At 54.9% G+C, this 60,948-nt stretch overlaps 7 protein-coding genes across 15 annotated transcripts; 4 read left to right on the top strand and 3 right to left on the bottom strand.

Annotated features, from left to right (window-relative positions):
- The first annotated feature begins 2,354 nt into the window (after positions 1-2,354).
- Positions 2,355-6,257, top strand: IL4I1 (interleukin 4 induced 1). The gene is made up of 8 exons (XM_007492645.3): positions 2,355-3,064; positions 3,143-3,187; positions 3,281-3,495; positions 3,716-3,828; positions 3,909-4,110; positions 4,354-4,422; positions 5,205-5,341; positions 5,425-6,257. Exons 2-8 carry the CDS (start codon positions 3,175-3,177, stop codon positions 6,194-6,196), a joined length of 1,521 nt encoding a protein of 506 aa, XP_007492707.2. The 5' UTR covers positions 2,355-3,064; positions 3,143-3,174; the 3' UTR covers positions 6,197-6,257.
- Positions 6,258-6,334: 77 nt separating this feature from the next.
- On the bottom strand, positions 6,335-12,688 carry TBC1D17 (TBC1 domain family member 17). Of its 4 annotated transcripts, none has more exons than XM_056796809.1 (17): positions 12,557-12,688; positions 11,364-11,473; positions 10,965-11,066; positions 10,748-10,840; positions 10,092-10,215; positions 9,328-9,535; positions 9,132-9,243; positions 8,880-9,041; positions 8,631-8,759; positions 8,453-8,556; positions 8,165-8,259; positions 7,967-8,083; positions 7,790-7,890; positions 7,519-7,618; positions 7,138-7,235; positions 6,948-7,064; positions 6,335-6,864 (listed from the first exon to the last, which is right to left on the bottom strand). In XM_056796809.1, the coding sequence occupies exons 2-17, from the start codon at positions 11,382-11,384 to the stop codon at positions 6,520-6,522; spliced, it is 2,028 nt and encodes a 675-aa protein (XP_056652787.1). In that variant the 5' UTR covers positions 11,385-11,473; positions 12,557-12,688; the 3' UTR covers positions 6,335-6,519. The 4 variants fall into 4 exon arrangements, with proteins under 4 accessions (XP_056652787.1, XP_056652789.1, XP_056652790.1 ...); XM_056796811.1 differs by lacking the exon at positions 12,557-12,688 and having other exon boundaries at positions 6,335-6,694; positions 6,778-6,864; positions 11,364-11,591; XM_056796812.1 differs by lacking the exon at positions 12,557-12,688 and having other exon boundaries at positions 6,335-6,694; positions 6,778-6,864; positions 10,766-10,840; positions 11,364-11,589.
- On the top strand, positions 11,676-15,093 carry AKT1S1 (AKT1 substrate 1). The gene is made up of 4 exons (XM_056796814.1): positions 11,676-11,795; positions 13,087-13,490; positions 13,876-14,108; positions 14,211-15,093. Coding segments are annotated over exons 1-4 (783 nt in total). The 5' UTR covers positions 11,676-11,793; the 3' UTR covers positions 14,355-15,093.
- Positions 15,094-15,230: 137 nt separating this feature from the next.
- On the top strand, positions 15,231-18,131 carry PNKP (polynucleotide kinase 3'-phosphatase). Its single transcript, XM_056796813.1, has 16 exons — positions 15,231-15,408; positions 15,487-15,533; positions 15,634-15,894; positions 15,969-16,048; positions 16,132-16,189; positions 16,275-16,382; positions 16,455-16,526; positions 16,648-16,696; positions 16,787-16,854; positions 16,940-17,032; positions 17,121-17,217; positions 17,308-17,369; positions 17,469-17,578; positions 17,657-17,744; positions 17,820-17,881; positions 17,972-18,131. The coding sequence occupies exons 1-16, from the start codon at positions 15,264-15,266 to the stop codon at positions 18,090-18,092; spliced, it is 1,521 nt and encodes a 506-aa protein (XP_056652791.1). The 5' UTR covers positions 15,231-15,263; the 3' UTR covers positions 18,093-18,131.
- An 89-nt stretch (positions 18,132-18,220) lies between these two features.
- On the bottom strand, positions 18,221-22,796 carry MED25 (mediator complex subunit 25). 2 transcript variants are annotated; one of them, XM_056796807.1, is made up of 18 exons: positions 22,309-22,796; positions 22,178-22,223; positions 21,808-21,932; positions 21,617-21,715; positions 21,368-21,488; positions 21,128-21,284; positions 20,903-21,033; positions 20,733-20,820; positions 20,450-20,643; positions 20,114-20,245; positions 19,952-20,037; positions 19,813-19,870; positions 19,541-19,648; positions 19,226-19,447; positions 19,071-19,142; positions 18,749-18,982; positions 18,448-18,628; positions 18,221-18,360 (listed from the first exon to the last, which is right to left on the bottom strand). In XM_056796807.1, the coding sequence occupies exons 1-18, from the start codon at positions 22,686-22,688 to the stop codon at positions 18,260-18,262; spliced, it is 2,535 nt and encodes an 844-aa protein (XP_056652785.1). In that variant the 5' UTR covers positions 22,689-22,796; the 3' UTR covers positions 18,221-18,259. The 2 variants fall into 2 exon arrangements, with proteins under 2 accessions (XP_056652785.1, XP_056652786.1); XM_056796808.1 differs by lacking the exon at positions 19,071-19,142.
- Positions 22,797-22,879: 83 nt separating this feature from the next.
- FUZ (fuzzy planar cell polarity protein) lies at positions 22,880-27,265 on the top strand. Of its 2 annotated transcripts, none has more exons than XM_001379723.4 (11): positions 22,880-25,115; positions 25,291-25,412; positions 25,531-25,615; positions 25,715-25,783; positions 25,867-25,971; positions 26,039-26,236; positions 26,317-26,412; positions 26,497-26,603; positions 26,687-26,751; positions 26,842-26,916; positions 26,990-27,265. In XM_001379723.4, exons 1-11 carry the CDS (start codon positions 25,005-25,007, stop codon positions 27,235-27,237), a joined length of 1,281 nt encoding a protein of 426 aa, XP_001379760.1. In that variant the 5' UTR covers positions 22,880-25,004; the 3' UTR covers positions 27,238-27,265. The 2 variants fall into 2 exon arrangements, with proteins under 2 accessions (XP_001379760.1, XP_007492709.1); XM_007492647.3 differs by having other exon boundaries at positions 26,684-26,751.
- A 2-nt stretch (positions 27,266-27,267) lies between these two features.
- Positions 27,268-35,698, bottom strand: AP2A1 (adaptor related protein complex 2 subunit alpha 1). Of its 4 annotated transcripts, none has more exons than XM_056796803.1 (24): positions 35,461-35,695; positions 32,846-32,914; positions 32,593-32,735; positions 32,268-32,461; positions 32,065-32,194; positions 31,884-31,985; positions 31,581-31,689; positions 31,347-31,497; positions 31,083-31,251; positions 30,861-30,998; positions 30,414-30,596; positions 30,243-30,340; positions 29,928-30,159; positions 29,677-29,847; positions 29,423-29,589; positions 29,135-29,200; positions 28,911-28,967; positions 28,740-28,822; positions 28,562-28,650; positions 28,290-28,414; positions 28,043-28,159; positions 27,857-27,926; positions 27,631-27,765; positions 27,268-27,552 (listed from the first exon to the last, which is right to left on the bottom strand). In XM_056796803.1, exons 1-24 carry the CDS (start codon positions 35,525-35,527, stop codon positions 27,475-27,477), a joined length of 2,943 nt encoding a protein of 980 aa, XP_056652781.1. In that variant the 5' UTR covers positions 35,528-35,695; the 3' UTR covers positions 27,268-27,474. The 4 variants fall into 4 exon arrangements, with proteins under 4 accessions (XP_056652781.1, XP_056652783.1, XP_056652784.1 ...); XM_056796805.1 differs by lacking the exon at positions 35,461-35,695 and adding an exon at positions 35,051-35,409; XM_056796806.1 differs by lacking the exon at positions 35,461-35,695 and adding an exon at positions 35,051-35,159 and having other exon boundaries at positions 32,593-32,761.
- Between the last annotated feature and the right edge of the window lie 25,250 nt (positions 35,699-60,948).

Here is a 60,948-nt window from a genome sequence, read left to right as displayed (position 1 = left end):
CTTGCTGCTCTTCTGCCTTGGAGCCAATGTTCAGTACTGATTCCAAGACTGAAGGTGAGGGGTTAAAAAATATCAACTAGGTGTAAACAAACCTTTATCAGTCTGGAAGGATCACACGGGCAGTTGGTACCATTTATGTTCCATTCTGGTGGATTTTACTTTTGTTTCTTCTTAAACCCTTCCTCACCTTCCATCTTAGAGAGTCAATACCGTGTATTGGTTCCAAGGCAGAAGAGTGGTAAGGGGTAGCTGATGAGGTTCAAGTGACCTGCCCAGGGTCACACACCTGGGAAGTGTCTGAGGTCACATTTGAATCCAGGACCTCCCATCTCCAAATCCACTGAGCTACTCAGCTGCCCCCTATTTGGGCTTTTCTTAAGATACTAGACAGGTCTGCCATTTCTTTCTCTCATTTGACAGATGAGGAAACTAAGGCCAACAGAGTGAAGTGACTTGTCCAGGTCACACAGCTAAGAAGTGTCTGGGTTCGGATTTAAACTTGGGTCTTTCTGACTCTACTTCCCCACCGAGGCACCTGCATTCCTGAAGTAGTGGTGGCTAATGCATCAGGGTGGCGGCAGGCTAAGAATGAAGCAGAGGCAGTTCCAGGGATTCTACAAGAGAACCGAGAAGCCACGGCTCTGGTCACCTCTACAAAAGGGGGGTTTCTGAATATAGAATTCCTTTTGCTCTTCGTCATCTCTCAAATCCTTTTGGCTTAAGGGATTGCCACAGCAGCCCAGCTCCAACCTCAAGGAAATCCCCTCAGGGGCCTCCACCTCCATCACCTGCATCCTGTGATGATGCCATCTGTTGCCACAGACACCCACAAATGTGTCCAAGCCCCCCTGCGCTGGCCAGCTGCCACTCTGGAGATTCGGGGAGCCGTTTAGTCTTATCTGGAGGAGCTTCCTCAATGGATTGAATATTGCTTATGACTGTCGAACACTAGGATGACAATCCTCCAATTACTGTCCTTGGCCTATTGGGCAGTTCTGAGGTAGGGTGGCCCAATGCATAGAACGCTGGGCCCGGAGTCCGAATCAGCCTCAGACACTTCCAAACGGTGTGACTCTGGTAAATCACTTCCTCAGTTTCCTCATTTGGAAAATGAGGATAATAGCATCCACCTTCCAGGGTTCTTGTGAGGGTCAGATGAAATATTTGTAAGAGCTTAGCAGTGTCTGACACACAGTAGGTGCTTAACAAATGGTTGTTTCCTTCCTTCTTTAGACAATTCCAGGGGTGACACTAGGAAAATCATGTCACCTGTTTGCCTCAGTTTCCTTCAACATAAAACAGGTGACAATCATACCTACTTCTTGGGACTGCTATGAGGACCTCATGAGATATTTGTCAAGTCTTTAAGGATGACATAAACATTCTTCTTCCCACAGTTTTCAAGGCAATATTTACTAAGTGTCTACAATGTGCCGGGGACTCCAATTAATGCTGGGGATCCCCTGGTATTATTTAAAAGAGAAACAAACTGGGGGGCCGCTGGGTGTCTCAGTGGATGGAGAGCCAGGCCCAGAGATGGGAGGTCCTGGGTTCAAATGCGGCCTCCGACACGTTCCCAGCTGTGGGACCCTGAGCAAGTCACTTCACCCCCATTGCCCAGCCCTTCCCACTCTTCAGCCTTGGAACTGATACACAGTATTGATTCCAAGATGGAAGGTGAGGGTTAAAAAAGAGAAACAAAACATTTGTGGATAAGATTGGAGCTGGTTAGGGAGATGTTTCTCTCTGAAAAACTTAAAAAAGCTCAGGCATGGCTGTCATTACCCAGCCTCCAGTGCAGTGAAGCTGGACTTGGTGCTCATGTACCTCCTCCCTAAGCTGCAAGCGTTGATGCTTCCACTCACCTCATGGTCCATTCTGGAAGGGGCGATCTACATTGGCGCTGTGACTGCTGCTTCCTTTTCTATGATTCACTAGCCATCCCTTTAAGTTAAGTTCTAAATTGGATCACGCTTTGCAGACTCCTCTTTTTTAACTAGAAACCCTGACTTTCCGTCTTGAAGTCAATACTGGCTCTCCATCCACTAAGCTACCCCGCTGCCCCCTCCTCTCTCTTTTAAAGTCAAGGTGGCATTGGCTGTTCCCTGGTCCTGGGGGGCATCTTCTGGTTTTCCTGCTTCCTCAGAGAGCACTGACTGGTGACTAGCCAAGTCCTTCCGGGCCCTGGGACGGGCCGATCTGATCCCACTGATACATTACCAACTTCTTCCTGTCCAGCCGCCACCTCCACTGCCTGCCAACTGTTTTCATGTCATTTTTCTTCTTGGAAGGACACTCCCGCATCTCTCACTGCCCGGTCAGTGACTCGGCCTCTTTTCCTGGCCCTTCTTGTCTTCTGTCATCAACCCGAGTCTCTGATAACCCCCCTTTTCGGGTCTTCGGAGTCCGTGCTGTTGTTATTAACAAAGGGAGCCCGAGAGCCCCAGAGAGGGACTGAGGGAGACCGAAGAAGAACGAGGCTGAGCCTGAGATGTCGAGAGCCCTGCGGCCTCCCAATGGTTCTTGTAAAGGCGCCCGAGGTTGGGAGGGAGCACCCAGGAGGAAGGGAACTGCATGGAGTGGAGTAACAGGGAAAGAGAGAGGAGCCACGAGAAGATAAAAGGAGGGGAGAAGGGAAGAGACGGAGGGCCAGGCCTGGAGCCAGGAGGCCCTGGGTTCAAATCTAGACTTGGACACTTCCTAGCTACGGGACCCTGAGCGAGTCACTTAGCCCCAAATGCCCAGCCTTTGCTGCTCTTCTTAGAACAGGTACTAAGAAAGGGTCGGGTTCAGAAAGGGGGGAAGGAGAAAGGAAGGAGCCCGAGGCTGCCCGATCGGGTCCTGCTCCCATTGGCCCATCCAGCTGAGACGAGGAAAGTCCCGGGCAGCCGTCTACAGACCCCCCCAAAGCCGCCACTTCCTTCCTCCCTGACCCTGGTGGAGCCTGAGCAAATCTGGGCGAGGCTTTTGGTTTCCCAAGAAGTGGCTCAGCCTTCCCAGGGCAGAGCCTCGCTCCAGTCCAGCGTGAGCGTCGGGAGAGCCGGAGGCCCCACAGCCGTGCCAGGTGAGAGCAGCGAGAAGGGCCCAGAGGAGGGGGAGGCGGGAGGCAGCAGGGGGCTCACGGCTGTGCCTTCCTCCTCAGCCCGCACTCCGTCTGTACCTCCATTCCGAGCCATGCGCTGGTGGGGTGAGTATCTGGGGGGGCCCCGTGCCAGGGCTGGGGCGGGGGGCGGCACCCCCTCCTCCCTCCCCTCCCCTCCCCCGGCTCTCTCCTCCCCAGGCCTCTTCCTCCTCCTGGACCTCGCCAGAGCTGCTGAAGCCGAGGCCGGCGGCGACCCCTTCCTCAAGTGCTTCCTGGACCCGGACTACGGGGAGCTAATGGACCTGGTGGCCCGGGGCCTCAACCACACCACTCGCCCCCAGCACGTGGCAGTGGTGGGGGCTGGCATAGCCGGGCTGGTGGCGGCCAAGGTGCTGGAGGACGCCGGGCACAAGGTCGGTGAGGCAGGCAGCCCGGGCTGGAGGCTTCCCCGGGGCTGGCTGTCGGGAAGTCCCACGTCCAACCCAAAGGCCGACGGCGGCCACCTGGGGGACTTCTAAGCCTCTCCTCCTCCCTGAACCCCAACTGGGAGGCCGGGCCGGCCGGGCTCCGGGCTCTAGACCGCTTTCCTGTAGCCGGGCTGCAGCGCCCGACCGAGGCCCGTCTCCCCTCCAGGTCACCGTGCTGGAGGCCAGCGACAGAGTGGGAGGCCGGATCCTGACGCACAGGGATGAGAAGACGGGCTGGACCGGCGAGCTGGGGGCCATGAGGATCCCGTCGAGCCACCGGTACGTGCGGCCCGGCCCCCGTTCCGGCCTCCGCCGCTCGGCCTCCCCAGCGGCTGACTGCAGGGCTCGTGTCCCCCCAGGATCCTCCTGCGGCTCTGCGCCCGCCTCGGCCTCCCCCTGGCCCCGTTCCTTCAGTATGACATGAACGCGTGGACCGAGGCCAACGGGGTGAAGCTTCGCAACTTTGTGGTGGAGCGGGCGCCCGAGAAGCTGGGCTACCCGCTGCGGCCCTCCGAGGAAGGCCGGGCCCCGGAGGCCATCTACCAGATGGGCCTGGACAAGGTAGGCAGAACGCCGAGGACCCGGTCCCCGAAAGCGGCCTCGGCCAGACGTGGTCAGCGGCTAAACCCAACCCTGAATCCAGTCCCTGCGGCTCCGAGTCGCCCCCCCGGGAGCCCTGCTGCCCCCATGGGCTCGGGGGTCCTCATCCACACTCTGGCCCCAGGACGCTAGAGACCCGGGGAGGCCAGCCTCTGCAGCCCTGGATCTGAGACACGGGTTCGAGTCTCCTCTCTCCACTCCTAGGCCCTCTCGGACCTCAAGCACCTGGGCTGCTCTCAGATGATCAAGAAGTTTGAAAGCTACTCCCTCCTGGTAAGTGGGCGCAGAGGCCTGGCCGCCTGGGGAGCCCCTCAGTCTGTGGGCCAGGAGCGGTGGTAACAGGGTTCGGGTCCCCCACTTTCCTGGAGTCGGAGGGGGGGGGGAAGGCAGGGAGAGGATGCTCCAAGCTCCGGAGCTGGAAGGGCCTAAAACGCCCCGGCCCTGTTCCCCGTTTCCTGGAGAAGACTGAGGTTTTGTCCTAGTTAACTCGCAACAGGGTCTTCCCTGACCCACCACTGCAGGGGAGGAAGGGGGGGGGACAAGCTGCCAAGCACCACCTACACCAGCAGCCCCGGAGGCAGGGAGCCCCTGGGAGCCGCAGGCCCATTTTCCAGGCAGGAAGTGGAGGCTCCAAGGAAGGGGACCGGCCCAGAGCCCCGGGTTACAGAGAGAGGAGGTCCCAAATTCAGATCCTCCCTCAGACCTGCTCCTGGGCCCACTCCCTGGACAGTAAAGGGCCGCCAGGCTTGAGGCCTTCAAAGACCTTCCGCCTTAGAATCAATCCTGTGTATCAGTCCCAAGGCAGAAGAGTGGGAAGGGCTGGGCAATGGGGGTGAAGTGACTTGCCCAGGGTCCCACAGCTGCGACGTGTCGGAGGCCACATTTGAACCCAGGACCTCCCAACCCTGGGCCTGGCTCTCCATCCACTGAGACACCCAGCTGCCCCCTAAAGCAAGTCATAAGAGCGGGGAGGCCTGAGTGGCCCCCGTGGCCTGGGGAGAGGGGGGCTGAGGGCTGACACCCCGACCTATGGCCGCTCTCCACCCCTGACCCAGGACTACCTCGTGGGGGAAGGGAACCTGAGCCTGGCCGCGGTGCACCTGCTGGGGGACGTGCTGGCGGAGGACGGCTTCTTCTCGCTCAGCTTCACCGAGGCCCTGAGGGCCCACAGCCTCCTCAACGACCGGCTCAGGTAGCTACGGGGTGGGGGGCGCGGGGGGCCGGGGGGGCCCTTGGGCCGGAGCCGCCCCCCACCGGCCCCTGCATCTCCCCCAGGTACTGGCGCATCCGCGACGGCTGGGACCAGCTGCCGCGGGCCCTCCTGCTCTCCCTGTCGGGCCCTGTCCTGCTCCAGGCCCCCGTGCTCGAGGTGTCCCAGCACGGCACAGGCGCCTCCGTGCTCTACCGTGACCTCCGGAGGCCCGGGCGCCCGCTGACCCTGGCCGCAGACCGCGTCCTCCTGGCCACCACGGCCCCGGCCCTGAGCCGCATCCGCTTCCAGCCCCCGCTGTCCCCGCCTCTCCGCCGGGCCCTCCGCAACATCCACTACGTCCCGGCCACCAAGGTCTTCCTGGGCTTCCGCGAGGCTTTCTGGGAGGACGAGGGCATCGCCGGGGGGCACTCCAACACCGACCGGCCCGCCCGCACCCTCTACTACCCGCAGGGCTCTGGGGGGAAGGCCGGGGGCCTCCTCCTCGCCTCCTACACGTGGGCTGACGCCACAGAGACCTTCGCGGGCCTGGCCGAGGACGAGGCCCTGGGCCTGGCCCTGGAGGACGTCGTCGCCCTCCACGGGGAGAAGGTCCGCGGGCTCTGGGACGGGCGGGGGGCCGTGAAGCGCTGGGCGGAGGATCCCCACAGCCAGGGCGGCTTCGTGATGCAGCCCCCTCGGCCCCGGCCCGAGCGAGCCCGCGAGCCCTGGGACTGGACGAGGCCCGAGGGCCGCCTGCACTTCGCCGGGGAGTACACGGCGCTCCCCCACGGCTGGGTGGAGGGGGCCATCAAGTCAGGGCTGCGGGCGGCCCAGAGCATCCACGAGGCCGCCTAGGAGCCCGGCACCTGGGCACGGACGACGGAAAGACCCAATTAAAGGATTTGTAGAACGAGGTCCCCGCTCCCCGTTTCATGCCCGGCGCCCCCTGGCCCTCTCCAGTGCCTCCTGCCCACGACACAGCAAAGCCAGGAAGAGCATCGAAGTGACCCGTTTAATGGGCAGAGAGGGGCGCCCCCCGTCCCGGGGCAGGGGTCCGAGCTTTGGTGACACGGGGAGGGGTAAAGTGCGTGTGCGGGGGAGACGGGGCCGGGGCAGCGGGGAGTGGGTGCGGCGGGACCCTGGGGCTCACTCTAGCCCCGAGCCCTCGGGCAGGATTTCTAGGCTGCTGTCAGGCTGGGGAGTGGGCGAATGACCCCCCGAAACAGGGGACGGGACTTCGGGGGCCGGGCTGGGGGACAGGGGCAGGGGGGAACCCGAGGGCGAGGGGCTGCCCGGGGCGGAAGCTGCAACTGGACCCAGGCCCAGGATCTCCTGCACGTTGTGGGGCAGCTCCTGGGGGGAAGAGGCAGAGGCCAGAGTGAGGGGAGGGTCCGGGAAGCGGGACGCGGCCCGGGGGCTCGGGGTCTGGGTCTCACCGGACAGGCCGTCAGCTGCATGTGGAGCGCCTGGGCGCGCGTCAGGACGTCCTCCACGCTGAGCTTCATGGTGAGCTCGTTGATGTGCTGAGGAGACACGGACAGGCTGTGAGCCCGGGCCGGGGGCCGGAGGGCGCGCAGAGGAGCAGCAGAGGAGCGGAAGGGCTCACTTTGAGGATCTCGTTGGAGCCGAAGCCGGACAGCATGAGGGCGTCTCTCTCCATGTCCAGGATGGCGCAGGCCACCAGCAGATGCATGTTGGGGCCGGGGAGCCCGGTCCACAGCACCTGCGGGCGCAGAGAGGTCTCAGCCGGGCCCTCCTCGCCGGCCCTTCGGCCTCCCAGCCGGGGCTCCGCTCACCTCCCACAGCCGCAGGACGTCGGGGAAGGGGAACTCGCGCTTGAACCAGATGAGCAGCCAGCGGAAACAGAAGCACAGAGAGCCCGAGTCCTGGGAGTCTGAGGGGAGGCAGCAAAGGCCCGTGGCTTCTCCCACCCGGACCGGGCCGCCCACTCCCGGGCTCAGGGGCCCCAAGGCAGAGCGGCCTCCCCAGGAGACCCAGGCACGTCCGTGGAGCCTCGGGCAAAGCGGAGGGTCTGGGCCGGGCCTCTGCCTGAGCCCACAGCTCAGCAGGATGTGGCTGGGCACCCGGGATGAAGCCCGGGAAGAGCGCGTGCGCCGTCCTCGGCTAGCCTTGGCCCTCCGCCCCGCCCCCATCCCGTCTGGCCTCGCTGTGATTACCGAGGAAGTCGCAGAGTGGCGGGTCCAGAACCCGCAGGAGCAGCAGGAGCTGCCCAAGCTGGCGCTTCATCGTCTCCTGACTCTCTTCAAAGTTTCCGTGCTGGAGGCAAAAAGAAGCGCCTGAAGCCAGCGAGGCCTTCCCAGAGCCCCCCCGCCCTCGAGGCCTTCCCAGAGCCCCCCCCCCGGCCCTCGGGTCGTCCCCAGAGCCCCCCCCCCGGCCCTCGGGGCGTCCCCAGAGCCCCCCCCCCGCCCTCGGGGCATCCCCTCTCACCACGAGCTCCATGAAGCCGCAGAAACACCAGAAGGCATCGACCTCGTTCTGAGTGACGTAGAGGATGGGGGACAGCAGGTCGCTCATCCCCTGAACGTAACCTGGAAGCGCACGAGCCCAGGGGTCACCCCGAGCCGGCCCGGCCCCGCCCCGCCCCAGAGCCGGCCCCGCACGTACCCAGGTCGAAGTGGTACATGCAGTAGGTGAGGAGGATGTCGTTGAGCAGCCCCAGGCCCGGATTCCCCGGCCCCTCGTAGAACTTGTTGCTGCGGTCAGTGCGGCTCACGTCCCGCTCTGGGAGAAGAGCGAGAGGAGGGTCAGGTCCGAGAGCCGCCCGGCCCCCGGCCCTCCCCGGTGGCCCGGCCCGGCACTGACCGATGAGGCTCCGGTAACCGTGAAGCAGCGAGTTCCTCCGTTCTTGCTCAGGACTCACGGACTTCCACTGCAGCTTCATGCGGAAATACTCGTCCCTGAACCCACCGGGAAAGCGGGGAGAGCGAGGATCAGGGCTGGCCTCGGAGCTCGTTCCACAAGCGAGCAGCAGCAGCAGCCCCTCGAGGCCCCCCGGACAGGGCCAAGAACACTGCAGGCGTCCAGGCCCAGGCCCTTCCTGGGGGAAAGGGAGGGGTGGAAGCCTCGGGGTCCCAATGCCCTGGCACTCACGTTTTCCTGCGGACGTGGGCCTTGTGCTCCTCGGCCGAGCCCTCCCAGCTGAGATATCCGAGCAGAAACTTCCAGGCCTCTCTCCTCAAAGCCGGGCACAGGCCCTAAGGAAAGGAGGACGGAGCGGTCACCCACATGCTCCTGGCTCCACCAGCCCCCCGGAGCCCTGACCACTCACCCCTGAGAAGATCTGAGCCTTGAGTCCCTCAACATCTTGAAGCTGCCCGTCAGGACCCACATGTCTGGCCCACACGTCCTCTGTCACAGGCTGCCCCCGGGACACCACTGGCCGGGGCCCCAGCTCCACCTGCGCTGGCCCCGCGTGGGGAGGGAAGGCAATTTGCAGCTACAGCTCACACAAGGCCCTCTGGACAGCCCACCCACCCTGGGCCACAGAGACTGTTTCTCCCCACCTCCAGGCACTCACACAGGAGATGACTTCAAAGCCAGGCTCCGGCTCCTCATCGTCAGGGGCCTCTGGGCGGCCAGGTGGAGGCCCATCATGGGGAGGCTGAAGGGCTCCTCGAAAAAAGTTGGTCACCCGCGAGAAACCACCGAAGGTGGCTGCATAGGGGTCCTGGAGGAAACGCTGAGGAGGGGGCAGAAGAGAGACGGTCACGGCATGCCCCACCCCTGCGACTCCCTCTTCCGGGCCCCGCTCCGGTCCTGGTCCACTCACAGACACCAAGTTGGAACTGTCATCATCAAAGAGCTGGAGGTGATGGAAGGAGTTGCAGAGGGCTGAGGAGTCGTGAGGGAAGACGAGGTAGAGCCGAGAGTCCTGGGGGGAGCTGAGGCGGAGAAGAGAATGAGGAGATGAACGACAAGGGAAGCAGGATAAGGCGGGACCCGAGGGCGGCCCGGGCAACACTCACCTGGCCAGCAGCAGGTATCGGCTGAGGACCCTCAGCAGGGCCCGGGTGCCCCCTCGGTGGAAGTGGAGAGCCGGTAGGGAGCCTCCGGACTGGGTCACCAGCACCAGGTACGCCCAGCCCAGGCCTGGCTTGGAGCGCCGAATCGACTTCAGCTCCCCCAGGCTCACGGAGAAGGCCCAGGGGCCCCGGGAGCTGCCTGACCCTGCAGCTGGAGGGAAGGATCGAGTCTGCTGGGGCTGGGGGACAACGGGACGTGCCCAGGTCTCACCTGCTTTTCCTCCCCCCAGGAAGCTTCCTGGGGCTCCGACCCTCTCTCCTCAATCTGAAAGGGGATTTCTCTTTTCCTCATCACCCAGAGCCTCCAACCTTCTGCAAGCTGGCTTGTGCCCTCCCCACCTCCTGAAGGGCTGATCCAAGCCCACCGTGGGGCCGCCCTCGTCACTGCCCAGCTCCCTCAGCCCCCTTGTCCCTGCTCCAACGTGCTTTGCCTCCTTCGCTTCAGGCCTACCACCCTAAAACGCTCTCTTCTCTGGTGGCTTCCTCCGCCCCACCCCGGCATGCCTACCGTGACGCCCCTCCTGGGTTCAGAAACTCAGCCTGCCCCGTCCTACCCTCACCGTCCCTCCAACTTCCTCAGGAACCATCCACTCCCGTGTAAGCGATTCCCCTCCCGCTCGGCCTCCTCTCTAACCATCCCCACGTCAGGGCCCACGTCCTGGCCAGCCCCGATCGGGGTCTTGCCGGGCCGCGGGAGCCAGACTTACACGGGGCAGGCTCGGGGGGCCGCGGCCGGGAGCGCACAGTGCTGATCACAGCCCAATCGGGCTCGTAGCCGGGGTCAAAGGTTGGCTCTTCCTCTGAAGGGCAGGGGTCTCCCCCACCAGGCTCCTGTGGTGAAAAGGGATAATGAACCCCAAGGATTCTGTCTCTGTCCTGGAGCCTCTTGCCCGGAGCAGGGCAGCCCAAACCTGTGGCACTGGACAGATGGTGAAGTAGAACCCGGCCTCAAACATCGAGAGCATCGAATGTGAGCCCAAATCTGCTCCCGACCCTTTGGGGAATGATGCCAGCTGAGGAGCACAAGGAAAGGGAACCCTGAATCTCTCCTAGAGGATGGAAGCCCTGAATGTGCCCTGGGGGACTCAGAGCCTCAACATCTCTTGCAGAGAGATTAAACATGCCCTAGAAGAGAACCTCCGAATAAACACCAGGAGACACGGATCCTGAATTTGTCCTCCGATAGGAGAGAGCCTAAAAGCTTGGGGGTCCCTGAACACTGGGGAGGGGAGCCCCAAAACGTCCTGAGAGGAGGACCTGGAATATACACGGGGAAAAGAACGCAAATGTGTCCAGGGTAAGAGAAACTCTGAATACAGGGGGATCTCCGAATCAGGCCGGCGAAGGGGGACCCAGAGGGTACCGGGGGCGGGGCACCCGCCTTTCTGGAGAACACCACGTGGGAGGAGTCTCCGGCCTCTTCTAGGGGGGCCCAATGCAGGATGACATCATTGTCCTGGGTGGGGGGAAGAGCAAGTAAGAAGATAAAAGGCGAGACTGATTCCACCCTGCCCCTCCCACGAAGGCTACCCAAGAGGCCCCGCCCCGCCTTCGGGTCACGCCCCCCTGCCCGGGCTCACCTTCTCGAGCAGGCGCAGTACGCCGGCGATGAGAGAACCCGGGTCCTGGTGCCGCCCCCTGGCGCTCGTGTGCAGGAACACGCCGCCCTTTTCGAACACCACCTACGAGCGGGGGTGGGACTCAAGAGGAGGCTGAGGAGAGGGGGAGGCAGGCGCCCCAGGGCGAAAGGCTCGCATGCGCACTGCCAGGAAGGCGGCATCAGGGTGGGGGAGCATGCGCGGAAAAACGAGAGACGCGAACGCAATTTTTACCTAGGGTTTGGGCCCGGGGAAGGCGCATGCGCTGAGATGGGGGGCCAGGTGGGGGTACTCAGAGAAGAGCAGAAAAGGGCAGGACTCAGGTTTCGAAAAGGGGGAAGGGTCGGGCCGGAGATCTCTTGGATCTCCGTCACCTCTTACCCGGTAGCCAGACTCCTCCATAGTCGCAGCTAGGGTCGAGGCCACTCCCCTAGCTCGCTCCACCTCCGGAGATAGCCTCTTTACGTCATATCCGGCGGGTGGGGCCTCCCCTCGAAGAGGATGAAATGGTAGCGTTTGCCTTCAGCCTCCAATGGGTCTAACCACCCAGTGAACAGAATCGGGAGAAGGATGGGGGGGATGGGGGGGGCCAGGGGCGAGGCAGACGCTCCCCGCGCAGACGCAATGGGGAGGTGGTGGCCAGAGTGGGTAGTGCGCCGGCGCGTCATGTGGACTCCCCGCACTTAGTAAACAAAGACTGAGGGTGCCAAGCCGCGTGCACGTGTCCCGGCTTTTCCGCCCCCGCGCCCAGGGATGCCTTAGCAGGGTGGCCATCTTTGAAGGGAGCGAGCTGCGCAGCGCTGTGAGCGCCATGTTAGTGCGGGGCAGGCCACTTCCGTGCTAGGAAGTGGGGGGAGGAAGGGAAGCGGGAGTCAGCCAGAGGAAAGCTGTGGCCATGGTGTCCCGGGCCATGCCCGTAGGTCTAAGGCGGACTAGCCGCTCTTGGCTCTAAGGTCTGTTGCGAAGGTGCCATGGGCCTCGAGGGGCGGAGACATAAAAACCACGCAGCCGCCATGATGCTTAAGGGCAGGGCGGGGCACCTCCTTGCAGAACCAGGGTAGGCTGCAGAGACGCTCCAACGAGGCTGGCGCCGGGCGGAAGTGACGCCGAGGCCGCCATGCCCTGTGAGGGCGCCTGGCCCGCCATGCTGGCCACAGGCACGTGAGCGGCAGCGGTGCTGACGCCTGGGGAGGAACGAAAGCTGGCGGGGAGGGAGGCAGGGAGACGGGAGCCCGGCCGAGGTAAGCGAGTGGAGAGAACACAGCCCTCCTCGCAGGAGGGTGCCAGGTGGCAGGGAGCTCAAGGCCCCGGGGTTTGGCCCGGAACCTTTCCGACGCCAGACCCCTATCCTACGCCGGGATGATGGGGGGTGGGCGGCCTGGGGTCCGACTGCTAGCGTTTCCCCCTCTCCCACGCAAGGGCGGGACTTCCGGTTCCAGCTTTTTTTTTTTCCCCCCTCCTCCCAAACACAGCTAAGCCTTTCCCCGCCCCTGGAGGCGGGACATCCTTTTTCTCCACGGGGGTGGAGGGACGGGATTGACTCTTCCCTCCCCTCGCAGAATCGAGATTTTTACCTCTGAACTTCTTGTACCGCCCACAAGGGGAGGGACTTCCTGTTTTCCCACGTGGAGGGCGGAGCTGAGCAACTGTTCCATCTCCAAACTGGGGGAACTTGTGGCAGGTTTGGAGGGGGTCCTCTCTTAGGAGGAAATCTGAATGCGATTCCGAACTCTGTCGCTTTCCCCCTCCTCCTGGCAGTCCTCCTGGATTGTCCCTGCCCTGAAACCCTTGCCGTCAGGCATTCTATGTCACCAGCCCTTGGGTTGGGGTGATAGCTTCTGGCCTCTGTTACTCCCCCCATGGCAGTGTTGGGGACTCTGCCCAAGCGTCTTAAGTGACGGGGTGACAGCCTGGCCAGGACCCTGTCTGAGCCTACGGAGCCTTTTCCGTAAAAGAAGGGGATTGGACTAAACAGCCTCTGCAGGTCTCATTTCAATTCCTTTTCTTTCCTGTTAATAAAGGGGTGGGGGAGACTGGAATTTCCATATACTAGACCTGCTCCGATGGTTTCTGCCTGGGTCACCCCTTCTGTTTTCTCCCCCAGGGCGTGGATGGCATCCGGGCGCCCTGAGGAACTATGGGAAGCTGTGGTGGGGGCAGCTGAACGTTTTCGGGCACAGACAGGTACAGAGCTGGTGCTGCTGACAGCTGCACCCCCACCCCCACCTCGGCCGGGCCCCTGTGCCTATGCTGCCCATGGCCGGGGTGCATTGGCTGAAGCTGCAAGGCGCTGCTTACATGACATAGCCCAGGCCCACCGGGCTGCTGCCGCCAGACCCCCTGCTCCACCACCTGCACCAGAGCCCCAGGCCCCCAGCCCAAGGAGCTCTCCTCATCCCCTGAGGTCAGAAGACAAGGAGGAAGAGGAGGAAGACTTGGTCAATGAGGATGAGGAGGAAACAGAAACAGAGACATCAGGGAGCAGGATAGGAGTGGGAGATAATGGAGGTGAGAAATGAGCCAGAAAGGGGACTTGGGACCATCCGAATTAGCAGGGGTGAAGGGAGAGGGTGCTGGTGAGCTTCCTTTGGCTGTCTGCAGGGTGGAGGAAGGAGGAGGGAGTCCACTTGCCTTTAGCCCCAAAGGACAGAACTAGGAACGCTGATCTGAAATTTGTAGTGAGGCAGGTGTTGTTGGCCTGATGTAAGGAAGTTTCCTAACAATTTCTATCTATGTGAATATGGGATGAAAAGCTTTGGGAGTTCCTCCATGGAGGCTTTCAAGAAACCGTTGGAAAGGGGAATTATGGTGTCTCCAGGCCTTTTCCTCATGTGCTACAAGGGACTAGCGAGGGCCTGGGGCTGACCCACTGTGACCCCCTGCCCTCCTTCAGGCCTCTTTGTGATGGATGAAGACACTGCCCACGAGGACCTGCCCCCCTTCTGTGAGTCAGACCCAGAGAGCACTGACGATGGCAGCCTGAGCGAAGAGGCACCCCCTGGCCCTCTGTCATGTGTGACCCAGGCCCCCCAGCAGTACGCCAAGTCCCTGCCAGTGTCCGTGCCTGTCTGGGGTTTCAAGGACAAAAGAACGGAGACCAGGTCCTCCGACGAGGAGAATGGGCCGGTGAGTGGAGGGGTGGGCCCCGACGGGGGTGGGGGGTGGGGTCGGGCGGTCGCCTGGGGGTCACCGTGGCGCTGAGTTGACTAGCTGCCCCTCTACCCACAGCCCTCCTCCCCAGACCTGGAGCGCATCGCGGCCAGCATGCAGGCGCTGGTCCTGCGGGAAGCTGAGGGCTCTCAGGTGTTCGGAGACCTGCCCCGGCCCCGCCTCAACACCAGCGATTTCCAGAAGCTGAAGCGGAAATACTGAGCTGGGAGCGCCGCCTGCCCCTGTCCGCTCCCCACCCCCTATCCCCCACCCTGCCGTTTCTTTACTTCCCCCATCCCTGCCCCTAGCGAATTTGGGCCGGCTCTGCCCTCTTGCCCTGCCCCTGGCATGCCCGGGCCAGGCCAATCCCGGCTCCGCTCGCTGCCCCACCCTCGCTTCCTCCGGAGGCGCCGTGTTTTCCTGCTTTTTTCTTGCGGGGGGAGGGTAATGGAAGAATCCAATCCACTCCTTGAGTTTCCTATTAATCCCTCCCATCTACAGGTCCTGGCCAATCCTAAACTCCCTTCTCGGAAATCCTTTTGGGGAGGGTGAGGGAACATCCAATCAGCTACTGGCACAACCTGGTGTTGCACTTGGCCAATTGCAGCCTTAGCTCCTTTCGGCCCTCCCCTCCTCTTCGAGAGGATCCAATCAACGCCTGACCTACCAGTGGCTCTGCTCTACGGGGAAAAGTCCGTACGAAAGGGAAGCCCCGACTTGACACTACAGCCTCCCTGTCGTGATCCCGCCTACCTCGGGGGTGGCCCAATTGCATCAGTATCTGCCCGATGACGCTGCCCGCCCCTGGCCTGTACCGGGAAGGGTTTAGCCAATCAGCTGCCCCTCGCCCTAGGGGCTTACTAAGCCCCCGTTCCCACACATGCCTTAAAGGGCCCTGCCAGCCCATGTGAGGGTGGGGAAGGGGCAGGGGAATGCCTGCGAATAAAGAGTTTGACTTTGACCATGGCCTTGCTCTCCGGGATGGGGGTGAGGGACGTTTCTGTCGTGGGTGCAACCTGACCTCCAGAAGAGAAGGGGCGGGTCAATGAGGCTGGACCTTGCCCTGTGCCGTCTTCCGGTCACGCTCTGACGTATTGGGCGTGACTTCCGGCGACTACAGTGGGATCACAGATGGCGACACCGGAACCCTACCTGTGGCTTCACAGTCCGCCCGGAGGGCCGCCTCCTATTCCGCTCCCCCCGGCGGGCCACAGCCTCGTTTTGGGCCGGGGTCCACTTACTCGAGTCACCGACCGAAAGTGCTCTCGCAGACAAGGTGGGGGTGAGGGCCTAGGGCTCGGAGGGCGGGGCTCTAAGGGGACGGGGCATCAACTCTTTTCCCCTCCCCCTTTAGTGAAGCTGATCGTGGACCCAGAATCTCAAATCGTGATGGTGACTCAGGTACCCGGGCGGCCCTGGGCGGGGGCCGGGTCAGTAGGTGGGCCTGAGAGGAGGGCTGGGGGGCGGGGCGGGGACTAATCGCAGGCCCCACCCACTTCAGCTGGGCGTGAATCCCTCCACTGCCGGGAGTACCCTGCTGGGCCCCGGCTCCCAGGCACAGCTGGCCATCGGGGAGACGCTGCTGCTGGTGAACGGCCTGTATCCGCTGACTCTGCGCGGGGCTCCGGACTCCCCACAGCCAGAACCGCGGCCCAGCAGCCCCGAGGCGCCCCCCAAGAAGCGGCCTCGCTGCTCTGATGGCTGGCAGGAGCTCGGGCACCTGCTGAGGTTCACAGCCCCTGGAGTTCAGCCCCGAGAGAAGGTGAGCGCCCTGGGCCTCTGGGGGGAGCCTCCGGGACCCCCTCGACCCCAGGTCCCAACGCTGTGTGCCTGCAGGTGGCCGGCTTTGACCTGGACGGAACCCTCATCACCACTCGGTCAGGGAAGGTCTTCCCCACCGGCCCTGAGGATTGGAGGTGAGGTCGAGGGGTGTGGGGGAGCCCCTGGGCCAGGGGGGGTGCCTGCCGATATGCCATCTCCACCCTCCCTCTGCCACCAGGATTCTCTTCCCCGGGATCCCCAAGCGGCTCCGGGAGCTCGAGGCCAGTGGCTACAAGGTACTGTCCCCAAGGCCTGGGGGGTGGCCGAGGCCCCGAGGCCCCGAGACCCCCAGAATGAGCCCGGCTCCCTCCCTGTCCACAGCTTGTCATCTTCACCAACCAGCTTGGCATCGGGCGGGGGCGACTCCGCCCCGGAGACTTCCAGACCAAGGTGGAGGCCGTGCTGGCCGCCCTGGGAGTGCCTTTCCAGGTGGGCTGATTGGCTGGGGCGTGGGGCTGCCCCGGGAGGGGCTTTGTCTTCATTCCCTCCTTGTCCCTGTAGGTGCTGGTGGCCACGAGCTCGGGCATCTACCGGAAGCCAGTGACCGGCATGTGGGACCACTTGTGCGAGCAGGTGCCCTCCCAGCCTGGGGGAGCGGGGTGCGGTAGTCTGTTTGGGGGCGCTCACCACTGGGACCCGCCCCCCTAGTCCTGCATTTCCCCACCCCCACTCAGCACTTTCCCCTTTCTCTCAGGCTAACGAGGGGGTCCCAATCTCTTTGGCCGACAGTGTCTATGTGGGAGGTGAGGCCTGGAGCAGTTTGGGGGGAGAGGGGAGGCCCGAGGCCCCTCTGGCTCCCGGGGCAGGGGCTTCACACCAGCTTCTGTCCTCAGATGCCGCAGGCCGTCCAGCCAACTGGGCTCCCCGCCGGAAGAAGGACTTCTCCTGTGCAGACCGGCTGGTGAGGGGCGCCCTCTCCCCAGCCTTCCCCCCAGCTCTTGGGGATGGGGATGTGCCTTCTGAAGCAGCCTCTTTCCCTCCCTCAGTTTGCCCTGAACCTCGGTCTGCGGTTCTCAACCCCGGAAGAGTTTTTCTTGAACTCGGCTCCAGTCCACTTCGAGCTTCCAGAGTTTGACCCGGTGAGGCTGGGGGCACTCCAGAGGGGCGGGAGTGGAACCAAGGGAGCCTGGCGGAGAGCCCGGCCTCATCCCTCTCCCATCCCTGCAGAGAACACTGAGCCCCGATGGCCCGCCATGCCTGCCCCCCTCCGGCCCGCTGGTGGGCCCTGGCCCCGAGATCGTCGTGGCTGTTGGCTTCCCTGCTGGTGAGGTGGCCTCTGACTCCCGCTGCCCCATCCCCGTGGGCTCCCCCAGACACCCCCAGCCCTGACTTTTGTCTCTGACCCTTCCTGCAGCCGGGAAATCCACTTTCCTCCAGGAACACCTGGTGTCTTCAGGCTACGTCTATGCAAACCGGGTATGTGGGGGCCAGGGGGCCACCGGGACCCTTCCCTTGCCGCAGAGCCTCCGGCTGTTTTGGGGGGAGGCCTGGCTCAGTTCCTGTCCGTCCCCCCAGGACACGCTGGGCTCGTGGCAGAAGTGTGTGGCAGTGTGCACAGAGGCCCTGAAGGCCGGGGGCCGAGCCGTAGTGGACAACACGAACCCCGACCCTGCGAGCCGGGCCAGGTACCCAGGTGGGGCTGAGGAAGAAGGGGGGCCGCAGGAAGGGGTCGGGGGCCCTCAACCTCCCCCTCCCCCTGGCAGGTACATCTCCTGTGCCAAGGACGCCGGGGTGCCCTGCAGATGCTTCTATTTCATCGCCTCGCTGGAGCTGGCCAGACACAACAATCGGGTAAGGAGGGGCCGGGGCCTGCGGCGATGCTAGCCCTCACTGCGGCCCCGACTCTGACTCTGACTCTCCCTGCAGTTCCGAGAGATGATCGGCTCCCCGCACCCCCCAGTGTCGGACATGGTCATGTTCAGCTACAGGTAACCCCAGGGGGGAGGGGGGGGCTGACAGTGGTATCCCCAGGGAGCTGGAGGCTCCCACACGACCCAACTCCTTCCCCCCCTCCCCAGGAAGCAGTTTGTCGCCCCCTCTCTGGCCGAAGGCTTCTCCCAGATCCTGGAGATCCCGTTTCGCCCCCATTTCGCAGATGCCCAGCACGAAGCCCTGTACTACCAGTTCTCCGAGGGCTGAGCCCACCCCAGACCCCCAATAAAAGTTATTTTCCCAGCACCTCCCTGGTTTTCCTGCCCGGCCGTCTCCCCCCCCCCCAAAACCCCTGCTGGGCCCCTTGTATCCAAGCACAAGTCCAGAGCAGAAGCTGGGACGAGGAAGCTTTATTGGGCTGCCGGGGGGCACCCTCAGATGAGGTCCATGAGGATGTCCTCCTCCATGACGCTGGGTGGCTGCAGGCCAGGCTGGGGGACTGGACCCCTGGGGCCTCCGCTCAGGAGCATCTGACCTAAATGGAGAAGCCGGGCAGAGGTCAGACCCTGCCCCCCCCCAGCTCCCAGACACCCCCCACCCGTGTGCCCAGCCCCTCCCCCACCTGGCAGAGGGGCCCGAGGGGGCAGCTGTCCCGGCCAAGGCTGAGCAGGTGGAGGGTGCAGCAAGGGAGGGCCCAAGGGTGGCTGGCCCAGGCCCTGGTGAGAGGGAGGCAGCAGGCTTGGGGCTCCTGGGGGCTGCAGATGGTGAAGGGAGGCCTGGGGCGGCGGCCCCCCTGCCTGGGGCTAGAGGAGAGAAAGGAGACACAGAGGGCCCCTGGGTACCGGCCTGAGGCTGGACTCTGGCCCCCCCCAGATCCCCTCAGGCCCACGGCCAACCCTCCCTGCCCTCTCAGGCCCTCTCACTGGCGGTGGGGGCGGCGGGTTCAGCAGGAGGCTCCGTAGCTGGGGGTTGGCACCTGGGTTCTGGGGCCGCAGCAGAGGCCCAGGAGGAGGAGCTCCAGGAGGGGGGGCCCCTGGGGGGGGGCCTCCAGGAGGGGGCTGGGCAGGGCCGGGGGGAGGCTGAGGCTGGCCACCCGCCCCTGTCACTCCTACTCCTACCCCGCCTGGGGGCTGTGGCTGAGGCTGGCGGAGCTGGAGCTGTAGAGGCGACAAGAGGAGGCGGGTCACAGGGGGCCCCATTCTGAGCCAGCCGGGGGGCTCTGGGGGGGCCCTGCCGAGGCCTCACCAGGCTCTGAGGGGGCCGCTGCTGCTCCTCCAGGAGGGGGCCCAGGCCGGGGGGGGCCACAGGCCCCCCCATCTGTAGGGAGAAGGAAAGGCATCAGGAGCCGGGCCTCCAAGGCCTGCCCTGACCCAGGCTCCCAGGCGGGGGCCGGCACTCACCCCGCGGGGGGGCGGCTGCGGTGGGGGGGGCTGCTGCTGTAGCTGCTCCAGCTTCTGCTGCTGCACCTGCTTGTGGTTGGTGATGACCTGGCGGATCCCGTTGACGAAGCCGCTCTGGTCGTTGGGGATGAGCCCCATGAAGATCTTCTTCTTGGACGAGTACAGGAGCATGAGCACGCGCACCTCGCAGGGCGCCGTGTGGTGGAAGTGGACGCAGCCGGCCTGCGGGCACGGGGAGGGGGCGGGTCAGGGGCACCGGCCAGCCCCGCCGGCACCCAGCGCCCGCCCCGCCGGCCTGGGAGCCCAGCCACTCACGAAGCCGTTGCCCATGATGCGGTACAGGCCCTTCAGGGACTCCAGGTCCTTGTTGGTGAAATGAAACTGGACCATCCTCGAGTTCCGGAATAGGGGGCCCAGGGTGGTCTGCAGAGGAGGGACGAGGACAGACCGATGGCAGGGGTTGTAGGGGGGCCCTGGGAGGAGGGACGAGGACGGACAGCAGAGGCTATTGGGGGGTCCTGGGAGGGGACCTTGGGAGAGGGCTGCAGGGGTGGCAGGGAAAGAGTAGGCCCAGGCCCGTCTCTCACCAGCAGCTGCTGTGGGATGAGCTGCATAATTAGCTTCTGGGGCCACTGCTCCGTCTTCCTGCAGAGAAGAGAGCAGAAATGGGGTCCTGGACCCCCCCTCCCCTGCTCACCCCTGTCCCCAGCCAGGCCCCACACTCACAGGTTCTCCCCCTGGTTCACATAGACCTGGCAGGGCAGCGACCTTGTCAGCTTTGTGTTGGCATCCACCGAGGCCGGTTTGGGCTTCTGGGAAGGGCAGGGAATGTCACCAAGGCCCAGACACCCCCCAAGCTCCTCCCGTCTGTCCCTCTGGCCTCCCTACCTCCTGCCACTCGAGAACGCCGCTCCATGCCAGGACCTTGTTGGTGACGGACTGCTGCCCCGCTCCGAGCCCTGGGCCGCCCAGCTGAGCCGAGGCCGGGCCGCTCACTCCGGCCACGGCCACGGGGCCAGCCTGCCCACGAGAGACACGCCAGGTAGAGGAGGGTTAGCTGTGGAGCCCCAGGGAGGCAGGGCTGGCTGGCTGCCAGAATCAGGGTGTGGGGCCCCTGAGGGGATGGGACATTTCACAGGAAACTGGGGGAGTAAGCAGGCTTGAAGACACCCAAAGATGTCTCTCAAAGACACCCGGGGCGGATGTTACAGATCTGGCACGTACCATGGGGGGCCCTCCAGGCTGGGCAGACGGGGCCAGCCCGGGCCCAGGGGCGACTGCTGCCACCAGGTTGGGCTGGGAGGCCGGAGGCAGCTTGGGAGCCCCCGGAGGACCAGGAGGTAGTGGAGGGGCCGGGGCCTGGCTGAATGGAGGGCCCACTCCCGGAGCTGCTGCCTGCAGAGGGTTGATGGGCGAGACTGCCGGGGGAGAAAACAAGCTGCAGAGCCAGGGAGCAGGGGCGCCCGTCCTCCTCCCTGACGGGGGGGCCTCCCTCCTTTACACTCACATCGAGGGCCCAATCCTGCCTTCTGGCTCTTGGCAGCCTCCACGGCATTCTGGGCGGCCACCTGGGCAGCACTGAGGTTACTGGGCACCTAGAAGGGGAGCCACAGCCCTGGCATCCACGGCCCTGCCTGCCCTTCTCCCCCCACTTCCCAGAGCTGGGGCAGGCCATACCTGGTAAGGCTGGGAGACGGGAGGCAGTGGCTGGGGGGGCGCTGCAGAGAGGGAGGCCCCAGGAGGGGGTGCTGGAGGCAGTGGGACGGGCTGCTTCGGCTGCAGGGATCCGGGCCCCGAACCTCCGCCGACTACAGAGCAGGGCCATAAAAGACAGTAAGTCCAGACAGTTTGGGGGTGCCCTGGGCTCCCCTTGGGCCTCTCCCTCCTTCCCGGGACACTCACCAGGCAGCACCAGACCCCGCACCAGCACCATGTGCCGGGGGTCCTGGCTCACATCTGCCGGCTGCGTCTCCATCATGGCCGGGGGCGCCGCCTTCTCAAACAGCAAGCGCAGGGCTGGCAGCTTCCGTGGGGACACGATGGAGAAGTGGATGCCTCTCTGGGGAAGCACACAGAGCTCAGCCCCGCCCCCAGGGCGCAGAGCCCCGCCCCCGCCCCGCCCCGCCCCGCCCCCGCCCTCACCTCGCCGATCTTCTGCACCAGGCTCTCCGTGGTGTAGCCCGAGTACGTGGTGCTCTCCACAGCCGGCAGCAGGTACGGGGGCGAGTTACAGATCAGGAGACAAACCCGGTGTGTCTGGCCTCTGCCCAGACGGCGGGGCCTCAGCAGGGCGGGGCCAGGAAACGCGTCCCGCTCCCAACAAGGCCCAGCCCAGGAGATGCCCGCTCCGCCCCTGTCCCGCCCCACCCTCTAGCCCCGCCCCCAGCTCACATCTGCTCCCTCATCTTCTTGAAGTCATCGAAAAGCTGCAGAGCTGTGCTCAGCCCCTCCGCGATGAGGCTGCAGCTCTCGCCTCCGCCCCCCATGAACCTGCGAGAGAGACACAAGGCGGTGGGCTGCTCCCCTGCCCGCACCCCCACCCCCACCCCCGGCCCCGGCCCCGGCCCCGGCCCGGGACTCACTGAATGCCATCCAGCCACGTGACGAACTCGTAGGCGCTGCTGGTGGGCGCGTGGCACTGGACGTAGGACTCGGGGGCGCAGTCCACGGTGTTGAACACCACCAGGCTGTACTGGGTACCCCCATACTGCGGAAGACGGGGGAAGTAGGGGAACAGCGACTAGGCTCACCCTCCCTGGGCAAGGGAGCGCCCTGCCCCCAGGACCAAGGTTCCGAGATACCCCACCATTCCAGGCCCGCCCCAGCCCTGCCCCTCCTCTGCTCCCAAGAACCAAGGTCCGGAACTAGAACTCCCACCCCTCCCCCTGGAGCTCAGTCCCCCAACTCCTGGGCTGGTCCCAGGACCTCCCCCGTCCCCTGCCACTTCCTCACGTCTCCTCCGAAGTCGGTCTCTGCGGGGGGGCCCCCATTGAAGTATCTGAATGAAGAGAAGCGGTCGGATCAGAGGTCAAGGGTCCCTGGGTCCCCGGGGAAAAGGGGGGTCAGCACGCACGCGCACTCACTCGATGGCCGGCAGCAGGTAGTGCTTCCGCAGCCCCTCGAAGTAGGGCCCCAGGTTGGCAGTGCCCTCGATGACGAAGACCACGTCGGCCACCAGGCCGCCGGCGCGGGCCGGGCCTTCAGCCCCGGGCACCATCCCGAGACCCGCTCGGCCACCTCCGCTCCCGCCGCCTCGTTCCCCTCCCGCGGTCACCGCGGCCGCCCTCCCGGCGCCCTCGCCAAGGCGCCGCCGTTCCTGGCGCGCCCCTGATGACGCAGGCGTGGTGGCCATGTTGGTGCGGGGCGAGCTGAACGGAGCCGGCGCCCCACGGGCCAATCGCGGGGAGGAGGGGCCACTCACGTGGACGGTTGCTGAGTGACAGAAGGCCTCGCCTGTCGCCATGTTTGAGCGGGGCAGATGCCTGCCCGAGACACACGCCCAGGCTGCAGCCGCTTGGCGGCGGCTGGTCCCACGGTGCTCCCTGAAACCTGAGAGAGGATCACCGAGGAAGATGGTTGCTCGGCAACGCGTCATCCCATAGCCCCTTTTGGCTGGGTTATATGTTCTCTGGATCGCGCACGCGCCCCGTATGTTGCTAGGCAACGATATCCTCTCTCTTGCCCGCAGAGGACTGTTGCTAGGCAACTCCATCCTGCGATCTTGGAGGTTGAAGGCTTTGGAGTTTGCTTCTGGACAGACCTCCAGGGGGCTCCCTCCTCTGCTGTCGCGAGTACCTCTGACTTCCTTATGCACACAAGCTTCACTCTCATCCCGATTCGGGTCTCCCTCCTCACTCTGATGGCCAGGAATAAAGGTGTCCAAATTTCTGAAACTCCAGGTTAGCTCTAATCCCCATTCCCCTCTGACTGCACCCAAAAGGAAAGAAGATGATATTACAAGCCTGGGTGCCCAAGAGGATGATAATTCAATTGATTGAAGAAGTAAAAAACAAAATTACAGATGATATAACGTAAGATTGAGAAGAAATAGAAATACTAATTGGGAGACAGGTTTTTCAAGAAATGTAGAGAAAAGAGATTAGAGACCCAAAAAACTCACTTTATCCTTCCATTCCTGCTAAGGGATGCTAAGAAAGTAGGATCCTTCTATGCTAGATCTCTTCTGCCCTTTGTAGCTAAACTCCTCCAAAAGGCCATCTGCAACTGGAACCTCCATTTTCTCTCCCCTTTCTTCTTAACCTCTGTACAATTTGGCTTCCACATCTTGAATGTCCAGTAGCAACTTAAACTCAATACATGAAATTCATCTTTTCCCCCTAAAACTTCATCATTCCTACCTACCCTATTACTACAGAAGAGGCTATCTTCCCAGTGACTCAGGCTCACAAGCCAGGACTCATCTTGGACTCCTCTATTATGCCACCCACCCCAAGCTGTTGCCAAGGCTCATTTCTCAAATACATTCTCTTTTCTCTTCCCCACCCCCTACCCCCCAACCCCCAGTGTAGGGTTCTTTGTCTTTAGGGGAAGAGAGTTCTGTGAAACGGGTAGGTCTTGGGTCCAAAACCAGGGATCACTGGATCCATTCCCAGAACACAGGAACTGGAGTGTCAAAAAAGGGACAACTGGAACCTGAATCATACAGCTTCTAGGAAAGAAATCTGAGTGGATTCTAGGCCTCAATCTCAACCCAAAAGAGAAAGGGTTCTTGCTTCCTGATCCCATGGTAGTCAGATGTCATTGTCAAATCAGAAAATCACACATTAGACTTGATTTTAGCAATGAAATTCTATTCAAGAGGCATTGCTATCTATTTTGCAAATGCACCCCCAAGGACTACTAAGGGTCTTTCTGTTGGGATGGAAACCCTCCCTATATTTTCTCCCCCATTAGCCCCTGAGCTTCTTGACAGCAGAACCAGTCTTAATTTGGGTATTTGTTTCCCCAGTACACAGAGCTTAATGAACGCTTTTTTATTCATTTGGTCAGTCATAAGTTTAAATTCCAGTGGGTACAAATTGGATGAAGGCAGATGGCATCACAAAGAAGCCCAGATTGACTTTACACTAGGAATTCTGGGCTGGTTTAATAGCAGAAAATGATTCAACTTAACCATATCAACGGCCATCAACGCAAAATGTGTGACATCAAAACAGCCAGTTTAGTTCTGACCAAGTGCCTGGCTTCATGGGTTGTATTGGGCGGTGATGAAGCCACCAGCCCCGAGAAAGTGAGAGTGGTTGCCAGGCAAGCCAATTAGCTTCGGCCATCTTCGAACTGGGCCTTGGGATGGTGAAAGCGAGAATTGGCTTGTGGCCAGTAGGTCAAGGAGGCGAGAAGCACCTGCGAAACACCGGTCGCCTGGGGAGAGAGCTCAGCTCTCCGCAGAGCAACTGACTCCGGTATATGTTTCGGCTGGGCGAGTCCAGACCACCGCCGCCGCCACCTTTGATAGAGGCGCGCGCACTTCCTGAAGTGGAAGCGCTGGCAGAGCAAAGAGAGCATCAGTCCCGAGATCCGTTCTCGCAACCCCAGTTAAGGGGCTGCCGCCATCTTTGATGTGGGAGTAAACACTTCTGACAACGGAAGCGGAGAGGGATAGAGTCCGGATGCCGCCATCTTTGATTCGGGCGCACGCACTTCCGGCCGGCTGGAAGAAGAGGGACCGCTTCCCGATCACAGTGGATGTCGTCGTCCTTGTGTGCCGAAGCGCGGGGTTGATCCCTGCGTGATCCGTGCGCCGCCCCGCAGGGCCGGCATGGCGGAGGAGAGCACCGAGGGTGCCGTGCACCTGCTCTGCCTCACCACCTCGAGTGGAGTACCCCTGTTCTGCAGGAGCAGCCGCGGGGGCGCCCCCTCTCGTCAGCAGGTGGGGCCTTTGGCAGAAGCGGGCTAGGAGTGGGCTGAACTACAGCTCCCGGCGGGCTCTGCGCGTCCGGGTCCTGGAGGCGCCGGTGAAGGCCTGCCGGGAGCTGTAGTTCTCAGTCCCGGCCCCAGTAGGTGTTGGTTCCTCAGCTCCAGACTTGATCCCATGCCCCTTGCAGCTACCCTTCTCCATCATCGGCTCCCTCAATGGCGTGCACATGTTCGGCGCGAACATGGACGTGACGCTGCGCTCGGCACGCACCAAGGACACAGCGGTGGTGTGGAAGACTTTCCATGATAGGTAGCGGCATGGGGGCGTCCGGGCACTCTGCAGGCTCTGGCTGCATTTCCTGCTGCAGAGGGGAGGCGGGGACACCAGGGCCCCTGACCCCTGCAGCCCCCCACCCTTCCATCCGCAGCATCAGCCTCATCGTCCTGTCTTCGGAGCAGGGGTCCCCAGAGCTCAGGCTGGAGCGGCTGCTGGAGCTGGTGTTTGGGGCCATGGTGAGCAGTCTCCAGTGGGGATCCAGGGTCCCACGGTCCCCTCCCACCCTGTGCCACAGACCCCTGGCAGCCAGACCCCCCCACAATATCTGTCTCTAGGTCCTGCTGGTTGGACTGGAAGAGCTGACCCAAATCCGCAACGTGGAGAGACTGAAGAAGGACCTGAGGGTGAGGGGGGGGGGCAGGGCCGTGGGCAGGGCACAAGGCTCTGGGCTGGCACCCACGGCTCTGCCCGCTTCTTCTCTCCACAGGCCACCTACGGCCTCATTGACAGCCTCCTGCTGGACTCGGAGCTCATGGGGGACCTGACCCAGTGTGTGGACTGCATCGCCCCTCCGGATGGGCCCCTGCTGCAGGTGTGCCCAGGACCCAGGGGAGGGCAGGGAGGGCAGGGAGCACAGACTGAACCCAGCTTTCCCACAGGAAGCCCTGGCGGGCATTGCCGAGGAGATGGGCAGTGTTTTTGCCAGTCTGGTGGCCAGGGGCCGGGTAGTAGCGGCTACCCAGGGCTGGTGGCGCCTTGGGGCACCGGAGTCGGTGCTGCTGCCCTGGCTGGTGGGCACCCTCCCGGTCCAGGCAGCCCGTGACTACCCTGTCTATCTGCCCCACGGGAGCCCTACGGTGAGTGGCGGGGACAGGGACCAGGGAAGGGACGCAGGGGAGCTTTTCCTTAGCCTCCCTCTAAGCTGCTGCCTTGCCAGGTGCCTCACCGGCTCCTGACACTCATGCTGCTGCCAGGCCTGGACCTCTGTATGCTGTGTGGCCCTCAGCCCCCTCTGAGCCAGGTGGAGCCTCAGGTGAGCCCCCGGACACCAAGGGAGCCCAGGGCACAGCTTGACACCCGGCCTGGCCTCTGCCCTGACCTCCGCCCCCTTCCCTAGGTCCTGGAGCGCTGGTGGCAGCCGGTGCTGGAGCCACTCAGAGCCTGCCTGGCCCTGGTACCCAGGGGGCTTCCTGCAGGCTTCCCTGTGCACCCTGACATTCTGGGGTAAGTGAGAGGGGAGTCCTGCAGGGCCTTAGAGGTTTCAGCCTGCCCCACTCCCCACGAGCTAACAGGCTCTTCCCCAGCAGACTCCTCCTCCTGCACCTGGAGCAGAGACGTGGCCTCTTCACTGTGGAACTCGGTGGGGTGGAAGGTGAGCCTTGGGGTGGCCCAGCCTGGCGGGGGGAGGGAGGCAGGAGGTGGCTTCATGGTCCTCCACGGTCCTTCTCCGTCTCTGTTCCAGGCCCTTCTCCCAGGAGCCGGCGGCGCCTCCTGCGTTCCTTCTACGTGCTGGTCACTAGCAGCTACTTCCCCCCAGGTCAGCAGGCCCCTTGGGAAGGGGAGGGGAGCCCGGGAGGCCCCCGCAGCCAGCTCATCCCTTTTCTCTTCAGAGGCAGGATCACTGGAGGAGAAGGCCGAGGAGCAGGGAGGTCCTGCAGAGGTTGCCAGAGCCTGCTATGTGGTGTCCGAGGCGGCCGAGGGCCCGGGGGGCCGGGGCAACCCCGGGGCTGGGCTCCGGCTGGTGGCTGTGCAGGCGGGGCCCCGACGGCTCCTGCTGCTGGTGAGTCCCCGGAGCCCAGCCCACGGCCTACGGGGCCTGGCCACCCGGACCCTGCACGCCCTCACCCCAATCCTCTAGACCCCAATAAAACGCCCACGGCCCGGCACACCAGCGTCTCACGTCTTTATTCGCTCACGTGGGTACACGGTGGGCTGGGGGCGGGGCAGAGGTGGGGGCGGCCTGGGCCCTCCCTCTGGGGCCTCAGGAGGGACCCCGACACTGTAAACAGCAGCAGATGAAAAAATAGATACAAAAGGGCAGGGCGGCCCCCCCAGCCGGAGGCCGGATCTGGCCCTGGGCGCGCCCGGCGCAAGGTCAGAACTGCTCAGCCAACAGCTCGCACAGGTGGCGAGACACGCTCTCCTTGCTGGTGCGGAGAGTCAGGCGGTACATCTGCCCAGGAGAGAAGGAAGCGGGTCAGGGACCGTGCGCGCAGGCCCGGGAGGACCCTCCCCGGGGGCTGCCCCTCACCTGGGCCTGGGCGTTGGGCTCCAGCCGCAGCAGGCAGCCCACCTGCAGGGCCTTGGTCTGCACGATGCCGGCGCCCACGTAGTTCTCGGGGTTGGGGTCCACATTGTCCAGCAGGGCCGAGCCAAAGCCGAGGAGCTGTGAGCAAAAGCGGGCAGATGCAGGGCGGGCGCTCCAGCCGGGCCCGGGCCCCGGCCCCCTCCTGGCCCCTGGGCTCCCAGCCCCTCACCTTGGCCTTGGTCACCTCCGAGTCCATGGGGTGATTGGCCTGGAAGATCTTCTGGGCCTCCTGCTGGGGGCTGGGGACAGCGGGAGGGAAAGAGAAAGGGCTGAGCCCCGAAGGTCCGGCCTCGGGGCCAAGCGCGCCCTCCCACGGCCCAAGCCCCGGCCCAGCCCTGGCCCAGCGGCCGCTCACAGACTCAGCTGCTTCCAACGCTGGAAGAAATCCTGGGCAGCCATCTCGGTGGGCTGGAAAAACTTGTTAATGGTCACCGGCAGCTTGAGGGTGAGGGCCTGAGCAGCACCCCCATACCTGGGCGGCGGGAAGGCAAGGGAAGCCCCAGCTAGGCGCCAGCCCCGTCTGCACCTCCCGAGGCCCCCAGCCTGTCCCCAAGGCCGTCCGTCCACCCGCCCCATGGCCTGGCCCCGACTCAGCCTCTCACCGGAAACGCACGGTCAGCAGTGGAGGGGTGAGGAAGTCCCTCAGACACTCGATGTTGAGGACCTGCTGCACCTGGGCACCCCCATCCACCTGCCCCGGCACCCGCTTGGTCTGTACCACCAGCTGTGCCCCCAGGAGGCCGTCAAGGAAGGAAACCTGGGCGGGCAGCAGGGATGGGGGAGGGGGAGCCCCACAGCAGGGCAGCTGGAGGAGGCACCGAAGAAGGGGGGGGGCGGGGGGCCCAGAACTGGGGCCGAGCCCGAGAAGGATATGAGTCTGGAGGTCTCCGGGGTGACTGACGGTGGGGCAGAAGTTCTGGAACTGGACCGAGGTCTTGTTTCCATAGAAGAGATACATGCGGCCTGGAGAAGAGACAACTGAGCGTGGCCCGGCCCCCCAAGGCCCTGCCCTGCCCTCTCCCAAACACCCTCCCGCTCCCCGGCTCACACACCCAGGTTCTGCCTGAACTCGGACTTGACCCCGATCTGTAGCAGAGCGTTCTCGAAGAGGACCCCATTGTTCTTGCACACAAACCTGTGGGGGGCCGAGGGCCAGCAGTGAGGGCTGGCCTAGGCCTCCTTGGGCCCAGGCCCAGGGCCCGCCTCCCCAGCCCGGCACTCACTTGTTCAGAAGCTCATCGGCCTCAGGGATGGGGACGCCGGGGTCCTCGGCTGCTGTGCTGGAAGGAAAGAGAAGAGATGAGGCTCGAGGGCGGGGCAGGGAAGGACAGAAGCCGTGGCCCCTGGGGCTCCCCCCCCCAGGGCTTCCCCCTTTGGGGCCCCCAACCCCCCACCCCTCCCAGACCCCTGTGGCCAGCCCCCTCCCCTCGGGCCCCCTCCCCCTTACTCAGCAGCTGGAGCCTGGTCGGCCGAGAGGGCCATAGGGCTCTCAGGGGCGGGGGGCTCCAGCTCACTGGGCCATCCGATCCCAGGACAGACACGGGAGAAGGACAGGGCGGGCGGCCAATCCCAGGGAGGCAGCAAGGCAGAGAGAGGAGAGCAGGCTCAGCCCAAGGACAGCAGAGAGAGGAGCCAGAGGGGGAGGCCCCAGAGGAGGAGGCAGACAGGCCACCCAAGAGAGGGGGCCAGGCAGACAGGTGGGCAGGTGGCCGCCCCAGGGGAAGGGGCCGGGTACCTGAGGAAGGCCTCCTCGGGGGTGGGCCCCAGGCTGGGCGGGCCCCCCGTAGGGCTGTCTGAGAACACGTCCACCAGAAGGCTGCCGGCACCCGTGGGAGCTGGGGTGGCCGTGGGGGCAGGGGCCGCCCGCAGCCCCAGGAGGTCGGCCGAGGGCGAGGGCGTGGACTGAAAAGAGAGGGTCCCTGGGTAGTGTCCGGCCGGGCACACAGCGGCCCGCCCCTCTCGCCCGCCCCCCTCTCCACCCGTTCCTACCCCAGAGCTGGGGGCTGGCTCCATGCCCCCATTCACGTCGCCTCCGGGCCCCGGCTCCCTGCGCCCATCGTCCAGGGTGCCGGCCGCCCCGGGGCCCTTCTTCCGTTTGAGCTTGGCGAGGATGGAGGACTCCCTCTCCGGGAAAGGGGGCATCTCCTCCAGCACCGTGGCCTGGGGGCAGAGAGGGCATCAGGCCAGGCAGGCCGCAGGGGCCCGGGGAGCCCTCCGCGCCGCGCCGCCATCTCACTGACCAGGACGTCAGTGCTGGCGATGGAGCTGAGGGTCAGGTACTCCACGGCCCGCTGCTGCAGCTCCACGTCGGCATTGCGCAGCTGGGAGCCGGCCCGCAGCACCGCCTGGATGGTGGCCTTGGTCTCGGGGAACAGGTTGATGAATTTGATGTAGGTGGACAGCAGCAGCGCCCTCGTGGCCACACTGCACAGGTGGAACTTGGAGTGCAGCAGGGAGAACTGCACCGGGGGGCTGTGGGGGCACAGGGCCAGGCCGGTTGGCATGGAGACCCCCGCCACCCTCACCGCCCGCCCGCCCCGGCCGGCGCTCCTCACCTGGAGCGCGGATCCCCCGCGATGAGGTTCCCAAACTCGCCCAGGATGTAGCCCCCGACCTTCACCATGTTCTCGTGACAGGCAGGGGCCTGAAGGGCCTGGGGGAGGGGAGACAAGTAAGGGGGGGCTGGGGCTGGGGGGGGGCTGAGGGGAGCTGGGGCGGGGCCTGACCTCAAACACTGTCTTGGCCGCATAACCCTGCACGTCGTCGCGGTTGGTGACAATCTGCAGCACGCGGTACCACACCTCCTCGCTCACATAGTCGCCAGCTATGCGGATCAGGTTGAGGATGGTGTCCACATACCAGCTATAGTCCACAGCGTACTTCTCGGCCAGGATGGCCACCTTGAGCACCTGGGCCAGGGGATGGGGGAGGCGCTAAGACGGCGGCCACGCCCTGCCACGCCCATGGCCCCACCCCGCTGAGCCCCCACGAGTCCCGCCCCTCCACTCAAGATCTCCGCGGGGAAGGCAGTCGGCCCCGCCCACTCGCCTCTCTGGCCCCGCCCCCAGACCTCCCTAGTGGTGGTTCTTTAGGCCCCGCCCACTCGCGATCTCTTCCCCCCCTAGCCCAGACAGCTTCTCCGCTGGGCCCTGCCCCGCCCGCCCGCGGCTCACGATCTCCTCCCGGATGGCGTAGTCCGCCGTCTCCAGGTAGCGCAGCATCTCCGACACGATCTGCTTGGCGTTGCTCCGGTCGCACATGGCGTAGAGGAGGTCGGCTGCCCGCTGCCGCACGCTGACGTCGCGCTCCGTCTGGGGCACAGGGGAGAGCAGCCTGGGGTTGGGGGGGGCGGGGGCGGGGGCGGGGGGCAGGCGGAGGGGGGGCCGCGGCCCTACCTTGAGGGCGTTGATGACGGTGTCGATGTGGGTCTTGACGGCCTCATGAGAGAACTCGGAGCTGGCCAGCGTGCACATGCTCTCCAGGGCCAGGTAGCGCAGGTTGGTCTCCCGGTGCTGCAGGAACTGGCCCAGCTGGTTGCAGGCCCGCACCAGGAGGTTGGGCTCGCTGCGGGGCAGGGGGCAGGCCAGGGTGACTCACCGCTGGGGCCAGGCCCGCCCCGCCCCGCCGCAGCCCGCGGCCCGCACCCCCCACCCCCCCACCTGTCGTAGTGGATGATGAGGCTGATGGTCTCGAAGAGGACGGCGTTCTTGGCGTTGGAGTGCTGCACCTTCTTGGACTTGGGGGGCTCCTGGGCCTTGTTCAGCACCGTCTCCAGACACTCCACCAGCCGCCCCTTCACCGCGGCGTCCTCTGGAGCCAGGGGAAGGGAAGGGTCAGGGCCCAGCGGGGAGCCTGCGCGCCCCAGGGCTCTCCCCCGCCTCCCCCGGGCCCACCTGGGGGGGCGTAGCACTGCAGGAGCCGAAGCAGCTTCACAGACAGCCACGGGGCAGGGACGAAGTAGTAGGTGTAATCCTGGAGGTCTGTGGAGGCTGAGGAGACAATCTGGGGGAGAGGGGGAGATGGCAGTGGGAGAGGATGGGGGTCCCCACACCTCCCACCTTGCTGGGCTCTCGGCTCGGGGCTCAAATCTTCCCATGCTGGTGCCGGGGCCTCCGAGGCAGGCTCCGCTCGCCCTTCTCTCAGAGCATCATCGCCACCCCTCCCGAGAGAAGCCCTCCTGGCCGCTGGGCGCTCACCCTGCTCAGCCTGGACACGGCCAGGGAGACGCAGGTCTTGAAGTCATCCGGGTTCTTCTTGCAGAGGCAGGTGATGAGGCTGACGGCAGCCGTGACTACGCCCTGGGGGAGAGGGAAGGGAGGGCAGTCTGGAGGGGGCGTCGGGGCCATTGGACCCCCCCCCACACCTCCCGCAGCTCACCATGTGCTGGTCATTGAGGAGGTGCACCACACGCGCCGTCCACTCGCCCATGGGCACAAGGTCCGGAGACGCCTTGTACAGGCGCAGCAGGCACAGCGCGGCACTCTGCTTGACGCTGTCCATGCTGTCCCTGGGGGGCACCGAGGCTCAGGGGCTGCCCAGCCCCCCCGCCCCCCACCCCCCCCTCACTCCACGCCCCTCACCCCGCCACCAGGATGCGGGGGATGTCAGCGGCAAAGGCCTCGCCCATCTCGCGGCTGCCCACGTTGGCGATGCAGTGCAGGGCCAGGCACATGAAGGTGGGGTTCCGGCTCGTCAGGTCGTTCTTGACCCCGTTGTTGATGAGGCGGATCAGCTCCGACGTCGAGTTCACCAGCACCGAGATGAACAGGTAGCCCTGGCCCAGGGAGCCCGGGGCCTCACTCAGAACTGCCTCCCCTGGGCCCCCGCCCCCCCCCCCCCCGCTCCCCCTGGCCCCCACTCCAAACTCCCCTAGGCCCCCCAGGCCCCTGAGCCTCCACCACTCACAATCTGTTTTTCCGTGTACTTGTTGGAGCTGAGCAGGTTCACGGCCTCCATGTGGCCAAAGTCGATGTCGTGGCCCAGCAGGAAGATGAAAAGCAGCTTACAGACATACTTCTTCTTGCTGTAGCCGTCCAGGGCCTTGTCCCCTAGGAGGAGGGGACCAGAGGAGGGACTAGGCTGGGCAGTCAGGGCACAGGAGGTGGCACGAGGAAGAAGTGGGCCCTCAGTCACCCCCACCCCCTCGCCCTCCACTTACCTTTGAACTTGGACCGGATATTGGCCAGCTCCTTGTTGATCCTCTTGACCTCAGCCTCCTTGCTCTTACCTGGAGTGGGGAAAGGTCCAGACCCAAAATCTTCCCCTCCTCGTCAAAGCCTCCCCCAACCGAGAACACCACCATCCTGGGCAGCATCCTTGAGGTGTGGAAGGGCCCCTTGAGGGCATGTACTTAAAGAATCCCTCATTGAACAGAAGGGGAAACCATGGCCTGGAGGAGGGACTTATCTAAGGTCACACAGCATATCAGGGGAAAGAGTCTTCTCTTCCCACACCAGCCTGTCCATCCTTCACTCTCCTTCTTAATCCAAAGAGTCTGGAGTCAAGAAGACCCAAGTTCAAATGCAGCCGCAGATAACATCCTGGCCCTGTGACCCTGGGCAAGTCACTTCTCTGCCTGCTTCGTTTCCTTATCCATAAAATAAGAATTACAGTGGCACCCACCCCTCCAAGTGTGGCAAGGATAGGATGAGATAATACTTGAGAAGCACTTAGCCCAGAGACTTGGACAGTTTTGCTGTTCAGTCATTTTCAGTGGTGTCTGATTCTATGTGGCCCCATTTGGAGTTTTCTTGGCAGAGATACTGAAGTAGTTTGCCATTTCCTTCTCCAACTCACCCTACAGATGAGGAGACTGAGACTGGCAGGGTGAATGAACTGACCTGGCCAGGGTCACAAAACTAGGAAGTGTCTGAGGCCAGATTTGAATTCGGGAAGCTGAGCCTTCCTGAGTCCAGGCCCTGCACCATGTCCACTGCCAGCACAGAGCAGGAGCTCTACAAATGCTTCCTCCCTGCACAACAGGTCATCTCTCTCCTCTAGGCCTTTTGTGTCCCAGGGCCTCTGGCCTGCTTCAAGGGTCCCCCTAAGTGAAACTTTCTGGCAATCCTAGTGAGCAATCAGCATCCCACACCAAAATCATTGTTACTGACATAAAACTGGTCCAGGCTGGATAGGAACTTCTCTTTGTCAGTCAGGCAGGTCCCAACTCACTTTGTCTCTGGAGTCCTAGCATGTGGCACTGAGTAGGTCCTTAACAAATGCCCACCCTTCAGCCTCCCCCTGAGCAGCTAAATATCTCCCAAGGTGGCCTGTGCCACAACTAGACAGCTCAGAATAGGAGAAAGTCTTTCTTGCCTCCCAGGAGTCCTCAGTCTTCCACAAGACAACCTAGAGCCCATTCCTGTGCTCCCTGAGCTTTTTCTTCTCCATCCTTTGTTCCTGTCCCTTGGAGGAAGTCTAAGGGGTCCCAGTGATGGGTCTGACCAGGTTAGAGTCCAGACAGTTGAGCTGGCAGTCTGCTGATCGCCCCCCCCCCCCAATCCTGACCATGTGCAGTGAAATGTTTTTAGACAAAAGCCAGGATTTTACATTTACTTTACATGCCTAGGTTCTCCATCCTGGCTGAAATGTACACTCCCCATTTTTCTCCTTCCTGTTCCTCCTTCCCAACTCAAAGCCTGAGGCTCCTTACCCAGGCTCCTCTCTCCTCCCCTGCGTGACCTTCACAGTGGATGGAGCTCAGCCTCAGATACTGGCTGTGTGACCCAGGGCAGAGCCGGCTCAGTTTGGTCAACAACTGGGAATGAAACAGCCCCTACCTAGTCCCTTCCAGGGAGGGTGTGAGGTCTGAATAGCACACGCAGTACATTCTCAGCTCACTACGTGTGCCCCAAACTGAACTCACGCTCTTCCCCATAAAGCCTCCCTTTCTCTTCCAAACTTCCTTATTACCCAGGAGGGTACCAGCCTCCTCCCAGTCCCTCCTGGGCTCTTCACTCTCTCTCACTCCCCAGATGCAGGAAGGCATTGCCTCTGTACCCTCTTCTGACACTGCCCCCGCTGGGGTGCTGCCTCCACTCTCCCCCCTCTAGTCCATCCTCTGTCCGGCACCAAAGTGGTCCTCCTAAAGCACCGGGATACCCCAACGGCTCCCTATAGCCTCCAGGTACAAAGCCCTTCAAGGTCCAGTCTTCTCACTCTCCAGATCCCACTGTAATCTTCAATCCGATGACACCTGCTTTGGGGCTGCTCCCCGCCTGGGCATTTCCCCAACTAAAACCCCACCTTCTTCAGAGCGGCGTCCATTGCCTTCCCTCTGTGGTTTCCTATGTATCCTGTATACAGCCTTGTGGGTCGGCCCACTCCCCCAATGGGCTGTAAGCTCCTGGAGGGCAGGACCTACCTGGCTTTGGCCTCTTTTGTATCTCCAGTGCCTGGCATCGAGTAGGTGCTTCTCCCGTGCCCATAGCCCCATCCATCCCCATGGCAGGCTTCTCTGAAACCAGTGTGGAGGGAGCCCCCCCCCCATTGGTGGTCTGCCCCACCCCTTCCCCAGCGGTGGATTCCAATATGACCCTGCTCCTGTCTAGCTGAATGACCTTGGGCTCGTCCTCAATTTCTTCCTCTGTACACTAAGGGGCTGGCCCGGACCCATTTGTGGAGTGGGAGTGGGAGTGGGGTGCTGAGCTGAGCCACAGCACGGTGGGGGAGGGGGCGCGCAGCACTAGGGAGCCCCAGCAGCTTCTGGAGCCAGGAAGGACTGGGGCGTGGCCCCTCCCGGTCCCGCCCCGCCCCCGCCCCCGCCCCGCTCACAGTTGCGGATGTCCGAGATGAACACGGCCAAGCCCCGCATGCCGTCACCCTTGGACACGGCCGGCATGATGGCGGCAGGGGCCCCCGGGCTGGGCCGGGAGCGTAGAAGGGCGGGGACGGGGCCGGAGCCGGGGCCAGGGCCGGGACCACCGGACGCTCCTCTCCTCGGTGCTGAGGGAGGAAGGGAGGGACCGCGGCAGGCAGGCAGGCTGGCAGGCCGCGGAGACGCCCCCTCATTGGGCCGCCGCCCCCGCGTCTCCCCGTGCCTATTGGTCATCGCCGCAGCCGCCCCGCCTTCCTCCTGACTCCATTGGACCAGGCTTATGTCGTGCAGAACCGTCTCCGCCTTACCCACCGCCCATTGGCCAAGCTCGGCCACTGTTTCCGCCCGGAGGACAGGGTCGGCGAAGTGGGGGGGGGGGACGTAGGTTAAGGGGAGGGGAGGGGCGTTGCCTGGGAGACGGGTGGAGTTCGACTCCCGCAAAGAGCCCGCCTCCTACTCCCCGAGCTTTATTCCTATTGGACAACCTGATAAACTTCTGCCACTGCCAGCGAATCGTACAAAAGAAAGTGAAAAGCGGCGGAAGGGAAGAAAAATATGGACCAATCGTGATACACGTCTCCTCCGCTACCAACGGAGATTGGTGAAAACCGAGGCATCCGCGATTGGCCAAGAGGCGGAGCGAACTGGGATAGGTGGAATGAGGCCTGCAATTCCCTGCTGCAGAAAAGGGGTCAGGGTGGGGGAGTAAGGATGGATTCGTAAACTGCCAGAGGTTACATACAGCCGAACTGAACGTGAGCCTAGCCGCTGTGGGTTCGGGAAATAGAGCTTGAGACTGGCTGGTTTGAATCCAGGGGAAGTACCCCCCCCCCCATGATTCCATGGGCTTTTCCTTCGAAACTACCAGAAAGGCAAACGGGAAGAGTCCATTCTGGTATGTGGAGGATAATGCGCCCCTCCCCGTCAATAGTTCTACGAAGATCTATTCTGAATTTCGGGGGGAAGTACAAGGAGGCCGTTCTAAATCCCATGATGCCTCCCCTACTCCCAAGGTTACACAGACTGTTCCTTCAATAGGTTCTAGAAAGGCAGGGAGAGTCCATTCTGATACCTCGGAGAGGACATGCCCCCCAAGCCCAACGGTCCGTGTACTGCTCCTTCAATAGATTCTAGGGAGGCAAGGAGAGTCCGAGCTGGAATCTAGGGGGAGGTGTGCTTCCTACACCACACACACACACACACACACACACACACACACACACACACACGCCGAGGAGGCCACGGACTGCTCCGTTAATAGATCTAGGAGGGTCTATTCTGAATTTCGGGGGAAGGTACTAGAAGGCCATTCTAAATGCCAGCTAGCAGATGCCTCCCCTACTCCCTGGTTAAGTAGACTGCTCTGACAATAGAATGTAGATGGATTGGAAGAGGCTATTCTTAAATCTGGGGGAAGATATACCTCCATGATTCTAGCCTGGGTTTTAGCAAGACCTGCGGGTGGAGCAGTTTCTTTTTAGGTGAATCTCCTTCCTCCTCCAAGCCTCCATAGTCCTAGGTAAACTGGGAAGAGTCCATTCTGAATCCTGGAGAAGATATACCTACCCCATGCCCCAGGTCTCCCCTGTCTGCCCTTTCTGTAAATCTCAGCAGGACTGGGAGAGTCCATTCTGAATTCTACAGGTGGACTTTGTGAAAGTTCTATGGAGAAAGTTCATTCTAAATTCAAGGGAGTGGAATGGAGATGTCCTGGGAACGGTCCTCCCTAGGCGAGGCGGTTGTTCCGGTTGCCCTTCCCATGTCCAGCCTCAGAAAGATGGAATGGATAAATGACCATCCTGTAAGTAACAAGAGACCTGGGTTGCAGATGCCTTCTGACACTTACTAGCCATCTAACCATATGCAAACACCTTCCTCTCCCAGTCTCAGTTTCCTCATCTATAAAATGGGTATGTGCATGGGGCCAGGGACCCCCAAGTTATTATGCAGACCGTAGATGCGTATAGTTTACAATGTGACTGCTGAGGTGGTGCAATGTATAGAGACCTTGGCCTGGAGTTAGGAAGACAGGAGTTCAAATCCTGCCCTGGACTCTAATCAGCTCTTATGACCCTGCTCCCTCAATCTCACAAGGAAAGGGAAAAAAAACAAGTAGCTTCCAGTCTAATGGGCAATATACCATCCAAAGAACTATGTACTAGCTAGAAGGTATGTGATACTAGGCAAGACGCCCTCCTCTCCAAACACCTCTGGCAGAACTCTAGCTAAGCCCCAACCATGATTAGTTTTATTCTGTCCTCTCTGGCCACCTCCTAAACAACATGGCAGCCCCTTTCCCTCTCCTTTGTTACTCCTCCCTGCCCCCACCCTTCCTAGTTATGGTGACATGAACCATAATCAGCCCAAATTGGCCATTGGTCCTGGATGGGGCATGCCAATCCCCACTATTCCCATGACTTTCAGACTGATATGCTCCATTCTCCAGTGTGAGATATTCTCTCCCCCTCCAGGCTGAAGGGTAAGCTTCTTACTATACCCTAACAGGAACATTTGATCTGTAAAGATTAAAATTAATAATAACTAAAATAAAAGGAAGTACCTGAACTCAGCCTGGTTGTGTAAAAAAACAAACAAACATGGGAGTAGTTACATCCAGTTAAATACCAATAACATGATCTCACCAAAGTGGAGATGATGGAGAGATTATAGGGAATTTGGGGAAATATTAAGGACTTCCGGGCAATGAAGTCAAAGGTTAAAAATCTCCATTTATACATATCCCCTGTGATCCTATTGGGAGACCAGTCTTCCCAAAAGGATCATGGAAAAAAAACAACTTAAAATTGCAATAATTTGTAGATAAAAGGGAAAAAAAGAACAAAACCAATCATTAGTAGGTTGACAAAAAGCCAATATGGGGGCAGTCCCTTTGGCATAAGAGTATACATTCAAAGAATAACAATCCGACCAGTGGTTGCTATATTATTTTCCTTTGTGGGTTATAGCTTGAGAAGGAGAAGGGAGCCTGAGAAAAATGGGTGATAAATGAAGACTCAAAGACAAGTTAATTGATATGGAGTGCAGCGCTAGCTCCTATAATATTTTCCTTTGAAAATTAATTAAAGGAATGAGAAATAAGAGAACACGTGGAAGTAGGAATTCCGAAATGGAAAGCACATGGCCACGAGTGGCTCTAGGAAAAAATAGAGATAGGAGAAAGAACTCCAAGGTTGCAGGAATCAAGAGGGAGAATAGAGCCCCTCACCCCAGCATTTATTGTGGATTGAGAAGTGATCAATGAATACATAACATAGCATAGGTCTTAACATTGGTTGAATAGACAATTACAAGATCAGAGGAGGTGGGGATTCACCTGACATGCAATTTTCAAAGGAATGAGGTTTGACAAGGTGATGGCTAAGCCTTCCTGGCTTAGGCTCAGGAATTCTCCTGCTCTTAGAACTGTCTATACATTGATCATTAACTGATCTGACCAAGTATCTAATACATCAACCATACTTCCCAGATGCCAATATTCCTGGTATGCTACACAAAGCAAAAGCATTTCAACCCCCATAGTTCAATTCTCATCCCAAAGTTCACTCTGGATCTTCTGGTGGAGCATGTGGTCTCTACAGGCATTTATCTTCATGGCACATTCATGGCACAGGTGCTCTGTGCTTCTTTAGCCCTGTACAGTGGCTCTTTTGTATATTCCCTTCTTCTGGAATCAGAAACAATCATTAAGCAAAGTCCCATAATTTTTAAATTTTTTAATTAAAATTTTAAAATTAAAAAAAAATTTAATCAATGGCATCATTTTTATAGTCTAAAGCTTTTGGGTGTGCATTAATATTAGAACAGATGTATTTTAAACTTATATTACTGCAAAATCAAAAAAGTTAAAGAAAAATATTCTCAATACTGTTGACATGTGCTTCAAATACAAAAAGGAGAGAAAAATAAAACTCAGATGCTATATTGCACATGCAAGAAAAACAATAATAAAATTTTTAAATAAAAAATATGTAGCTTATAATCAGTGACACAATGTGTCAGCTAAGGAGAGGTAAAATACAAAGGTTCCTCACTAAAAAATGAGATCCGTTTCCTTTTTAACATGGTCATGAATCATGGTGTGGGTACATTATGATTTTCAGAATAAAACAGGAATACTAATCTCTCTCTTACTTCCCAGGATCTTCAGAGTCTCTCTGTCTTAACCCTTTTCCTGCTGATCTTTATCTTTCCTCACTATGCTGTCGCCCCCAGTGCTTCCTATTAATGCTCAGACTCCCTTGTTTATCGGAAGCATCAAGGATTTCTTACTCCCCACGTGTTTTTTTTTATTTCTCATGTTTCCCTTTAATTAATTATCCAAGGGAAAACATTAAGGAGATAGTGCCTCTCCCCATATCTTTTAACTTGTCTTTGAGTGTAGCATACCAGGCATGTTGGTATCGGGGAAGTATGGTTGATGTATTAGATACTTGGTCAGATCAGTTAATGATCAATGTATAGACAGTTCAAAGGGCAGGAGAATTCCTGAGCCTAAGCCACAAATGCTTGGATATCACATGGTCAAACCACATTTCTTTGAAAATCGCATGTCAGGTGAATCTCCACCTCCTCTGATCTTGTCATTGTCTATTCAACCAATGTTAAGACCTATGCTATGTTATGTATTCATTGATCACCTCTCAATCCACAATAAAAGCTGGGGTAAGGGGTGCTATTCTCTCTCTTGATTCCTGCATCCTCAGAATTCTTCCTCCTATCTCTCCTTATCTTTCCTAGTGACACTGTCACCTACATGCTTTCTATCTCGGAATTCTTACTTCCACATGTTTTCTTATTTCTCATGTTTTCCTTTAATTAATCTTCAAAGGAAAACATTATAAGGAGAACCGCCTCTCCCCATAACTTTTAACTTGTCTTTGAGTCTTCATTTATCACCCATTTTCCTCAGGCTCCCTTCTCCTTCTCAAGTTATAACCCACAAAGGAAAATTATATAACAACCGCTGGCCGGCTTGTTATATTGAGTCTTTATTATTCAGCTATTTCTTTCAGTCTCCCTTCTCCTTCTAAAGTTATCAGCCACAGGTAAAAATTACATAACAATCGCAGAATAGATTGTTATATCATATTTCATATAAGTTGCTGTATGACATAAAAAAACCCTATGAATTGATGGATATTTGTCATAATTTTTACAGATGTAGCAAATCTTTCAACCTTGGCAAATATATTTTTATACAAAGTAAAATTTATTTGGGTCGAGAACATTACTAAGAAATCTAGATTTTTCTGGTGGAAGTAAATTAAACTGAAGAGTTTTGCAGGAGCTCTTTTTGGCTTTCTGCTTCATATAAATACCTTGGTAGGAACATTTCTTTGTTTCTCTACCTTTAATACAATATTCTTTATAATATAAATATAAAAAATCATCCATTCAGAAACCACTAGTTAATTAAAATTATTTCTGAAGACCCCTTAGAATTACCATTTAAATCCTTAGCTCATTAAATTCTCCAAAGATTGCACACAATTTAACCAGTTTTGTTGAAATCCATCCATCATCATCTATGTGACAATTAACAAAAACAAACAAACAAAAAAACAACAGAAAACACTTTTTAAGGCAACATGTAATCTTCAATGGATTTAGGTTTGGGCAAGATGTTCATGGGCTTATACACTATTTTGTCCTTCAGAAGAGATAAAGGTACAAATTAAAGATCAATATATGCAAAACATAGTAGCTTAAAATGATTCAGTATTATAGAAAGATATTGATTAGATTAATACAGATAAACTTTAAAAAAATTACACTTTAAAGCAATCAGTAAATACAATAATATAAACAAATGAGAAGGTGCAGGCAGGCAGTGCAGTCAAAATCCTTTTCACCAATCCCAATAGATTTGTTCACTATTATAGGAGGAGAATAAACTCAAAATAGTTAGCAATAACCTTCCAGATGTCTTTTAAAGTTTCATTCCCCTCCCCCAGTGTTTATTATCCATTTGCATTTCTTTTGTCAGAGCTCTGAAGCTGATCATAGTGAGGGAGAATTCTGCACTGAACATAGTATGTAGGGATCTCAAATTGGAGGTATTGTAGAGGTTGGGCAGGCCCAAATGCCAAAAGTGTGTAGAAAGATGAATCTCCCCTCTGAATCTCAGGATTATTCAAGCCAAATGCAAGGATCCTTGTTTCCAGGAAAAGTAGTGAGAAAAGACACTCCAAAACTTTGAGCTGCTTGAGATAGGTAATGCACTGCTCTTTCATAGAGTGAGCCATGCTTTGTAACAAGTTTACTCCTTAAATAAAAATTAAACAAAAGGAAACCCTGACTGAAGGTAGATTTTTTTTTTTACTTAAGTGTTTTTAGGAGCTATTCTTCTGTGCTCTCTTCTCTAAGGGCAAAACTTTGAGGGACAACAATAGCATATTGGCATATGAAGGAATGGCATTTTGGATCAAGAGAGAGAAGGAAAAAGCAGGTTTATTTCCCAAAACTGACTTTAAATTTGGACTCTCTGCCCTCCCTGTGAAAAACCTTGAAAAACAACCTTCTAAACTAGGAGTCCAGAGTCAGCTTAAAAAAAAAATCTGTTTGAAAATTAGAAGGAATGGGGATTCTTTTCATCACACTGAAAAATGGCTATGGCAGGCTAGAAATAGTCATGTGGAGTGTGGGAAGGGATTGGGGTGGGAAGATTTTTATATGGCACCCTCTGTGGAAAAAAATGGCTGGGATTGGCAGGTTCTTGTGGCGGGTCTGGTCTTGGCAAGAGGAGGCTCAAAGTGCAGGCATATCCCACCACTGGACCCTCATGGTGGGTGGAGACCAGGCAAACTTACTATCTTTTCAGTAAGGCTCTCTGCTTAAATTTTTTTTTTTGAGAATTCATAGTCTCTTCGTGGTCACCAAAATGTAAAGATTAAAATTCATATTCAATAACTAAGTATTATATTTTAAATGTTTTGTTAATAATAACTAAAGTAAAAGGAAGTGCCTGAACTTAGCCTGGTCTTGTAAAAGAAAAGAGAGAGAGAGAGCATGGGAGGAGTTACATCCAGTTAAATACCAGTAACATGATTTCGCTAATGTGGAGACACAGGAGAAATTATAGGGAATTTTGGGAAATAATAAGGACTTCTGGGAAATAAAGTCAAAGGTTCAAAATTTCCATTTATACAGATCCAACTGTACAACTACTAAAATATAACCTCCCCTAAAAAGATCAAAGAAAGGTTTACAAAAATATTTGTACCAGCTCTTTTCAGAGTAGTCAGAACTTGGAAATAAGGGGCTATTCTCCTGTGAGGCAGTTATGATCTGTGAATGTAATGAATATCATTGGGATATATTCAATTCAGGAGTTTCCAAGGAAACATGGAAAACATCGATTAAGCACTACTGGAGCACAATGATATACAGAAAACCAGATCTGAAAGACTTTAGAACTGTGATCAATGCAATGAGAACCCAGAAGTCTAAAGGGCCAAAGAACTCCACTTCCCACCTCTCACCAGAGGAATGATGGACCAAAAATGTAGAGGAGGAGGTACCTTTTCAATCAAAGTAATTTGTTTTGCTAGACTGGGCTTATGCCGACAGTTTTCATTTTTTCTTGTTCTGATTGTTACTCTCTTGAGGAAGGGGGACAGTGGGAGGGACAGATTATAAAGGCATATAAAACAAAATAAGTTTTTAAAAGAATTCTCACCTGTCATCAAATTGATACTTGAAACTTAGCATCAAGACAAGACAGGTAAGGGCTAGGCAATGGGGATTAAATGACTTAACCAGGGTCACAGACTGGGCCAATTTTGAACCCAGGACCTCCTGTCTCTAGGTCTGAGCCTAATCCGCTGTACCAAAGGCATAAGCTCCTCCAGAGCAAGAATGATCTTTCCCTTTTATTTTTGTAACCCCAGTCCCCAAACCCATTGGTATAGGGCTCTTTCTTCATGGGTTGAGATTGGTGCCAGAGACTGCATCAAAGGCCGGCACAATTAAGGAGAGGCAGAGAAAAGAGAGCTCTTAACTCTTCAATTCTTTGGACCTTCCTCAAATCTCCTTAGGTTCTCTGGGAGCTGTAGTCACTTCAGATGCTTCTGGCTTCCAGCTTCAAGAGAAAAGATGGGCAATAACAAGTCCATTACGAGTGGCTGAAGGAAGAATCTCTGGGAAGAAGCTACATGAGAAGAGGTGGCTGTCTCCGTCACCTTCCTGTCCCCAGCTTGCTGCACTGGACACTTGAAGGAATTTCCTCTTGGAGAAGAGAATAGAGATGTTTATTCTACCTCCCTTTGAACCACAAAACAATACCCCATGCTGCATGTGAGTAATAGCCCAAACTACATTCTTGTGTCTCCAACACTAAGCACAGTTCATGGTATATTATAAACACTTAATAGATGTGTTTTCATTCATTCATTCATTCATTCATTCATTCATTCATTCAGCTAGGTCCCAACAACAGCAGCAGAAGTGGGCCTGTACACAATGACAAACAATTTGCCTATAGGGTCATTTTCTAGTAAAGTTACACACCAGGTTCAAAGAAAATCTAAGGCAGAGGTTCTTAACCTGGGATCTGAGAATTTATTGTGTATTATTTCCAAGGCAGAAGAATAAACGGTAAGGGTTATGCAATTGGGGTTAAGTGACTTGCCCAGGGTCACAAAGCTAAGGAAGTGTCTGAGATTAGATTTGAACCCAGGACCCCCTGTCTCTTGGCCTGGATCTCTATGCACTAGGTGACCCTCCCTTGATATTCTTGACCAAAAAAATTTTTTTTCTCCAGATCAGATAATCTCTGATCAGTCAATAGACATTGATGTGCTAGGCACGTCTCTGGGAGGGGGGAGAGAGATAATTTGGATCTTATAATTCTGGAAAATATATGCTAAAAATATTATTATATAATTGGGAAAGAATTCTAAGACAGAAAGAAAGGGTTTTATAAAAAGGATCTCAAGGGAATTAATAAGGAAAAAATAGTAAGAAAGGGAGCCTCATAATATTGGATCTCAAACTATATTACAAGGCTGAAATCATGAAACAAAACTGTTGCTGATTAAGAAATCAATAAGTGTTTTAGGAGAATAGAATGGCTACATAATATACAGGAGCAAATGAACACAGTAGCTTAGTGTTTGATAGAGCCAGAGATCCCAGCTGGAGGACAGAACTTGCTATTCAGCCCAAACTATTAGGAAAATGAGAAAGCAGTCTGGCAGAAACTAGGTATTGACCAACATCTTCCACTATATTCCAAGGTAAGCACCAAATGGGGAAATGATTTAGACCTAAAGGGTGACTTCATACACAAAGGGAACAAGGAAGAAACTGCCTGTCAGAGCTATAAATAAAGGAAGACAATGACCAAGCAAGAGATAGAGAGGATCATAGGAGGTCAAATGAGTAATTCTGACAACATAAAACTAAAAAAAGGTTTTTTAATTAATTAATTTAAAAATATTTTCCATCTTTACATGATTCATGTTTTTTCCCTTCCCCCTCCCATAGTCAATGAGCAATTCCACTGGGTTTTTACATGTTTTTTGATGAAGACCTATTTCCATATTATTAATATTTGCAATAGAGTGATTGTTTAGAGTCTACAGCCCCAATCATATTCCCATCGAATCATGTGATCAAGGAAATGTTTTTCTTTTGTGTTTCCACTCCCACAGTTCTTCCTCTGGATGTGGAAAGTGTTCTTTCTCATAAGTCCCTCACAATTGTCCTGGATCATTGAATTGCTGCTAGTAGAGAAGTCCATTACATTTCATTGTGCCACAGTGTATCCGTCTCTGTGCCCTCCTGGTTCTGCTCCTTTCACTCTGCATCCATCCCTGGAGGTCGTTCCAGTTCACATGGAATCCCTCCAGTTCATTATTCCTTTTAAGCACAATAGTATTCCATCACCAACAGAAACCACAATATGTTCAGCCATTCCCCAATCTATAGACATCCCCTCATTTTCCAAATTTTTTGCCACCACAAAGAGCACAGCTATGAATATTCTTGTACATGTCTTTTCCCTTATTATCTCTTTGCTGTACAAACCCAGCAGTGCTGTGGCTGGATCAAAGGGCAGACTGTCTTTTAGCACCCTTTGGGCATAATTCCAAATTGCCCTCCAGAATGGTTGGATCAGTTCACAACACCACCAGTAATGCATTAATGTCCCTACTTTGCCACATCCCCTCCAGCATTCACTACTTTCCTTTGCTGTCATGTTAGCCAATCTGCTAGGTGTGAGGTGATACCTCAGAGTTGTTTTGATTTACATTTCTCTGATTATAAGAGATTTAAAACACTTTCATGTGCTTATTGATAGTTTTGATTTCTTTATCTGAAAATTGCCTATTCATATCCCTTGCCCATTTATCAATTGGGGGAAAAAGATTTTTATAAAGAAAATAAAACCAATGGAGCTAAGATCAGAAGAGAAGCAGGCAAACAATGGCGGGGCATGAGGGTGCAGCATATGGCAGAACTCTTTCCAACAAATTTCTCCAATAAAAATTTCATTTCTAAGATATATACAAAACTGATTCAAGTGTATAAGAGCCATTCTACAAATGTTAAGTGGTAAAAGGACAGAAACAGGCCACTTTCAGAAGAGCAATCTAAGTTATCAAGACCCATAAGGGAAAAAGGGCTCAAAATCACTAATAATTAGAAAAATGCAAATTAAAACTACTCTGGGGTTCTACCACACACCCATTAGATTGACGAAGGAGACCAAAAAAGAAAATACCAAATGGTGGCAGAGCTATGAAAAGATACCTACATCATTATACTATCCATAGGGCTGTGAACTGGTCCAGTCATTCTGCAAAGCAATTTGGAACTTTTCTCAGAAAGTTAACAAACTGCATGTGTTTTGACCCAGCAGAAATCAAAGAAATTATATGTGCAAAAATATTTATATTAGCTCTTCTTGTAGTAACAAAGAATTGGGAGGTGAGGACATACCCATCAATCAGGGAATGACCAAACAAGTTATAGTATATGATCATGATGCAATAGTATTGTGTTGTAAAAAATAATAAAGGAGGGGTGGCTAAGTGACCCAGTAGATAGATTGCCAGACCTAGAGTACTGGGTTCAAATTTGGCCTCAGATACTTCCAAGTTGTATGACTCTGGACAAGTCACTTAACTGTTTGGCTAGCCCTTATCAGGGAGGTATAAAGAATTACCTTCATGTAACCTGGTCAGTAGGTAACAGCTACCCAAATCTCAACTGATTGCTAAATAATGTTTGGGGGTGTACAGGTGTTCAGGAAGGATTAGCACCTCTGCTATGAGCCCTTTTCAGGGCTGTTCATCCATCTCTGGTGACCACCTTTCAACCATATGACTTCAAGAAGCATCCTCAGTGACCACACCCTGGTAAAGAGTCTTGGCAGATGGGCTAAACCAGGCTGAGAGTAACCTATGGACCACAAACCTGATGGTGAGTTGGGAGCTGTCCACCGCAAGCATGTGAAGACATCCTCCAGTGAAATTTGTTTCATTGGTCATATAAGTGGCTAAAGCAGACACTGTGGAGTGCTGAGAACTTGGTTCAACATAGAAGCCAAGAGCATCCAGTGCTACCAGTACATTGCCAGTCTTCTGACTTTTGTCTTGCCACTGGACTTGGATGACTCTGGAAGGGTCATAAACCCATGACTCAGCACAATTCTGCCTCACTTAATTTCAATTCATGGACAAATCAAGCTATCACCAGTGATATCATTGGTCCTCTCTGAAAAACAAAGGAGAAACAACCACGCCAACAAATATTACTTGAATGAATCTTAGAGGAAGAGAGCTTACTGAGAGACGGTGGTGGAGAGAGATCCTGGAAATGACCATGCTGTAATTGTAGGAGGCCAGGAGCTCAATGTAATGAATGTAATGGCTGCCCACCTTAAATGCCCAGGAGACACCAATGTGAATGGAAAGCACATTGGCATCCGGCTGTACCTGAGGTATGAATTGTCCTGGCCACATGTGTTCTTCTTTGGGTGTCCCCATTTTTCCCACTAATATTGTTTATATTTGAGGGCAGTGTGTCCCAAGTTTAGGGGTGGAATATTTTGTATCTCTTGTTCTTAGCCTACCATCTTAGTAAATGCATTTTGAATGAATTGCGCCTACTGGCTGATTATTAAAGACAAGCACACCAGTGGGGACTCATGAGTTTTTAGCTTTAGTTCACACACACACACACTGCCACCACTATGAGACCCAGCCCGTGGAAGGCAAATTGGGAGAGGATCCCAGAGGGGACACTATCCATAAACTTCACCATCTTTCCTTTAAAGCCTAATAATGGCTATTTGCCATTAATTACCAAATATCTGTAGGGGTTCAGAGTTCTCCAGTTTTTCAACATCAGGTTTTCTATTCATTCATGTAGATGAGGGCTTGGAAATAAAGCACAGAGAGACAACACCAGGCTGGGGGTTGGGGGAGAGTCATTGTTATTTCTGCTACCCTTTCAACCACATTCTTGAACCTCTCATATGCAGTTATAGCTACCCAAAATCCGAAGGGGGCCTTGCCTCCAAAACCTTTCAGAAATAAAAGCTCTCATGCTATTACAAGGAATTCTCCATGATCATTGAACTTCTAGAACTTCCTCTGGGTTTCTCTTGGAATTGGGAATGGAGGCATTGGCAGAAATTCTGAATATACCTTCAGATATGGAAAAGGCACAGTGACAAGGGAGTATATCCCCTAGTCCAAGCGACTAGATTAATCTGGAAATTAGCTCATTCTAGCTCATCAGCCCAATGGGATTCCTCAGGAGTTAGCTATCTCAGCAATTCTTCCCTTTTCTCTTTGTGGTCCCACAAGCACTCCTCAACACTAAAACTGGACAGCTTCTGGAGCTCTGCCTCAGTCATCAGTTGGTAGAGTCTTGGGCCACAGATGCAGTGGCATTCAGTGGCCATGGCAAGTCTTCGTGGCCATCGGGAAGGTCTTTGTCTAATTAGAGCAGTTGTCTCCACCCCAGATCCCATACTATGATAACGCTCCCATATGCCCTTCCATTTCCCATATTCTTCTGGGGCAGCTAGGCCAGGCTGCTCAAATAAGCCCTTGGAGCCACGTCATGAAAGACCTCCTAAAGTAGAAAGTTCAAGGCTAGAGCTAGTTGCCTCTGGCACAGGCACTTGTCTCAAGGCCAAAGGAGACTAGTAGTCCTTCCATCTGGAGGGAAGTCCTTCCCTTTTCTGGAGCTGGGGACAGAGCCAAGATATAGCATTCCATCTCTCCTGGAGATCACCAGGACCCCAAATCCTGAATCAACCCCACTGACTAACATACTCATCCCTCCTCTTCTTCTCCCATTCCCGTTGATGACAAATTGCCTACTACCTAAGTGGAAGCCATGGCCCTCCCAACCCACTTCCCATTCCCTCTTCTCCATTCACCCTAACTCCCTCCCTCCCGGGTCCCTCTGTAGTCTTGTTCGTTGTGCCCTCTGGAACTTGCTTTCACTCCAGATCTTTTGCTCTCATGCTCTCTCCATCTCTTCAAACTCCCAAAGACCTGGCTCTTCCCACAAGGCAAGGTATCCCGAGCCTTTTTCTCAAGCATTGGCTATTCTTTTTCTCATAGCCCTCAACATACTGGTCCTGGAGGGGGAGTCAGAGTTCATCCCTTACCCCGTACCGCCACTTAAAGACTCTCTTTGCCTCTTGCTCCATCTTGCTTGCAAAATATTTCTTGTTCAGGAATCTTCTAAATTACGCCACCAAAGTGGCTCCTTAGAGGGATGTCTCGAGGGCACGAGGGAACCTTTTTCATTTGGACATTTCTCTAAGTCAAAAAACTCTTGGATTTTGAACAATCACAAATTAACAACCCATTTCTGGCCGGCTTGGGTCTAGAGTGCTGAGAATCATCAGGTTGTCTCCAACGTCGCATTAGACGTATTTGGATTTCTTCTGATTTATTTTGTATATGGTGGAAGGTGAGTCCCCAAGGGACACAAAATGGGATATGCCTCTTACTCTGTGGTGATAAAACAGTCCCTTTATTGGCTACCAAGGAGGAAAAGCTGACTATGGATTCAAGGGAACTTTGAAAGGGAGTGAGCCAACGTCTGTTGCCTTTTCTCTTGCCATTGGGAAGAACAGCGGGAGTCTCTGAAGCCCTTCCTAGATGCAGAAATGGCAAACTTTAGTATATGGCAATCAAACTGCATGGTTGGGCTTTGAGAAGTCCGAGCCCAGACTTTAGGCCACAGGCTACTGAGCTTGCCTTTTATAGCGTAGCTGACAGAACAGTGATCCCAAGATGGAGGGATTTTTTTAATACCCTACCTTCTATCTTAGTATCAGTTCTAAGCTAGAAGGACAGCAAGGGCTAGTAGGTAAATGGGTGTAAGTGACTTGCCCAGGGTCACACAGCTAGGAAGTTTCTGTTTGAACTCGGCTCCTTCCAAATCTATCCACCGTGCTACCTAGCTGCCCCACGTGTCCTTTTATGAACACAAATCAGAGAATAGCTATCTTGAGGACTGATATTTCTAGCCATGGAGGTTATCTGGAGGGGAGGTGGTTCTGAATTCCGGAGTTCTACCGTCTAGCAGGAGGGAGTTTCCTTAACTGTGCCCTCTCAGAGAAGGAGTAAAGAATCTTCCACAGAGAATTGCCCTGAAGATAAAAGAAAAAGCCAGTGAATCTAGACCTTACCAGTCATCCATAAAGTTGCTCTAATATTGCTTGCAGAAGAACTTACGCGGCAGGTGGGTGGCTCAGTGGATGGAGAACCAGGCCCAGAGATGGGAGGTCCTGGGTTCAAATCTGGCCTCAGATACTTCCCAGCTGGGTGACCCTGGGCAAATCACTTGACCCCCCATTGCCTAGCCCTTACCACTCTTCTGCCTCAGAACCAATACCCAGTATGGATTCTGAGACGGAAGGTACGGATTAAAAAAAAGAAAAAAAAAGAAGTAAGAACTTACAAGGTGGGGCCAACAAGTCCATCAGATTGTAAGCTCCTTGAGGGCAGGAACTGTATTTGGCCTCTTTTTGAATCCGCTGGACTTTGTATAGTTCCTGGCATATAGTAGGTGTTTAATAAATGCTTATTGATTGATGGTCCAAATAGATCACCACCAGGGAATTCAGATATTTTGTCCTATCACTGTATCATTAACCCAGTGGCATGCTCTATTTCTGCAAACTTAAGGAAAGTTTTCCTAGGACGCACAAGCCAAGGTTCCCGGGGGAGGGGGGAGAGCAATGTCCTATCCAGCTCCACCTTAGTTCCTTTATTCAAAGTCTGACAGCACAAATGACATCATTTCAGAGCTGGAGGGGAGGCTTCCATGGCCATCTCCAATCCACAGCTGACAAGTGGTCTTCTAGACTTGGCCTAGAGTTCTCCAGTGAGGGGGAAACCGCTCCCTCCAAAGAGAAGCAGCCCATTCCCCATGGCATGGCTCTGATTGGGAGGAAGTTCTTCTTCCTCTGGTTCCTAGAATGTACTGCCTTCTGGGACCAAACCAGCAGTTCACATTTTCCCCAAGTCCTCCAAACACCCAAAACAGTACCTGTGTACTGTCAAGATTGGATTTAGCTATCTCGTGATTGTAACAATGAAGATACTTAGCTCTTCCTTTATAGTGAAGCTGGAATTGTAATTCCTAATATATTTTTAGATTTTAAACTACAAAAGGTGATAACTTAGTTACATCTACCCATTTTAACCACAAAAAGGTGTTAAGTAACTATAAAAGGTGAACTTACAAAAAAGGTGTTAAGTAACCCAAAAGGATATAATCTAACCAAAGAAGGTGAGAACTAAAGAATGGGCAGTCCTGGAGAAAAGTGTCTGCTGCGATTGGTAGATGTGAAATTTATGGGAGGTGACACAAGAGAAAAAGATCTTTAAAAAGAGGACAAGAAGCCAGAACATGTAGATATTCGATTCCAGTTTTGAGTTGGATGAAGGATCTGACTCAGAGTTGGACTCAGAGGAGAGACTGGAGACAGACACTTGAGGAGCAATCAGAACACAGACACCCAGACTTCCTTTCATTTAGACAGTCATCATTGGTGAGTGAAAGGCTGACTTAGTGACACCACCTTTCTGAAGGTGTGAAGCCTCCAGGAAAGGCCCATCTCTTGAGACTCTCTTCCCCTAGCTGGGGCTTAGAAATTTCTAACTGGCGGCTCAGAGGAAGCCAGAGTTTTCTCTCTCTCTCTCTCTCTCTCTCTCTCTCTCTCTCTCTCTCTCTCTCTCTCTCTCTCTCTCTCTCTCTCTCTCTCTCTCTCTCTCTCTCTCTCTCTCTCTCTCTCCTCTCTCTCCTCTCTCTCCTTAATATCTTCCCTCTATTGTAAATAAACTACCATAAATTCATTTTACTTTAGTAATTCATTTGGGATTTATAAATTTAAATCCCTGGTGACCACATATTTTATATTCAGAGTCCAACCACAAATAAATTTAACAGTACCCTCAAGTCTTCTCTGCTCCAGGTTGAACTTATTGTCACGGGTCTGGAACCAAGCCCTTCCATCCTGGATGCCACCCTCTTGCCTGTCTTCTCTCCAGTTTATCAACGTCCTTGCTAAAATGTGACACCCAGATCTGAACAACACACACAGCTCCTTGCACAGAGTAGACAATAAATATTTGTTAAAAACCAGTGAACAAGCTACAGGAGCCCCAGCCCTTTAGACAAATTCAATACAATTCAACTAGCATTGATTAAACTCCTACTAGATGCCAAATACCGGGCTAACTGCAGAGGATGTGAAGACAAAAATGAAATAGCCTCAATCAAGATACACAGAGTAAATACTAAATAACTTGGAGTGAGAGAGCTAAGGGAGGCAGGGAAAAGTCCAGAGGGAGACCAACTCCTTCTTCCTGCCTAGTAACTGGGGTCACGTGGGTCCCCCCAGAAAATGACTCTAGCTTTTAACATGTCTTATGGATTTGCATATGCTCAAAAGCATAACTCACAAGCCCCCACCAATATGTTTACTTTTACTAGTCAGGCAAAGGATACAAGAAGTCTAAAGTAAAACCATTTAGTACAATAGCATAGAAAGAAAAGTAGTATTAACTATTCCTCCCATTGGTTGCAGTCATACACTCCCACAAGTTCTCAGCAGGAACATGCCTAGAAAATGCACTCACAAGGTCATATACCTGGGGATTGCATATGGTCAGTAAGGCCCAGACACATATGTGCAGGAGCATATCATGCTTTTGATTCTTCTAAACCACTGGTGTCTTTAAAAAAAAAAACCCTTACCTTGTCTTAGAATTGATCCCAAGTTTCAGTTCCAAGGCAGAAAACTGGTAAGGCAAATGGGGTTAAGAGACTGGTCCACGGTCACACACCTAGGGAGTATCTGAGGCTAGATTTGAACCCAGGACCTTTCACCTCTAGGTCATACTCTATATCCCCTGAATCATATAGCTGCCCTAAAAAGATATGACTAAATAGCAATTTATCTGAAAAAATTATATGGGAGTTTTTGTGAGCCACAAAAGCAATATTGTCAGCAATGTGATATGCTGCATTGATAACATAGGTCTTGTTTGTAGAAGAATATTTCTAACAATCCTTTTTATGGTGGCAAAGGCTTGGAAAATGAGGGGAATGTCCATCAACTGGGGAATGGATGAGTTGTGGCATATGCCACTATTGTGCTATAAAGAAACGACAAGCAGGACGATTTCAGAAAAACCTAGAAAGACTTGCATGAATTGATACAGAGTAAAGTAAGCAGAACCAGAAGGACAGTGTACATAGTAACAGCAATATCATATAATGATCAACTTTGAATGACTTAGTTCAGCAGTACAATGATCTAAGGCAATTCTTTTTTTTTTTTTAAACCCTGACCTTCAGTCTTAGAATCCATACTGGGTATTGGTTCCAAGGCAGAAGACTGGTAAGGGCTAGGCAATGGGGGTCAAGTGACTTGCCCAGGGTCACACAGCTGGGAAGTGTTTGAGGCCAGATTTGAACCTAGGACCTCCCGTCTCTAGGCCTGGTTCTCAATCCACTGAGCCACCCAGCTGCCCCCAATCCAAGACAATTCTGAAGGACTCAGGATGAAAAGTGCCATCACCCTCCAGAGAAAGAACTGATGTCTGAAAGACTCCAGAAAGACTGGAGTCTGGACCAGAACATACTATATTTCACTTTCTTCTTCTTTTTTGTGCATAATCTCTTGCACAAAATTACTAATATGGAAAAATATGGAAAAATTGCTTATTGTCTCAGAGAAGAGGAAGGGAGGTTGGAAGGGAGATAATTTAGAACTCAAAATTAAACCAAAAAATGAATATTATTTGTTTTTTACATATAATCAGGAAGGAAGTATTTTTTTAAAGAGAAAGAGAAATATAGGTCCCAGGAATAAAGATGGGACAGCTCCACTGTACTTTGTCCTCATCAGACTACATCTGGAGAACTATGTTCACTTCCACATGCCACAGTTTGATGAGCTAAAGAGTGTCCAGAAGAAAACAGACAAGATAATCAAAGCCTTTGAGTCTTTGTCATCTAAGAATCAGCTGAAGGAACTGATGTTGTCAGTCCTGGGTAAGATAAGACTCAAGGGAGGGGGCAGCTGGGTAGCTCAGTGGATTGAGAGCCAGGCCTAGAGATGGGAGGTCCTGGGTTCAAATCTGGCCTCAGACACTTCCCAGCTGTGTGTCTCTGGGCAAGTCACTTAACCCCCAATGCCTAGCCCTTACCACGCTTCTGCCTTGGAACCAATACACAGTATTGATTCCAAGATGGAAGGTAAGGGTTTAAAAAAAATGTTCTGGGGGCCATAACTAGGCCCAATGGGGAGAAGTTGAAAGAGGAAAATTTAGGCTTAATGTTAGGGAAAACCTAATTATGCTAGCTTCCTCAAAGTGGAAGGAGCTGCCTGAGGATAACTAATGGATTCCCACCTTATCAGAGTCTTGATGACAATCTGTGGTCATAGAGATTCTTTATCAGTGAAGAAGCCTTTCTACACTCCCTACCAAATCAACTCTCTTTTATTAAAATTAATTGTGGTTGGATTCTGAAATATACTTAATTATATGGTCACCAGGGATTTAATTTCTAAATCCCAAAATGAATTACTAAAGTAAATGGAATTTATGGTAGTTTATTTACAATAGAAGGAAGATATTATGGAATAAGAGAGAGAGAAAACTCTGGCTTCTGATACCACTTAGAATCTCTAAGCCCCAGCTAGGGGAAGAGAGTCTCAAGAAGATGGGCCTTACATGGAGGCTTCACACCTCCAGAAAGGCAGGGTCACTAAGTCAGCTTTTCACTCACCAATAGAGATAGTCTTTTTTTTTTTAATTTTTTATTTAAACCCTTACCACAAGCATTCCTAAAATGAGTGGGGAGAGCAGGCTTGACTAGAGATCCGAGCAAGGGGCAAGTTTGAGAAAATGTGTGGCAGAGAAAACCTCTGGAGGCATGCCTCACACCTCTGAAGCTGAAGGACCACCAGTGTGCTCTTGGAAGAGCATCAAGAAACTCATGGGGCCCACTCTCCTGGCTGGGTAGGCTCTCTCAGATAGGGAGGCTATTCTGATGGTCCCATGAATGGCTGATGGGCATGGTTCCTTGCTCCTAGCTTCCAGGCTTTTTTTCTTTAGGGCTACCTTCAGGCCGATTCAACTCCAATCAGTTAGGGTATAGAGGCTAGAAATTCTCCAAGACAGGTAGATGGACAGCTCCCTACTCATAGCTATTGAGCCTAGCTAATAAAAGCTGTACTGAGTTCTCAGGTTAAGATTATGTCACCTATATAATTTTTTTTAAACCCTCACCTTCCATCTTGGAGTCAATACTGTGTATTGGCTCCAAGGCAGAAGAGTGGTAAGGGCTAGGCAATGGAGGTTAAGTGACTTGCCCAGGGTCACACAGCTGCGAAGTGTCTGAGGCCAGATTTGAACCTAGGACTTCCTGTCTTTGTCTCTAGGCTGGTTCTCAATCCACTGAGCCACCCAGCTGATCCCATGGAAGAAGTCTGGGTGTTTGTCTTCCAGTCATTCCTCCTTCCTTCACTCCAAGCCCGGGTGACTGTCTTCTTCATTCTTTTTTCCCTCTATTTAAAGATCTTTTTCTCTTGTGTCACCTCCCCTAAAATTTTCACATCTACCAATCACAGCAGATGCTTTTCTCCAGGACTGTCCATTCTTTAGTTCTCACCTTCTCTGGTTAGATTTTATCTTTTGGGGTTACTTAAATCCTCTTTTGTTAAGTTCACCTTTTGTAGAACACCTTTTTGGAGTTAAAATCTAAAAATAGATTGTAGCTTACAATTCTGGCTTCACTATAAAGGAAGAGCCAAGTACCTTCATTGTTACAATCAGGAGATAGCTAAATCCAGTCTTCACACTTTCCACTGCCAATCCATGGTTTGCTCTCTTCTCTGCTGCCAGGGTCATACTCCTTGCAGCTTCTTCCTGCCCTTAACTTTTGTTTTCATCTCATTCTCTGTTATATATATATTTCCTACTGACTGAATAATTCTACTATAAGATAGCATAGTAGATGGATGGTCAGGAAAGAAAATTCCCTCCCTTCCCTCCCTTCCCCATTCTGCTTTCTAGTAGAGATGCAGGAGTCATCTTCCCTCCTTCAAATGTCTTTAATCACTTGACTGGTGCTCAGAGCTAGAAGAGTTCTTTTTTCTTGTTTAAATTCCCTACCTCGGTTTTAGTATCAGTTCTCAGATAGAAGAGCAGCAAGGGCTAGGCAATTGGCGTTAAGTGACTTGCCCAGGGGCACACAGCTAGGTAGGCTCTGTGGCCAGATTTGAGGGAGGCACTTTGCTGCCTCTATGGAGCTAGTTGTTTGACATTCAAAAGGTCTTAGCCCTAGAGACAAGGCTCAGCTTCTGGAGAGGAACCTGTTCATCCCTACGGTCTTAGATAGATGTTTTTCTCTGAATTCTTAGACTGCCTTTCCAGAAGCATCTAGCTTCCAGGGTCCAAGCTCTTTTCAAACAATCTCTAGACAGCTATATAAAGCCTAAAAGCATTTAAGCTATTTTTTTGGTTAGAGTTCTAGCATGTCTATTGTCCCAGAAGATTCTTTGACAGGGTTAGGAATTTCTTAGGACTCCCACTTAACCCCTGCTAGGAACACTGTGCTGACCTCCCTTTTCTGTGGCGAAGGGGAGATGACGGAGATCCTACAGTAATTGTTGGGTGTCTCAGGCCCCAAGGATCTTCCTCAATCCCCTAAAATCCTTTAGTCCCATGTGCATGTGTATGTGGCCGTCAACAAGCCTCCCAGGCCTTGACTTACCCCTACGCCTGGGAGCTATGCCTTATTGAATCTCGTTGCCTGTCATGTCTCCCCATTTCAGATAAACTGTTAAAAGCTAGTGAGGCTGCCAGCTCCTGTAAATCCCACCGGGCCCCCAAGATAGCGCCGAAGGAAAGGAAGTCTCTGTGTTCGTGGGGCAAGACGACCCTCCAAAGAGAAGAGAAAAGGTGAAGGATGGGCTACAAGCAGGTTAGCCTGGACGCCTTAAAAAAGTGGAAACCCCAGGAAGAAGTTACCAAAGGGAGAGTGGGGCTGGGGCCTCGCAGAGGAATAAGGAGGAGAAGACCCCCGGTATGGTTCCAAAGTCTAGAGGAAGTCGGGACAGGCTTGGAAAAGGAATGGCTGTTTTCCCTCTTTGGATTCCCCAGTCTCTGTGGCTGCTGGTCAAGGATGCTGAGAAAGGATACTTATAGCTCTTCCCCAGGACCTCCCCGTAAACCTCGGGCACATATTGCTGGAAGTCTGCTACTGGCCAACCCCAGGATCTTGAAGGACAACTGGAAGTAGGTTCAAGAGATTGCTGGGAATGGCTCCTTTCTTTACTCTCCAGTACCCGGCACAATGGCTGGTTAGATGTTTATGGACTGCCTAACTTTACATTTTGTAATATGTGTAAAAACTATGGTCAGTGAGGGGGTACCATAGAGAGAGAGTCGGGCCTGAAGTCAGGAAGACTCAACTTCCTCAGTTCAAATCCAGACTTGGACACTTATTAGCTGCTTGACCCTGGGCAACTCCCTTCCCCCCTTTTCCCTCAGTTTCCCCATCTATAAAATGAACTTGAGAAGGGAATGGCAAACCACTTCAGCAAACCTGCCAAGAAAACCCTTCCCCCTTTTTGCCTCAGTTTCCCCATCTTTAAAATGACCTGGAGAAAGGAATGGCAAACCACTTCAGCAAACCTGCCAAGAAAACCCTCCCCCTTTTGCCTCAGTTTCCCCATCTAAAAATGACCTGGAGAAGGGTATGGCAAACCACTTCAGCAAACCTGCCAAGAAAACCCTTCCCCCCTTTTGCCTCAGTTTCCCCATCTTTAAAATGACCTGGAGAAGGGAATGGCAAACCACTTCAGCAAACCTGCCAAGAAAACCCCAAATGAGGTCATGAAGAGACTGAACAGCAACAACATCATGATAAACTGTGTGACTGCTGCTTGCCAAGTTTCTAAATACATGGATTCAGGAGAAACCAGATGGGATTGCGGCTCAACAGGTAGCAAATTGTATATTTTACTATGTTGAATTTCATCCTCTAAATTTCAATCCTGGTCAACGAGTGCCAATGCAAAGCCTGGGCCTTTGTAGCGCTGGTTCAGAGCTGTGTGCCCTTAGGACTCCAGAAGGAAACTTCAGCCTCCTAGGAAGGCCAGCCTGGCATGTGCCAGAAAGAAACTGACCATACCACTGGGCTGATCAAGTTGGTATTGTGTCACCTCTATGGATAATTAATATGGTAGCATGCTGTCTTCTTTTAGGCTTAAGACAAGCAGCACTCAACAGCCCCATAAGAAGCATCCTGCTAGGTCCTAATAAGACTGGCCTCCGGTTCAGATGCGAACATGACACTCTCCTGATCCCCCTAAGTGACAAAGTTTTCTTCCTCCTCAAATATTCCTGGTATGCTTCTGTCTGTCCTTTGCCCCTTTCACTGCTCGCCCCATATTTACTTCAATGATAATTTGTTGTTATAATACATTCATTTTAACGTGTTAATAAAGAGGGGGTGGCAATATAGTAAATCTGGGGGCCCTAAACGTTCACTTGGTTGACCCCTTTTCAGCATAAAAGAGTTTCTTTTAGATGAAAAGTTCCAAGTTCAATGTAGTCATTCGAAACCCAAAGTTAAGAAACACCCTACACCTAAGCAGAGATACAGCTCTCGGACTAGCTTTATATTTCTCTCCAACTCCAGTTACACATTGGCCTCTTCATGGTGGAGGCAAAATTCAGTTGACGGGAAACATTTGGGTCATACAATAACAGATTCTAAATTCATGTCTAAGGGTAGACAAGTGTCGGGAGGGAAGACTGAGGAAAGAAACAAACTCTTCTTGGTGGGTTCTTCCCTCAGTCTGAGACCCCCATTCCAAGATGGCGCTAGAGCTGATAACTCTTGTTGCTATGTCTTTGTCTCTCAGGAGTGTGCTAGAATATCATGTTGGCTCCAGGCTCTCGAATCCAGACCCTCTTCAGAATTGGGTTCTGAGATAGCTTCTTCCTTCCTTCCTTCCTTCCTATGCAGTCTGTCAGTCTTTGTCCTTTGGACTTGAAGAGGACCAAAATGACATCCTGACATTAAGGTCAGTGTATAGTAGAGGCTTTACCACAAGGAGTCGTATGAGCGCTTGGGATGGGGATGTTTCCAGTGCAGATCCCATGTTTCCTTTCTACTTTGCTCATAGAGCCCAGTGCCTTCTTCAATGCAAGCATGCCATGCTGGATGGCCTTGTGACAGCATCTCCCACATCTCACAGGTGATACCAAAGTTCTTCAGAGAGGCCTTGAGTGTCCTTGTTCTGCTGCTTCTGACCTCCAGGTGAATACTATAAAAATGGAGATTTTGAACCTCAGACTTCAATCCCCAGAAGTCCTTGGTACTTCCCAGAATTCCCTATAATCTCACTTGAGTCTCCAACTGGACAAGATCACAAATTATTATTTAAAGGGCTATCTGCCTCTCAAGTACTCTCTTCCTCTACTCAGAGATTGCAACAAGATGTAAGTGAATTGTGAATGAGCTAATCAGCCCTAGGCACATGCTTTTCTTATTTTGTATTTTCTTATTTCCTTGATTTCTAATAATCTTAATAAACCTCATAAAAATATAATACTTTTAGTAGAGAAACTAATTTAAATGTTACAATTAATGGCAACCACGAAGGGATGAGAACGTCTCAAATTTCTCTCCCACGGAGCTTCCCAAACACTGAGCCAGCTCTGGCAGTGTGCCACGCATCAACCTCCTCACCTTTGTGGACATCCCTGGAAAGCATACTGCCAAGAGAAGCGAATGTTCCACATTGAAGCAAATGCTCCACATCATTTCTCCATTTGCTCAAACCAGCAGTTCCACATATGGATGGCACAGTGCCCAGCTCGTGGAAAACCTCTTTTTCTCTTGGTGTTAATTGTCAGGAAGCCAAAATGAGCAGAAGCAGCAGAGAATCCATCTGAACTCTAGCTGCATCTCAGTCTCAGAGGCTACATGGAGTTCACAATCATGAGCAGAAAGTCATGCACCAACTCTCCCTCCACTTTAGTCTTGGCTTGAAACCTTTTCAGATTAAATCATTTCCTATCAGGGTAGTAGCTAACCATGTTGCCATTTTTGTCCTTGTTGAAGGCATATCACTGAAGGCTTCACGCTAAAAAGCATGGGAGCAAGCACATGGCCTTGCTTCACTCCATTGATGATGGGCACAGCACAAGACTATTGTCCATTATCCAGAACCCAGGTGAGAATGCTGTCACGGAACTGGTGTACAGTGAATCTGTTATGAATCTCTCTAGGCAACCACATTTTGCCACGATCTTCCACAAGCCCTCATGACTGACAATATCAAAGGCCTTGGTCAGATCATTGAAGGTTGTGTACAGGCCTCTCTTCTGCTCCTGGCATTTCTCCTGGAGCTGTTGGGCCATGAACACTATAGTGACCATTCCATAGCACTTTCTGAAGCCACACTGGCCCTCGGGTATGTGACCACTCTCTGGGTGAAGGATTAGCCTATTAAGGAAGAATCTGGCAAAAATCTTGCCACGAATGACTAAGAGAAAGACCTCCCTGTGACTGTCACAGAACAACCTATCTCCTTTGCCTTCATAAAGGTGGACGATGGAAGCCTCTTTGATCTCCTGTGGGATAACCTCCTCTTGCCATATAACCTAGAAGATTTCAGGCAACGTTTGTATTAGCAATGGACCCCCAGCCTTGTAAATCTCTCCTGGGCTGCAATCAGCACCAGACATTTTGCCTGATTGCATTCAATCTTTTTCAGTTGGACGCTGGGCTAGAGAGAGACTGACTTCATCCTGAGGTATATGGTCAATGGCTTCAGCATTGATTGACGACAATCTGTAGACAACACTATGAAAACGTTCAGTCCCTCTCTCCAGAGTCATGTCCTTATCATC

Source organism: Monodelphis domestica, chromosome 4, assembly GCF_027887165.1.
Source record: "Monodelphis domestica isolate mMonDom1 chromosome 4, mMonDom1.pri, whole genome shotgun sequence".
NCBI classification, from domain to species: Eukaryota; Metazoa; Chordata; class Mammalia; order Didelphimorphia; family Didelphidae; genus Monodelphis; species Monodelphis domestica.
This window is presented reverse-complemented; position numbering and strand designations above follow the sequence as displayed.

Bases quoted from the DNA above. Each gene is read 5' to 3' on its own strand.
- IL4I1 (XM_007492645.3), top strand. The intron at 4,423-5,204 runs GTAAGTGGGCGC...CCCCTGACCCAG, and splicing joins TTGAAAGCTACTCCCTCCTG to GACTACCTCGTGGGGGAAGG. The intron at 5,342-5,424 runs GTAGCTACGGGG...CATCTCCCCCAG, and splicing joins CTCCTCAACGACCGGCTCAG to GTACTGGCGCATCCGCGACG.
- TBC1D17 (XM_056796809.1), bottom strand. From the start codon at position 11,384: ATGGAGGAGTCTGGCTACCGG. The intron at 8,557-8,630 runs GTGAGTGGTCAG...TCCTTTCCTTAG, and splicing joins AGGCTCAGATCTTCTCAGGG to GGCCTGTGCCCGGCTTTGAG. The intron at 8,260-8,452 runs GTGAGTGCCAGG...CGGTGGGTTCAG, and splicing joins GCCCACGTCCGCAGGAAAAC to GGACGAGTATTTCCGCATGA.
- AKT1S1 (XM_056796814.1), top strand. The intron at 13,491-13,875 runs GTGAGAAATGAG...GCCCTCCTTCAG, and splicing joins AGGAGTGGGAGATAATGGAG to GCCTCTTTGTGATGGATGAA. The intron at 14,109-14,210 runs GTGAGTGGAGGG...CTCTACCCACAG, and splicing joins CCGACGAGGAGAATGGGCCG to CCCTCCTCCCCAGACCTGGA.
- PNKP (XM_056796813.1), top strand. From the start codon at position 15,264: ATGGCGACACCGGAACCCTACCTGTGGCTTCACAGTCCGCCCGGAGGG. The intron at 16,049-16,131 runs GTGAGGTCGAGG...CTCTGCCACCAG, and splicing joins ACCGGCCCTGAGGATTGGAG to GATTCTCTTCCCCGGGATCC. The intron at 17,882-17,971 runs GTAACCCCAGGG...CCCCCTCCCCAG, and splicing joins ATGGTCATGTTCAGCTACAG to GAAGCAGTTTGTCGCCCCCT.
- MED25 (XM_056796807.1), bottom strand. From the start codon at position 22,688: ATGGCGACAGGCGAGGCCTTCTGTCACTCAGCAACCGTCCACGTGAGT. The intron at 21,034-21,127 runs GTGAGTGTCCCG...CCTGCTCTGTAG, and splicing joins GCGGGGTCTGGTGCTGCCTG to TCGGCGGAGGTTCGGGGCCC. The intron at 20,038-20,113 runs GTAGGGAGGCCA...TGCCCTTCCCAG, and splicing joins GCGTTCTCGAGTGGCAGGAG to AAGCCCAAACCGGCCTCGGT.
- FUZ (XM_007492647.3), top strand. From the start codon at position 25,005: ATGGCGGAGGAGAGCACCGAGGGTGCCGTGCACCTGCTCTGCCTCACC. The intron at 26,752-26,841 runs GTGAGCCTTGGG...TCTCTGTTCCAG, and splicing joins GGAACTCGGTGGGGTGGAAG to GCCCTTCTCCCAGGAGCCGG. The intron at 26,917-26,989 runs GTCAGCAGGCCC...TTTTCTCTTCAG, and splicing joins TAGCAGCTACTTCCCCCCAG to AGGCAGGATCACTGGAGGAG.
- AP2A1 (XM_056796805.1), bottom strand. From the start codon at position 35,132: ATGGGGATGGATGGGGCTATGGGCACGGGAGAAGCACCTACTCGATGC. The intron at 32,462-32,592 runs GTGAGTGGTGGA...TCCCTGGGCCAG, and splicing joins AGTACACGGAAAAACAGATT to GGCTACCTGTTCATCTCGGT. The intron at 29,848-29,927 runs GTCAGTGAGATG...CTCTGCCCCCAG, and splicing joins TCGCCAGCACTGACGTCCTG to GCCACGGTGCTGGAGGAGAT.